The sequence below is a fragment of the Osmerus eperlanus genome, chromosome 4 (assembly GCF_963692335.1).
Source record: "Osmerus eperlanus chromosome 4, fOsmEpe2.1, whole genome shotgun sequence".
Classification (NCBI taxonomy): Eukaryota; Metazoa; Chordata; class Actinopteri; order Osmeriformes; family Osmeridae; genus Osmerus; species Osmerus eperlanus.
The window spans coordinates 9,533,796-9,605,382 of NC_085021.1; the positions used below are offsets into that span (position 1 = coordinate 9,533,796).

Here is a 71,587-nt window from a genome sequence, read left to right on the forward strand (position 1 = left end):
TGAATAAGCGCATTGAGTATTTTACGACAGCATTTCTATTAACTTGGAAAGGAAGTACAATGCAGAACAATCTTCTTAAACGTAAATAGCAGCAATGCAAAACCACCAGATACATAGGCACACTTAAGTTATACATGATGTATTACCATACGTTATTATGTAGAGATTGTAACACTAAATTGAGGCACTGACCTTTTCAATGTGTATGTGCTTTGGACAACTTTGATATTGCTGACTCAACTTGATTTATGTTTTAAATATCATGTATTGATTTGCAGATAATCCAGTCGCTAACTGGATACACGCACGGTCAACAAGAAAGAAGAGATGCCCCTACACAAAATACCAGACTCTCGAACTCGAAAAGGAATTTTTGTTCAATATGTATCTTACCAGAGACCGCCGGTACGAGGTTGCCAGAGTCCTAAACTTAACAGAGCGCCAAGTTAAAATATGGTTCCAAAACCGGCGGATGAAGATGAAGAAAATGAATAAGGAAAAATCTGACAGCAAAGAACAGTAAATGTGGCCCAGCTGCAGTAGTAATGGACAGAATCAGACAACCATGCTAACCACTATTGACAACATGGACAACAAAGATAAACCAAAATAGACCATGTTCCTTTCACATTTGTCTGTTTCGTCTATTTTGTATTAATCCGAATATCTGTTTAATGCCGACTTTTTTGTGCACCTTACTTTGTTCATTTTTGAAAATGTAAGGAAACTTCATCAGTAACTCAGATTGATCGATTATTGGGATAAAATAGCCTACGTAACATACAAGACCATTTTGGAGTATAGGTCGAAGTCTAATTAAGGAACTTCCCAAGCCACAAGAAAGAAGATACTTGAAATATTTTGAATTCCATCAGTCCATAATTTATGATGTCCGTGTGAATGTCTTTTTATGTTTATTTCTATTGTATGTTGTGCAGGTGTTGCATTCTGAACAGAAACAACACATCTGCTACCTGAAAAAGTCTGTCTTTTGTCTTTGTGATAACGTAGTTGTTGTTGTACACTATTATGTGCATCTCACGTTATTTTTTATTGTATAGTTTCATTTAGAGTGTAGTTATGGGCCCACTCAAATATATACAAACATAATCAGTCACCTGTGTTTTCTCATTTATTTCCATTCAATGTTTTCCAACTTTTTAATAGACCTACCGTGCTGCAACCTATGTGAAAAATATTTTGACTTTGAGCTCCAGAGAGAAATTCCTGACCCAAATAGAGAATATTGACATCAAGCGGAAGGTTTTTTTTTACTATTCTGCTTTCTAGTAAACCTTTGTTTTCAGAATGCAACGAAAACTGCTGTGTGTTAAATAGGTCGCTAATACGTTGACACTTAGCAGTGCTTGTTAATATTATGATGCCTAGAGAAGACAATTGTTACAAAGTAGTTCAATCATTCATGTTCCAGGTATGCACATGCAACACTGAATATTTAGACACTATTGACATTTATTGGCTATCATCAGCCTGGGTTTTAAAGCACACGTTGCGGCTGAAGAAAGTACCCACGTAGGCCTACATTGGTGGCCTAATGTAGCCTACACTAGGCCTAAAGCAGAATAAAGGTCTACGCTATCAAATAAATCCAGCAATAGACAGAAATTGATTTCACCCAAAGTTGTGTGTTGGGCCATGATCAAATTGTCAAACTGTATTTTTCAGAATCACTTTGCTATAGGTCTTTCAGTAATGCCTGTATTCAAGTCTACGTGTCTTAATTCTAAAAGTAGCCTATCAAAGATGGGTGTTTGTCAATGAATGTGTGTAAAACTGCCTACATTCAAAGAACGTGAATGAAATATACATCTCCAATTGAAATCACATTATTTTAAAGTAGCCTAATTGAATGTCTGAAGCTAAACATAAACGTTTCTTCTTTAAACAAATTCCCATGTCTGGCATTTGTTTCCTGGGATCTGCCTAAATTGCCTTTTTGTGGTTGCAAACAATACGAACAGGATGCTATAATTTCAAAGCCCAATCCAGTGCATTTCCGCAAGTTGTTTGTCTCAAATGCAGACGAACAAAGCAAACCCGACTAACCGGCTAGACGTCTGGGCTAAATTACTTTATGGTTTTAATGGACGCTGATGGTGGACTCGTTCAAAGGAAACTTCGTTCAAAGGGGACTAGTTTGACGGTTTGGCCCACTGCAGATATGCCTACTCTAGATGGCTATATAATGAAATTAAATCTATTTAAAACAATTGCACACCGAATGTGTGTCACAGTCACACATCCACCGTTTGGTAGTTGAGCGCAGTCACTTTCTCACCAGATTGTTAAGATTAATGGTGGGTTATGATTATTGTAAGGACTAAGTATGTATAATAAAATATACGGAATGTCTTTAAAAATGAACAATCCTTAGATTGCAGATGAGGTACTGTAAAAAATATAGAGGATGGATGTTAATGACGTTCAACGACACTAGATGACGCTGTTGATCCATATTTTGAACACGGGAGTAGCCTTGTCCACTGGTGATAGAGTGATCACCATGTTCATTCACCAAGTCGTAAGGAAATGGAATGGAGGCTTCATGTACAAACATCGTTGACCTACATCGCGATACAAAGATTATCTTGTTTTTGTCTTAGTTTAAAGGTTGTAGTAGACTATAGCTACATCGGTTCACGAGTTCAATGTATAATTTCGAAATTGTCCTTCCAGCTACCTAAAACTTTGTGTCATTACAAAGAACGTTGATAATTTCAGGCTCAGCTACTCCTTGAAAAACATTTAGGTCTGTAATGAAATTTGATGGGTGCACATTGCATCCACCTTACCTTCCAATTGCAACACTGCTTAAGGAAAACAATTAAGTGTAATATTAAACAGTAGGCCTACATAGTAGTAACTGTGGGTGTACTTCCATAAAATAAGTGCAATTCCTAAGTAACAATTAACAAACAACAACATTGAAGAGACATGTTACAGAGAAACTCTGACAAATAAAAGTTTATTGATACATACAAGGACAGTAGTTACAGCTAGTAACAGTCACTGCAATAGTAATATTGGTTATTATTTAACAGTTAAACATTTTACTACAACAATAGACATGAAGTGAACACCGTAAACAACAAAACATATTCCTAATAGTAGCCTAATAATGAATAATAATATTCTCATTAATAACAACAGCAAATGTTTAGTAGGCCTAATTAACAATGCATCTTATTATCAATATTACTTTTTTAAATTATTATTATAATTATTGTAACTAGTAGGCTACTCCTACTAATAGCTTAGGGGTTGTAAAGATAGGCTAATGGTAATGATTCTTGGATAATTGGAATGATGGACAAGGAAGTGGTCAAGAGTAATAGGATAAAGTGCACGGGCTACGTCTTCCGTGTTGTGGTAGCCTTAACCCCTTTTTCTGCCTTTATATTTCTGTAAATCAGTCACTAAAATGTCTGTAATAGTGTCAAAAATGTACGGAGATGTGTGCAACAATGACCCAATGATTTGCATATTTATAGAGTGAGACAAGTCTATAAATTTACTTTCTCTGCCTTTCATATTTTACGATGATGTTTCAAAATTGTCAGCAAACAAGCTGACAAACACCACAAAAACCACAGCGGCATACCGGGGAAAGACATATACAACTATAAACCCTAGTGAAATAAACATTGAGCCATCCATGTGTCTGCTGATCTAACTAGACGTCTAATGTAAAATTTTATTAACTCCTCGCGGCAGATTTACAACTTTTCCTCATAGGTTTAACAGGGTCAGAGGAGGCAGTGTGTATTCACAGGTCGTGTTTATATTTGCTTGTGTCGGTGTTTCACAGCCGCTGTGGTGCAGTGTGTGAGGCACGGGCAAGGTTCCAAAGCTTTGTTAATGAGGATGACAGATTTGTTGTCGTTATTACGAAAGTTATCAACGTTAGGCTATTACATTACATTGTTTTGCAGTGGTGTTTTGTTGTTTAATTCTTATTACATTACTAGGTCTAATCTAATCTTAATATTTATCATTGTTATTTGGATGTAGTTGCACAAAAATATTTTGCATTGTTTGACCTTATTGGCATTGACTATAGCTACATAGGCCTAGTAGCCTTTTCTTTTGCGCCATTTATAAACTCAGAGGACTGGAGAACTGAACATGTTTGCTTATAGGTATGATCCAAATGTTGCATACGCTGTCAGTGCAAAAGACTGGTTACAGCAAAGCATTCTTTGTGTAGTTTATTTTCTCTTGATAGTCGCGTTTAACATACCTTTCGGTAATGGATTGATATAGTGCAGGTTTTCACAAGGTGTATGACTATCCGCTCATGGAGGGAAGAAGGGAGGGGGATGTTGGGAGGGGGGGTTGTGGTGGGGGTGGTTGGTTGGGAAGCTAAAAAAAGCGAAAAGAGAAGCGTTTGTTACTGTCGGTGGAGCTAGCCAGCTTGAACCCTAACACGCATCCAAAGCACACGCCATGCGCCGGGTTTGAATACGAAAAAACGATAAAAGACTGGAGATATTAAAAGAAATTCGATGAGAGGAGCGTGTAAGCAAGAGGGAGCTGCCTTAGATTGTCCAAAGGGGCAGCGTTTCTCAATCTAGTTCCGGTGTGTCTGTGCTGTGTGCGAGTTGGGACCCAAACAAAAGACTGCCACCATCCTAAAGGGGGATATTCTACCGCGAGAGACCTGTCTGCTTAATGCAAACTAATCATGAGCTCCTATTTTGTTAACCCCCTTTTTTCCAAGTACAAAGGTACCGAATCGCTGGAGCCAACTTACTACGACTGCAGGTTTCCACAAAGCGTTGCCCGTAGCCACACGCTGGTGTACGGACCCGGGGCAGCAGCGCCTGGCTTTCAACACCCATCTCATCACGTCCAGGACTTTTTCCATCACGGAACCACGGGAATCTCCAATCCTGGATATCAACAGAACCCCTGCGCTTTGGCTTGCCATGGAGACGCAACAAAATTTTATGGATACGAAGCCCTTCCACGGCAACCACTTTATGGTACCCAGCAAGAGGCAAGCCTCGCGCAATACCCAGACTGTAAATCCAACAGCTCTAACCCGGGAGAAGGACAAGGCCACTTAAATCAAAACTCCTCTCCCAGTCTAATGTTTCCTTGGATGAGACCCCACGGTTAGCATCATTTTGTGTTCCTTTTCCACGTTGTGTGTACACTTTTCTGTGTGTTGGTGTGTAAATGCGTCTGTACGTCTACTTGCGCGCGTGTTTATTTGAGTTTGTCTACCTGTGTGAGAAAGTGAAATAGGTAAGTGACTGGGGTTTACAGTCTTTATAGCACTATAAGATAAACGTGTTAGGGTTTTGAACGTATGTCACAGTTGGTCTCTGCAACACGAAAGCTTGGAATCCCTTCGAATATGTAGCCTATGTTGCTCTTTGGTTTTCTTTAGAATAGCAGTATATTTGAGCGGAAATATGTAATGAAACGTTATGAGATGAGAAGGCGTCAAATCTGACAAAAGACAAATATGTTATTGTATACTTCACAGCCACACAGCGCCTCTCGCATCAACTGGAAAGTTAGCATAGGCCCAAAGATTCCATTACCAAGTCACAGACATCTTGCCTGATGATAATTGACATTGTAAAACTGAAGTTAAACCTACCGTTTAATATAAAGCCTTGTACGTGTACGGCAACATCATCTGCTGACTTGACATCTTCTTACTGATAGCTTAAATAGAGATCGCTATGATATATTTTAAATCTAGAAGGACTTTTCACGTTAAGGCTCTTACGTCCACACACACACAAACACACACACACTCTCACACACGCTGGCACCTACGCACACCCACTCCTCGTGTGTGTTTGTATGATTTCACGATTGAAGGTCCTTCAAAACACTCAAATTGTAGTTGTTTACGCCAAATTATATGATAGCCCTTGCCATTGAGATGTCAGAATGTTGTTAATGAATTAGGAATACAACTCACTTTAAATTATATTTTAATTAGGCCTACTAATGCAGTATTTTGTTTAGTCCTAGGCCACTTGCAAAATTCAGACGATTGTTTATAGGTTTATATAGGACTGTGTCAGAAAAGCAACATTTTATCACAGGAACGAAGAATCCCAAATTAATCAGTATTATTGTTCAACAACCTGTAAACACAAAGTAATTTCGTGAATATTGTATTTTAAACCAAGACATCATACAGAATAAAAGTATCAAAGACGTATGTACTGTCTCATATATATATATTTGCATGTTAGAAACATAATTAATAAATTTTTCGTCCTGTTATCATTCACCACCGTTTTTTTATTTCATGAAAGGCAGAAGACATTGTCACGTGATTGGATTATGAATTGTTTACGCGGTATTATTACAATTAGTCGCCTTAGGATACTGCATAAAAAATATCTAGTGATATTCTAAAATAAAACTTCTTATTTCTTTAAAGCCCCAGGGAGACGCAATGGACGGCAAACCTACAGTCGCTACCAAACTCTTGAATTGGAGAAGGAGTTTCTCTTCAACCCTTACCTTACACGCAAGCGACGGATTGAAGTGTCCCATGCCTTGAGTCTAACTGAAAGGCAGGTAAAGATTTGGTTTCAAAATCGGCGAATGAAGTGGAAAAAGGAGAACAACAAAGACAAGTTTCCGGGGCAGAGAGGAGAGGTCGAAGCCGAGGCCGAAGAAGAGGGCAACGAGGACGGTGAAATAGAAGAAACGGAAGAAAAAGAAGCGGAAGAGAAAGAAGAGACCAAGGAGTGATTTTATGGTCTTTTATGGTTATATGGCTGAACAACAGAAAAAGAGTTTCCATACAAATGATGAGCAAGAAAGAGGCAAAGAGTCAACTTTATGACCACAATTTTACTTAGTCGAGAGGAGAGAGAATCCCACAGATGTGGTTGTTATATAGCCTATAGGCAAATTTTCCTTAAGTTATCTGGCAATTTGGTAGGTAAAATGCATTTAGATTTCATATTCTTTAGGGTCATAGTTCTACTTAGGTAGGCTTTGGCATCCTGTAGGTCACTAAACTGCTATTCGGTTAGGCTACGCATGTTAAACGGATCTGGCTACTCTTAAGATATCTCATGTGTAATCAACTTCCAATCCCAACGTCCAAAAACACTGCAAAATGAATTTGATTTGACCAACACCTACCTATCTTGTATATATAGACAATTTATATTAAATAACATAAACGTCTTTGCAAAACAGCTGCCTACAAAATCATAAATATAGGTCTAACTTAGGCTACGAGTAAAACATGTTCATCGTCATCACAAGAGCGTCATAGGAAAATCCAATTGACAAGCAATGCCCATGTAAAGCGCGTATAATGCTCTATTAATCTGATTTCATTTTTATTTGTTGTGATGGCTAAGAGAAGGAATCTTACGTCCTATTTTGCTAGGATTACCAGGGAAATGCAATCGTTTGAAATCCTTTGATGCTACCTAAACCTTGGGAGTTTGCAATAGAGATTTCTAAATACAGAGATTTCATATGTTCTTGTTATATAGTATTAATCCAACATTGTATTGTTAAATTATGTTTTATTTACCCATACAGTATACATTTGTCGAAGACAATGTTTAGTCTTTGAAAGACAATTGGCTCAAAGCCTAGCAACAAATTTGGAGATTGTACCGCAGTACTACCTAATAAACAGAGCCTTGCCCTTAGTTGCCCATTCCATTCTAATGGCACCGCTTTGTTTTCATTGAAACATATTTCCCCAACGACTAAAACTGCCTATAGAAAACGCACATTACTGTGTATAAAATACCTGCTACAATTACAATGATTTTTAAGTAAAAAGTTTTATTTGAACGTGTTGGTGATATAGCATAGACTAGTTGTTTTTGCACTGAATATAATCTTTATGTACGTCTTGTTATATTTCGATGTTACCCGTATGCTTGTTTGCTGGTGTTTCTCATGTGAACGACGGAATTGTGTGTCCACGCCATTGTTGTTGATGAAAAATTATGAATAAACAAGATGGCTCACTATCTGTGTGATTAAATATTTAGAAAAAACGTGCCTATATTGACGAAACACACAATTTCACACCGCATTTCATCATGTTTAATCAACATGTAATATTGCTTTGATGTAGTAAAATTCACTTCATTAAGCCACACAGAGATGGCAAGTTGAAAATCAAGTAGGCCTAAACACATTATTGGTATAATCCAAGTAGGCTCACTGGGTAGTCTAACTTGAAATAGCCTACATTGAACATTGTTGAACATACACTATCTATTGAAGGCCTTGCATTACACCCAAGCCCTCACCCATGCATTGGCATTTGAATGTATTTTCATTTTATAAGATACTGAGGGAGGCAGGTAAATAGCCTACTACCAAACAACTCTATAACTTCTATGAACTAGACCATGGTGCTTTAGTCATTAAGGATTGTCAACGCTAAGGTGGACACAAAAAGGTGCGCTGCAAATGTTTTAGTTGGAAACTCTCAAGATAACATTGGTTGTAAAGAGTAATACGATGTTATGGCACGAAGACCATATTTGGTTTGAAATTGGGGCCTGCCAATTTCGAATTCCCGTAGAGCCGACTCTGCTATCACAAAACTATGGGTAGCCTGTGTTGTACAAATCTAACATAAGACCCATAAAACAATTCAACTGAATAATCAGAAGATTCGTAATATAATTTTTCATCACGCTGCTTTCGTTCCGTTCTTTGTTGAGATTTTGGTTGGCTTATTTAGACTCCTTTCCTTCTCTCTCAATAGGCTATCACTGAGCAGCAAGCTATTCCATCGGGATTGCATTACGGTTTTAAGAGTTTAAAAAAATGTATCTCAGTTAAACATTGTTGTTGAACAGATTTACACATTTTCTGAAAATACAGAATACACCCAATAGACTTGACAAACGAATAAAGCTGACATAATATGTGATCGTGAAATTGGGATGCTATTCTGTGAAGGGAACCTAACCCACCAGAAGAACAAAAAGCAGAAATAAGGAACTACTATGAAGCTATCTTTCATTAGATTCAAAAGTCCCTTTTGAAAGATAGATTTTCTGACTAGTTTTGAACTTGTGTGGGCGCTCAAATCAGTGCAAAGATTGTCATTCGAAATAGGCTTGCTCATTTATTAACTTAGCCTAGGCCAATTTGCTTCCGTAATGCAACTTGTTCCTTTGCTAACTTACTTTGTTGCTTTGCGGCAACTAACTGGAACTTTCACAGCGAGAAACATTGTCCTAACACAGCTATTGTATTGGGGTTGACATCCCCAATAAGGTTAAGTATACCTGCAGTAAACTTTATTGGTGGTGTAAAGCCTTCTTATCCGGAAACATAGTGTGACTCTTTTCAGTAACGTAATGTAATGTGCAAAGTCAGCTCATTGCACGGCTGGCATGGACATGCCACATCTTACCTCGGTGTATGTGTGCATAAATTTCTGCTAAATGCATACATGTAAATGTGTAGGTCTTATTATTCGCCTTTACGAATTCATAATTTGAAGCAGTTTTCATGTAGGGGTTATCCCTGAGAGTCAATGAAAGACAAGAAGATGTTTAAGGGTTGGTAACAACGTTGAAACTATGCTAATTGAGGGTTTTAAAGTTGAATGTTTTATTGACAAATTATAGCCATAGACCTACTATCACAGACCACTCTTCGACAAACTTTGACATGTTGTGCATTTTCTTTTCAAGAGGCAGGCTAAGATAGGATTCGCTTATTGCTTCGGTCGCAGCCTATAACTGAAACAATATTGAAATGGTCTTGTAGATTTTACATAGAAGATTCAGGATAAATATAAGTAATTTTTAACGGAATTAATAAAACAAATGTATAGTAGCCTATTGTGTAATATCCATGTGTATGCATGTAGCCTACTCATAGTCTACGGGCTTCTACATAAACCGTTTTCTATTGCATGATGTGTTGAGATGATATGTCGACATTTGCACAAAAATGCTTTTACAATCATTGCTAATGCGTTTTCAAGATCACTTTGTTACTGGTCAGGTTCTTTAAAGGTGTTCCATGATCAAGGGCATTTAAGTGTATTGATAATGCAGTAGGGCCTGTACGTAGGCTAGACCTGAATATGTAATGGAGTTAGCAGTAACATATGTGATGCAAGTGAAATTAAAGTGTAAAGGGAAAAATGATCAGAATTAAATAATAATGTTGACCTTTGCGTGCGTATGTAGCCAATGTGTGTCTTCATCTCATCAATATCATGATGTTGGTACATATGAGTGGCATAAGTAAACTTTTCTAGATGAAATATTGAATGTGATTAGGATCGAACAGGTGTATATTTTCAACATTTGAAAGCTAAGGAGTATTCGTACAACTTTGAAAAGTAATTGTATTGTCAGCTACATTGTGGTCTTCAGAAGAAAAGCTAAAACGAAAGAGATGGGAGCAAACATTCCTAGTTAAAGGGAGAAATTTACAGCTGAGTAATAAAAGTTTACGACTGAATCCATTCTGGGATTGGTTGCAACAAGCCACGTGGCACAGGCTCCATGAACATGAACTTTATGGTGTTGTCTATTATGTGGACCTAACGCTATACCAGCAGCAGTCTCTGCTGTCGCACAGAACTTCCATTTTCTTTTTTTGTTCTTTTATTCACATCTTGATATCGTATCTTTGACGTTAGAACCGTCAATTCAACACGACTGTGATACATTCCGCGTCTCCGGCGTCCTCCTGACTAACAGTCAGAAATGGCATCTCGTCAGTCGCCGCCTTCACCCGCTCCAGCTACCCTATGGGATAGGATAAATGGGTGAAGGGAGATCGCACAGCCTGTGGAAATGAACCGCATTTTGAAACTCAGAACGATCTGTGTTTTAAGGATATGAAATGAGACAGCTTTCCTTTCGCCTTTGCGCCATGCAATGAGTTGCTGGTCCAGACTTGCGTCGTCACTACAATCCAGGAAACACAGACAACGGGTAAGAAAACCGCGATTTTTTATTCTCATGTTCCTGAAGGTTAAGTGAAATTGAGATTATATGCGTCACAGAATCACCCGATGTGTAGTTTTTAAGACATTGAACAGCGAGAACATGGATGCACAAAATACAACACTGACAGCCCTGTGTTGGCTATTCGTGACCTGACCTGTAGGGTGAAATTCATCCCAGATTCTTCACCTGTTAGCTGATACACAAAAAAAAAACGCTAGGCGATTGCCTCTCGTCTAATCCCAGAGAAACATGAACTACATCATATATTTTATTAGCCTACAAAAGAATCTTCTTTGGTCCATAGAAATAAGTTGATGATAGGTTATACCTGTGTAGTTTAACCAAGTGTGTGACCAGCGCAAATTAGGCCTATCTGTTTTGATCTTCCAATTACGTCTTAATCATAAACTGTTAACAAAAACAGAAGAACATCTTAAATACCCTGAATTAATTTCATATATGTTATTTTAAACCTTTAGCTTAATATTATGTTCGTGCTGAGCACACACTCACTCTCAAACATACACACACACACGCACACATACACGTGCACGCTGTTTGCTGCAGTGCCCCCTTGTGCTCATATCTGAAGCGAGTGTGAGTGGGTGTGTGCGGAGAGGGCCCTGTTTTTCTGTTAGCCAAGCCCAATAGCCTGCTGCTAACCTGATATTGAAATTCCAAAACATTTATTTAGGACAAAGGGTCATATCTAAATCCATGATTGTAAATAATGTGCACGTTAAATGATGACGGTGACGCTCCTCTCGATATTGGGTCATATTGAAATGTAGAATAGCCCATGTAAATTGAAAGATTGATCTTTAAAAAGACATTCCCAAATACATTGAAATGATCAAAATGGTATAGAGCTTAGTTTGAGCTTAGTATTATGCATGTCTGTGTCTGTGACTCAACATGGTGGTCATTCCCACTATCACCATTGCCAGATGTATCATGACAAATCTTAAGTGATATCATTGTTTTTTCTTAAAAAAATTAGACGCCTTATTTCTTTCGCGCTGCGTGCGTATGCGTGCGTGAGCGCGGTCCTTGCGTGCCTTTGTGTGGGTGCTTCTGTGAATGTGTTTTGTGTGTATTCCTTTGTATGTTACGAGGCCTCCGTTTGTGTATTTGTTACTGATATGTGTTGACTGGACAGATCAAATGCAATAAGGCCTAGTATTAATATTGTTGCAAACGAATATGAAACATGTCCGGTGCTTTCTATCACATTGCAAAAATTCAGGGGTATTGGAACAAGATTGCTAAAAGTTTAATACAAATATTAAACATATCTTTGTAAAACATATTATTCTACAAATAGACATTTGGGCGCAAGGTTCGGGGCCTTCTTACCCTGATATATTAAGCCTGTGAGGGAAAAAGAGAGAACGAGATCAGATATGATAGGGTAGTATGTGATTCTCATGATAAGTTACGCGCATGAACAATGATTATGTTGTGGCCCATTTTCAAACGCCTTTTTGAAACACAGTGCGGCCTTTAAATTGTTGGCATCAAAATTAGAGGTGGCTATGGGGCGGAATTACATTGTACATTCATATATCTTCATTATATGAAGGCCTTTTAGAAACCTAATCTACAATGTTTTAACAAGGCATTTGTTCTGATGGACACTTTTTACGATGTGTTTAACGACGTGTGCTCTTTGGCAACAGCCTACAGAATGTATAACGAGCAGGCTCACATCCGGGCATTCATTTTGCCTGTTCAAATAGTATACACTTTGTCCATGGTTTCACGTTATCCATTGCAATTACCGTGCATATTGGGGAATATTCATTTAATTGAATACCAAAAAGAACATAGTCTTACTATTATTTGCTTTTGGAATCAATTCAATAAAGGAACATTACAACCATCATAAGCTTTGATGTTGGGATGTGGTCCCCAGGACCAGTTTGAATGGTTACGGAAAGTCCGTCTTAAGAAGAAAAAAAAGGAAGGAAAAGTAAAGAGTTTGAAACATGAAATTGTGTTATGGAAAACGAGAGGTTTACTATTACTAGTTAGAACTTGCTATTGTAAAAACAGTAATAACAAAATTCATCATCCATGGCTTTTTTCAACATCTTTATTCTAATTTTGGATATATTTAAGATGTGGTTTTATTGTCATGTGTCCGATGTCTGTTAGGATTTGCAAAGGGATTTAGGCCTGCTGCGCATTTGGGTTTATAGAGAGCAGGCTACGGGACTAAAAGCCAAATGGACCATTTCCTGTCTGACTCAAAAGCTGAGAGCATGTGATCTGGCTCAAGGGCTGCAATAAAACACTAAAAGCTGAAGCCCTTTCTTCTATACATCGGTAGACTTTCACTGTTGGCATAAACTGCATTAATTCCCAAGATTGGTCGGTTTAAGATCAACAGCTGCTATTGCAAAATACACGTTATTTTGTCTAATAGAAACCTTCATAGAGCATGCCGGTCTAATATGTTGCCATAGCACTCTCCCTATATGATTTCTCTCATCCTTTCAGGTTGACAACACGCTGATGTAAATTATGGTGATAGGTTATGGATATCAGCTAGGCTACAGTAGCGCAACTGGCTGATACTCATTTAGGAAGACACAAGCCTAGTTTAAGTAAAGTATGGCCAAATAGAGTGTTGTTGTGTTATGGTGTTATTTATCTTATTACAAGTGGACGATCGCTATCTACAGATTAAATGCATTCAGTCTATGCACCATTAGAGAACTATATCAAATGAAAGAGTAGTCGAATTTAAGAGATGGGGTCGTATTTAATCAAATATGTCTTGCATCTGAACTACAGATAATTCAAGTTCTCTGCATTGTATGTGAGTGGCCTGAACATAGGCTATGCTTTATTATTGGCCTCAAGAGATCGGCCATACGGATGTCACAGGAACGGCAGTCCACGGATTGGAAGACTTTATTACACCAGCCACTTCCTCCTCTCTGTTTGTTTTCTTTTTATTGCCTATTCAGAGACTAAAAGAGCCCAAACGCATCTCCATCTACAAATGTTTAAGGAAAGGTAGTAAGTGCTTAAAATTCTACAAAGTCTTCAAATGAGGTATGTAAATATAGCCTTTACACTGTAGCTAGGGTGAATCAAAAACGAAACGCTGGGTATAATCACATTAATGCATACACTGCCGGTCCGGAATATTTCACGTGACTTAAAACATATAGCCTACTAATAAAGTATAAAGTATTACATGCAACAACTGATGTTATTGTTGTTGTACGATATGTTAAATAATTAGGCTACTTGTATTTTAAAACAAGTGAGCGATTAATCAAATTGTGTGATTTGTATGTAAAGTTTATAAATATTATAGTTTCATACCTCTTTGGCGACAAAGTTTGTTTTAGTGTTTAGAATAAATATCTGAACAAACATATAGGCTAATTTAATATACATGTAGGATCTGTACACCTCGAACATGTGGAGACAAATTCGAGTATGTGCAGGTGTAGGTCCTTTAAAGTAAAAGCTTGTGAATTGTTGCCTAAAGCAAAAATAGGAAATTGTAAATTGTGGTAAAGTAGCCTACTGGATGGGACGAGAGGTTGCACAGTTTTGAGCAAAATCAGTCTAAGGTCCACAATAATTTGTGGATAGCTCAAAATGTTGCATACTTTTTGCTCATCACAAATACGTCAGTGAAGTATCTCACCTGTAGTTGGATCGCTATTTTTGGATCATTATTTGCTTACGCCAGGGTTAGTGTTTCACATAACGAAAATAAAATCTCTTAACTTGTTTTGTGATCAGCTGTAGCATATTAGACTAAACCGTTTGATTAAAACGTTTCGTAATGCGATCCTTATTTTAAATCATTCAGATGGTGTCTTTGTAGGCAGGGAAAGTAATTCCTTGTTGTTCTCAACAAGATCGTGCTGCGATGATATTTTTTCTGATGTGCTCGTGACTGATGCACTTTTCACTATTCAAAAGATGACTGAAACAACTCACAGACATGTACCGAATAACAAACTCGGCACCTTTTGGTAGACTTGTGGACTTCAACAAACACTTTCATTTCAGGAGCTTTGAATGTTCATATTGTGGCCAGGGCCATGCACATAGTTTGCCATGGTTGTTGGTGAGCTGGGGGACGTCTGTGGTTTTATTGCCCACACAGACTAGACCCTAAACGCATTCTTACCACCTCTACCCTCCCCCATGCTGTTCAAGGCATAACACGATAATTACCCACATGTCATGTAATGCTCTGAATATAAAATGTAAAACATTGAAATAATCTCAGTAATGTAGTTTGAGGTCACAATGAATAATCCATCACAAAAACTAACATCGCGTAAATGTACTGGATCAAGGATCAATCTTTGTAAGAAATACATCGCTCATAAAGTCAAATCAAGATTTGTTCAAATTTTCTCTTTCGCTCTATCTGTCTCTCTCTCACACACACACACACACACACACACACACACACACACACACACACACACACACACACTCACACACACACTAACACACATTGCGTTCAACGTCTCAGGTAAGGTAATGGATGTTAACAGTTTTGTCAAATCTGGTGAAACATGTTTTGTGGTGAAACATGGAATTAAGTTTTCTCCACAACACTTTACAAAACATTTCACCGGCTGTATGCTGAGCATTTAAGTAGGCTACTTGTGGGTGTATATCATAGTTGACAGTATATGTACACTATTTGGTTTGCTCCCGTTCCTTCTCTGCATGTCGAACTTACATGCTGCATTGTAGCTGCATTTTAGCACTAATGGTTAGCTAGGAACAAACGTTACAGTTTCTTCTCAACTCCTTGCTCTCAATTGGTGGAAAACGGTCAGCTGACATTGTCATATTGTCTCTCTCGGAGCCAAGCCTCGGCTATAACACTCGGGATTGTGCCTCTTAACAGGAGATTGGAAATTAATAATATTGAAACCTCGAAATACGTAAATAAAAAGAAAGTGTTCATAGCAAGGGTAAAGAAGCATTTTATTTTGAATAGCGCAAAAAGTAGATTGAGGGACCTGGCAAAAGGGACTGAAATTATAGAAAATAACTGGCATAGTTTTTGTTTTTTTTGTTTACGGGCGAAGTATGAATTCGTATTTTGCAAACCCGTCGCTCTCGTGCCATTTATCTGCTGGTCAAGACGTTTTGCCGAATGTTCCCTTAAATTCCACCACTTATGACACAGTCAGACACTTTCCGTCGTACGGTGCAGCTGTGACACAGAATCGGATATACGCACCGTTCTATTCTCCTCAAGACAATGTGGTTTTTGGGACGAGCAGAGCACCATATGAATATGGATCAAATGTTTTTCTTCAAGAAAAAGATGTGCTCCCCAGTTGCAGACAAACAAGTATGGGACTCAATACACAAAGCCACATTTCTCCAGAGTACAGCTTGGATCAAGCAAGAACAGGAACACAAGAGCAGAAAGCCAACGTCCAAATCTACCCTTGGATGCAGCGAATGAACTCTCACAGCGGTGAGTTTTACTACGACAAATAAATTAACGAAATGGGCCGGTTTTACAACAACATAGTAAGTTACTTTTTATGGCCCCATAAACCATCACGGAACCGCTTCGCCTTGTAGAAAGGCCTTTCATGCGCGTACAAACTAATGTTGGTTTATTTTGTAACAATTGCTTTACAAAGTAGCCTAAGCATAAACTTAATTTTACACACTAAACCCGATGCTTTGGCATATCATACATGCAGGCCTATTTGATATGTATCAGTTCGGTCTGTGTCTGTGATCTAGTAGGGATCACAATATTAATGTATCTGAATCAATATACGTGCTTTTTACTCTTTAGCCTTTGACCTATTTTTACATTCAGAACGATGACTAAAAACAAATAGACATCAACTTTGTGGAATTCCTTGATCCAATCCACCTTTAAGTTGATACCTGTCTACTATTGGATAGTTGTATATGCTATATGGGGGAATTATTATTATTTCTTATGTTTTCTCCGTACAGGAGTCGGGTATGGATCAGACAGACGCAGAGGACGTCAAATTTACTCTCGATACCAAACACTAGAGCTCGAGAAGGAATTCCATTTCAATCGCTATCTGACCAGACGCCGACGTATAGAAATTGCAAATGCTCTTTGTTTAACAGAACGTCAAATAAAAATCTGGTTCCAGAACCGCCGTATGAAATGGAAAAAGGAGAGCAATCTCACTTCGACTGTGACGGGAAGTGAGTCGACAGCAGCATCTGTGGAGGAGCAACGCAGTGGTGCAGAAGAAGAGAAAGACGATGAAAAGAAGAAAGATTGAATTACATTTAACTACAGCACGGAATCCAACGTTACTACCTATAGTCCCAAGGACCAGAGACTTAATTGCATGATATAGGCAACTATGCAGCTTGTACTTCTCTTTCAGACACAGGCTTCAAGGGTTTTACAACCAGCAGAAACCTCCAGATTATATGGGGGAAAATAAGGAATTTTGACTCCTTAGAGTGTCGGCGTAAAACTACCTACTTTGTTAGAAAGTGTCCTGTTATGCTACCTGTGTTGTGAAATGAAAAGTTCTTATTTCAACATAAAACGTGTTCCCATTCACAAAACGTTCACGAAATATTAACTTAATCACAGTGTTAATTAAGATCATCCAGTGAAAATATGAAGGGCGTGACGGATACACACCTACTTTAGGTTCGTACCGCATCAAGTGTATATGGCTTGTGCTATCCTGCAAAGCTGCAGGGATACTAAAGATACTATAGATATGTGTATATATTCATTGTCAGTCGTTTGAAGACTTATGTGCATTCTGCTGCTTTGATAGAAGCTCTTACAACTGTACACAAAGCTATTTTAGATCATCTGATTCCAGACTAAAGGAAGAGTGATAAACAATTTTGTTTCGTGTTTTGAAGTCTTGTTTTGTCATTATTGTGAATCATGAAATAAAACGTTTTCAAAAGATCTCTTTCGTCTTGCTAAATATGTAGCCCAATATGCTAAATAGCATATTCACAAATTATCCCCACACCATTACATATATCATTTTAAATATGATGGATCTAAACAAAAGGGATTAGCAAATTCCAACGACATGAAAGCCTAAAACACAAATTGTGCTTTTAGGCCCAAAAATTACCCTGAAATGTATATTTTAGATAACTGTTACCTATCGCTATTGCCTAATTAGATTGCGCTTTGAATTGAATGTTTTCATTCATTATTAATTATTCATTTAGCCCTATTCATGCCCAGAATCAATTACACCTTGTGTCCTTTTACTTGTTTTTATTTTGCCTAATTCATTATTAGTATTATTGTTGTTTTATAATTGTTTATATAAGTTCTTATTGTTGCATTATTAAAATAATAATAGTAGGTTACTACAAACTATCGTTATTATAATTTGTACGAATCTTATTCTTATTTAAGAGACATTTAGCCTACTTATCGCTACTCTTAAATGTTTTCCAGGCGTTGTTCCGGAAAAATTGCAGTGATTGTCATTACAGCCTCTGTGGGGCACTCACCCTCTCATACCAAGGGTATGGTAGGCAATAGGTTGACTGGAGTGGGCAGACATGACCGCCCTGCCCCATACCAGACACAAGATGACGCTCTTGTCTTACTGTCTCGCCCTTTTTTGCCACGATTTCCAACAACCAAAAGCTCAAAGTTAACCGGACACGTTTCCCCTATTCATCAATATCCCCCTGTGTATCAAGCCAATTTATGACTGGCCAACATTTGCACGTGATCCCTTTCAATTACCCCATATTTGGGCAGCGCGCGTCGAATCAAGTACAAAAAATGTAACACCCCCACCTATAAATCCTGGATTATTTTTGGGCAAGACAAACCTGAATTTCAAATCAGCTTCAAAGAAATGCTAAAAACAACCTATTTTTAGGACACTTTTGCTAATTTAGCAAGGCTGCTCCATGAACTTTTATAATTTTTTCTTTTGTTGTTAGTTAGACAAGTAACATTTTTTTTTATTAGCTCTTACGCAAATGACACAATGTTTAGGCAAACGCACGAGGAAACTAAATACAACATGCAGAATGTTGGAGGCTATAGCTCTCTTTCAGAGCGCCATCAATCTAATTTTCACGGTTTCAATGGTCGTCATTTCAACGGCACATTTACTTCTCCTGTCCCTATCGCGAACTCTTTTGAACGAGAAGAGATGAAAACTATCTTGCGCTGCAACACGGATACTCATCTACCAACACGACCACAGCTGGCAGTGGTCTCCAGTAGCTCCGTGGAAGCGAACGGGCTTAACACATGTGGTAATGGGCTGTTAGACGAAGAGATTGACAGGGGCATGGAACTCACGAAAAAATCCAACGGCAGAATTGAAGAAAGCAAGATGAAAATCGAAGCTGTGCACACAGTCAAACGAAAGAATATTTTGAACCACCACCGACAAGACAGTCAACAGCAGCCAGAGATTTATCCCTGGATGAAAAAGCTACATATGAGCAACGGTAAAGTTATTTTCTAATGTAGGCTACTGCGTCTTCCCTCGTTCACTCTTTCGTCCCAATACTTCCTCTGCCCATTCACATTTCCTCTTGAGTTTTATAGGCCAAAAGCAGGAAATAATAAAACTCGCGGTCATAAATTTTATGACAAAGGCATCTATTGCTCGTAAACCTGTTCTGTTACTGAGTAGAGGTGATCTGCAGAGAGATTTATGATGGTATAATTGGATAAGAGAAACAAAAATGATATAGAAGTAGGCTACTTATTATAGATTCATGTTTTATTATAATTTTGGTCAAGGACTGTAATTTCAGTTTGTTCATAGATTATTGTATGCTGTACTATAAAATGAGTAGCCTTAAGTTGAACCCTTGCGGGAGTGCCCTGACCTAATACTGAACTTTTCACCTTGGATTGTTCTCATGCATGAACCACTAGTTGCAACAACGTAATATTAGTAATGCGCTGTAGCGTTTGTAAAGTCTATGTTATCCACCTTTGTTTAACGCATTAGTCTACAAAAATAATTGACATTATCATTTTTCTGGATACATATAATATCTACAAATGAGATACTGATACTGCAGTTTTTCATTCAAACCTTTCACTTTGAGTTCTCACTGCATTTCACAATTTCAATGTAATCTTTAAGCCCACTGTATCACAAAATACTTGTACTTCCATAAAATGTTATATGGGTTAGCCTACTACGTGGCATATGTGTATCAAATTAATTTATTATTGTTTTTTTAAAGTTTGCATTTTTCTAATGCCACTTCAGAATCGGACGGTAAACGGTCGCGGACCAGTTACACCCGCTACCAGACACTGGAGTTGGAGAAAGAATTCCACTTCAACCGGTACCTCACTCGCCGTAGGCGAATTGAGATCGCCAATAACCTCTGCCTGAATGAAAGACAAATTAAAATTTGGTTCCAGAATCGACGCATGAAATGGAAGAAGGATTTAAAGTTGAAAGTAAACGAGTAACAGATATAGCCCTGCATTTTGTCAGATCTCCAGATAAATTTGGAGCAATTTGCTCGGTTACAGAGGTCAGGATAGCCTACCTATAAGGTGCTTTTCAAATACATTTCTTTCAGTATAGCCATGCAAATGTTGCCTGTGCTGTTTAAAACATAACGTGTTGAATTTAATTCCATTGTTGAATTGTTGTGATTTTTTAAAAGCCATGTAAGGAAATGTGATCATTTGTGTTGAAGGTTACAATGGGAGGGGTCGCAGAATGCAAGGCCACTCCCTCTTTCATTTTGGTGCAATATATAGGCCTATTCTAAATAATGCGTGTCCTCTCTTGATACATGATACATTAATTGGTAATGATTGGTAATGATACGAAAATGTGAGTTCACTATCGCAGAGGGATAACTGAAGTTGACTTATGGCAGCATATAAACACGTGTTGTAAAACTGACATGCAGAACAGCATCTTGAACTGACACAAGTTGCTAGTAATTTGAATGTCCTTTATTGATAATAATGAAACATTCTGATGTCAACAGTGGACCTTCATCTATCATAATCTATGTTACGATAGCCAAAATGCATTGATTGTAATTTATTAATTTATAGCCTAAATAAACATATTTCCTATACCTTAATACCTTCATGTTCGTGTTATTTATTATTTCTGGTATTTAAATATGTTATACTGTCTATACGGATCTGTCAAATCATTTTGCCTCCTGTGGCATATGCTTAACAGACAAACGCACATAACATTTTAAAACCCTAATAAAACTTTATTGCTTTTCCTCAGCCACTACACAAAGAAGATTTTCATGTTTGACTGGGTTGAAGAGGAAGATAGTCTGTTGCAAAGACAATATAGTTGTTTCCAGCGTAGAGTTGAAGCGGGATATGACCAGAGAGCCTGAGTAACCACAGCGTTGGCTTTCATCAGCGAATAGACAATCTGGTTGTGTAACGTACCAGCAATGCTAGGCCAAAATTTAGACAAACGTCAGAGCAGAGGGCAAAGATGCCGGAACATTGTCGGTGACTTCATATCGTTATCTCGTGTACTTCGTTGTCAAGAAAGTGTTTATATATTGGATTAAATAGTTGGAAAGCTTTCAGTTTATCTTTTTAAAGTACATCGTTAACCAGTCCCACATGAAAGACAAAAATCTACTCACCTTTAAAAACCGATAGTCTTCTAATCCCTTAAACAAGCTAGTTCATGGGTAACATGTTCTGAGCTTTTACAGTTAGCAGTTTAGCTTTACCCTACCCTGATGACAATGTATTGAATTCCTTGTTCTATGTCTTTTAGCGTATTTTAAAGTTTTGAAGGTTATTTATGCCAATTGCCTGAAGCAGGGTCTGTGAATGGTGCATGGGAAGCACGTGGTGTCATTAAAGTGGGTTTTATGGCCTGGAAGAGCTGACAAACCTTCGATATATACACATCATATATAATCTTAACTGTCTGGGAATTGCAGCTGCTGGCTTCCCTTATCTGAGAAGCAGAAAGAAAAGAGCTTTGTAGGCAACACTACCTTTCCTGGATTTACTCGTTCACATAAGGATTCCAACCGTTCCAGTAAGTTGTGTGTTTTTCATGTTTACAACGAAAAGAACCTTTACATGCGCCTGGAAATTATAGGTTTCTATTTGATGTTTTTCATGCACAAAATTGGTCGGAATTATTCAGTCATAGGCCCATCAAACTAGGCCTTAAAAAATACCAACAAATATGCATGCTGCTATAATCAATTAGCATTTTGCAAGCGAGCTTTTCCTTGGTTTATTTGGTGTCAATATTGAGGGTAAGATTGCCGCAGTGGAAAACTGTAGACTTTAAAACAAGTTGTCATAAATGGTATAACACATTTCTATGAAATATTTGAGCTGACTCTGGTTTCCCTGGGTTTAGTTGTTCTTGCAAAGCAGGCACTAAAACCAAATTCTGTTATAGCACATGGAGAATTTTCCTGGAGTTTTAGTTGGTTAATTCTATGTGTTTGAAAAATACAGTTTTGTCTAAAAGAACTGCTCTAGACCCTAATAAATTGGTGGGATGTGGATTTTGTGCCCCAGCTGGGACACACAGACACACCATTTTCCAGTAATCACACTGGTATGATATCACAGTGTCCTAACTTTTATTCATTTAAACCGCCAAAATCCATACTTGTTAGCTTTTTTTCAACAGAGAATATCACATGCTGCACGAATGTTTGTGTGTGTGCGTGTGTGTGTGTGTGTGTGTGTGTGTGTGTGTGTGTGAGAGAGAGTGTGTGTATTCAGTCCAAATTATGTGATTCTGTGCGTAGTGAGAACGTTTTTCATTTTCTCTCTCTCTGCAGTCTTATGTGGCCTAGTTAGTTGGATCCATGCAGCACTGACCACTTGACTCCCAATATGTATGCAACAGTTGAGTATTAAGTATTAAGGACTGTTTAAGACTGTCCATGAAGTAACATGTCTAGGCTATGTATTAACATGTTTACCATGCACGCCTCTCCATTACTTTGTCATGGGGTGACAGCTGGTTGGATGTAGCCTACTGTATCTGTTGCCTTTTTTGTCAGCTGTGTTGTATTTTGCATTAACTCAATTTTGAAGTAATTGTGAATAAATTCCGGTCTTCCAATAGGGGGCGCTGTGTAACACACTCCTGTATAATGAAAGGTGTTCTCTTCCATCATAATTCAACACATTAGTTTAGATTTTCTTATTGTGCAGTATGTTGGAGCACATGGAAATGTAGGTTCCATATAAAAGATGTACTACTAAAGCTTAAAGGTTGATGTTTTAATGATTGTTTACTATACTGCCAACTTATTTCACATAGAAAAAGGAAACATCAGGAAGCATTAGTAAAGCCAATCATAATCCGAATTCTTAACGTGATAAAAAGACCACGAGATTATACTATTGAATAATGTCTCACTTTAGTTTTTGTTTAGCCATTATTTCAGTTTTTTGTTCACTATACATTCAATGAAGATACTTTTGTAATGGTATCATTAAATACATGCACAATGAAGATTTGTATTACGTTTGTTGCTCTGTTAAAACATTTCTACCAATGAAATTTATAGCATTATCTATATTTATAGGCTTTTCCTCAAATATAAACTTTCTAAACTTAAATTCTGTATAACGGTTCCGTCTTCATAAGCTTTTGATAAGTTGATGTATTTTTTTCATTTTACCATGCACGGCCTACAATAATGAATGTTGTTAAATGTTCCTTAATTACCTGTCTCAGATATCTCGCCCCAAACCAGTTTTTGTCGGATCCTACAGTTCTTGTAGAGAAATGCAGGGCATCAATTGAAGATTAAAGAATTATGTAACGAAGCTAAATTTAGGTTTCCTTTCAGAAAGTTTGAGACATTCCAATGGGAATGCATGGCAATGTGATTTAGAATGTGTTTGTGATTTATGTCAATGTGTTTTTGATTTCATTTTAACGTGTGATAATTGCTTCATTATTTTATTTTCAATGTGCATGGTATAAACTTTGAGAAAGCTCTATTCATACAGATTCAATACATAAAGCAATAGATACATGTAGTATAATTGCCCATCTTAATGAGAAAATATGAACTAAATACTTTTTAAATACACATATTACTTCCATGTAACATGTGATTATAAAATAAATTTTAAATCACAAAAACATGCAACTGTGATCATGAACTAAACTGTATGTCAAGGTGGTCAATTATTTCAACATGGCCCATTACGTTAGTATTGTAATGTACATATGACAGCATCCCATGAGTCAGTATTATTCATCTCGTTTATTCATTTCACAGTTTCTTCCTCATGAATGTGTTTAGCATAAGATAGTCTAGTGAATTTAAACGTGTCATGTGCTACTGCTTTTCTAATTACTGCATTGATTTTTCTTTGACAGATATCCTGCAGTCAAGATAGGGACACAGCCCAGCCTTCTAAGTAAGTGCAAGGCCACATACTGTGCTCTAACGATGTTGGGCATGTACCTGCAAAGTCAACACAGAGGACAATGTTCCCTGACCGTGGCTAGAAAGACCGTAATGTCGAGTTGCAACAACAGCCCTTGACTCACTGTATCATTCAGTTCTCCGTTAAGCATATATAATGTATCAGTATTTTGGTATCACTAAGTCATCTGTTTCTTGATTTCGAAATTACATGGTTATCTTTCATCTTTGCTTTTGTCACCTTGCTATGTGGCCTTCTTTTTTTAAGGAATACCTAAAATGTGAGTTTTCGGACCAAGTCAATTATGAGGCTTGTTGGCATTGCCTCTGAATTGTAATTAGGCCTATAGCTAACTTTATTTTACCAACCATAAACAGTAGCGTATGGTTGATATTCGAATATTTTGCTTGAATATAGGCTACTGCATTCAAACATGTGAAGATGTTTCTTTATTTTTTTGCGTATAGAGGTTAACCATTTTTCTAACTTGGGATATCAAATTAATTCGCCCGAGGGACTCATTTTTTTGTACTTCTACATTATAACTAGTTATTGAACTAGGAGCAAGATTTGAAAGCCATTTGTGGGCGAGAAAGAATTCATTGCTGTTTCCCCATCAATAATCCTTGGCAGTGAACTATTGGAAGCAGTCAAACGCGAGAGGTGAAACGCAGGTCAGACTGTCTAACTAATATTAAAATGGTTCCACGGGACTCGAGTATGGGGCGCAACGGGAGTGTGGGCGTGGTAGATTTTCTTTGAGATTGTCAGTAGGGGGTGAAGAAAAAAAAAGTCTGTTAGACGTGCATCGTGTGAAAGGATCATATAGGCTACATAACGGTTTGTGTTTAGATAGTTTCTTCGTACTATACAGATGTAGTCTACTCTGTTAAGGTTACTGATTGGCTACTGTTTTTAGTCTGGAAAAAATAAGAAGAAACAAGACATAAATAAAGACAAGGCAACAATGTCCACAGTAAATAAATAAATAATACAATACGGAACCTATATTTTGGACTGTCAAAATACATGTCCAAACAAGATAGTTTAATCTATTCACAATCTCTGTGTTTTCTTCTTTTAATAATGTAACAGGTCATATGTCTGATCTAACATTTTTCATCTGGGCTTTTCTCATTAACTTCTTAGAATGGCAGGCAGAAAGGTTACCGGGCGGTCAGTATGGTAATGGGCAGAACAAGAAATCGTTGGGGACAATAGAAACTTATTTTTCATCTGTGCTGTCACGCGGACGCTTTGTATCCACCGTGTTCGTGACTGAATATTCATATAAGAGCCACCTCAAAGGCAGGGCACTGATCTTGCTAGGCCTGTGTGTGTGTCTGTGTGTGTGTTAGTCTTAATGCACTTAGCTGTATACGCGTATAGAGGAGAACAGAGCAAATATTTTCCAGTTTTCAATGGACACATATATGTCTCAAACTGATCACTAAAGCAAATCACTGCATGCAGATTAGTGTGTCCGTCATATTGAGATCAGCATCTTGTTTGCATTTGACTTTTATATCAAGCAGTTTAATGCACGTTTTTGCTCTTCCATTAATTGTCATCTACATACGTTTTTTACTTTTCTTGGGAGAACGCCTTTTCCATAAGCCAAACTCATTAGTTGTCTATATGTACCCTGTAGAACCGAATTTGTGTTCAGTACTAACAATCGCAAATACGTCTCTACAGGAATACATGGGCGACTGAAATACTACGCCGGCCAAGTGAATCGTCTGCTCCCACTCCCCATTCCACTTTATAGTTCTAAGCTCTTTCGTACAGGTACAAGTGTGAAGAATAGATCCCTATTCCCATGTACAACAGCATTGTCAGTGAGTATGCATAGTCCTGGCAGCTATGGATTTGAGAAGCTATACCATAATGACTGCAAGTGGCTATCAGTGTTCTGTACATTATCTATTTTTATAATTTCATTATTTAAGGAGATGTATTACAAGTTAATGTTGTTTGCAGAATGGGCTTAGTCAGCATGTTTTGCTGCAGATCAACTGCTTTAGTGGCTAACTCAACCAGAGAGAAAGAGAGAGAGAGATAGAGATAGAGAGTGAGAGAGAGAGTGAGAGTGAGAGTGAGAGAGAGAGAGAGAGAGAGAGAGAGAGAGCGAGAGAGAGAGAGAGAGAGAGAGAGAGAGAGAGAGAGAGAGAGAGAGAGAGAGAGAGAGAGAGAGAGAGAGAGATTATGCTCACAATGGTAACCGTAGGTATGTTTGATACCTCTGGTTCCTTATCCGGGGACTACCTCATCTTCTGCTATTGGGCCTTGGGGTCACGTGGTAAAAGTAACTTTACAGGGCTGCTCGCAAGTAGGAGGGCTTTATGGAGCAGAAAAACGACAAAGCTAGAAAAATTATTTTCCACTCCCGAAATTAATGATCATGAGCTCGTATTTGATGGACTCTAACTACATTGATCCGAAATTTCCTCCATGTGAGGAATATTCGCAAAATAGCTACATCCCAGAACATAGTCCAGAATATTATAGCCGCGCAAGGGACCCTGGCTACCAGCATCACCATCAGGAGTTATATCCTCCGCGGGCGAGCTACCAAGAACGCCAATATAACTGTCCAAGCATCCCCGAACCTGACACACCAAGAGGACATGGACTACCCCATTCGGCACACCTGCTTGCAGGAAAAGGACAACCGGCCTCATGTGAGACCCCACAGTTATCAATGTCCCCATCCACCCCACCGGCTGCAACCTCCGCCTGCAACCAAGCTACACCGGAGCATCCAAACAGCGCAGCCTCCTCCAAGCAGCCAGTGGTATACCCTTGGATGAAGAAAATTCACGTCAGCACTGGTAGGAAACTTGTGTGTTTATCTCTCTGCATCCTCTCCAGCTCTCCTAACTCCTCTCTCCCTTTCCCTCCCTTTATCAGTCCCTCTTACTCCCCTCTCGTTGCCAGCCCCTGCTACGATAGCAGAGAAGCCTTTGAAATGGCACAATTGAGGCGGATTTACGACTCGGCATTGGTAATTACACCCACCATAAATTTTATAGCCGAGGTATACTCAGGGCAGCCGTATCACCATGTGGCTTCTGCTGTTATGTATTGCGCGATGGAGAGAGAGGGAGAGCTGAATTTTAAAAAGACAGGGCTTTGTAATCTTACATTAATAATTTAGCGCATGTTGGATGTGGGTGTCCTCTGACTGCAGGGAGAAGTTCTTAACTTCCCATTTAGATTATTTGAAGACGAAAACAATCACACATAAAAAATAACGTTATGCCCCTCATTAACATGGATATATAATAAGTTAAGGCTATTCTTGTTTACCCCTTCATTCCCCCTTTCTGTTTCCTTTTCTCCTTACTTCTCCCTGTCCAGTGAACCCAAATTACAATGGAGCGGACGCCAAGCGGTCTAGGACAGCATATACTCGGCAGCAGGTCTTAGAATTGGAGAAGGAATTCCACTATAACCGATATTTAACACGGCGAAGGCGCATCGAGATTGCTCATTCCTTGGTTCTCTCCGAGCGTCAAATCAAAATTTGGTTTCAGAATCGCAGGATGAAGTGGAAAAAAGACCATAGGCTTCCTAACACCAAAGTCAGATCGTCATCTTCCTCCTCCTCAACGGGCATATCCTCCGGGTCCAACACAACTTCAGCTGCCGGCGCAGTTGCCGCTGCCTCGGCTACTAACGTTGTGTCTACACCCGATGAACTTTCCGGAGCACAGCATGGCGAGGATATTACACGGTTATAAAGGCGAACCCCTTGAACATGGAAGACTGAAAAATGACTGGTTATTTATAGAACATGATATATTTTGTTTTCGTAGGTATCTTGTGCGGTTTCCTTTTAGTCCAAAGTTATATAAAATGCATGTTATATAGCATGGATTAATGCGAATACCGATGGATAATTTTTACGTGACACAGGGTTTAATTTATTTAAAACAAAAATGAGATTGTTTTTTTAATGAAAATTGTTTTGAATGAAGGAAAAATGTACATTTTATCAAAATGTTATTGTGGGCTATTCTTTTGCTCTGCCCAAGGTGAAATGCACAATCTATTTATTTCAACAACACTGGAAGGATATTATAGACCTATAGGTTATTTTTGGTAAAAAGCTGGAACACACACCATTGGTCTTGAACGTGTATGTTTAGGCAATGTGTGAATTACCTCGCATATTTCAAATACAGAATTTTTAATTACAATTTAGTTTTGTGATGTAGATGTTGTGTTTTAGGCCGTTCAACGCAAATTATTGTGAAATGCAATAAACGGAGATTAGTGTACTTGTGATAATCATATTGGTCAATAAAACAGTGAGTGTCTACTAGTTTTACATTCGCTTGCCTGAAATTCATTCATAACCATTGAGGTTGAACTACGTTTTTAGCTGCTTTGCTCAGCTATCGTCCACGTTTTGTATTTCTTCAGATGTTGAAATCTAAAAATGTGACTTTTTGATGTCCAAGACGATCTCTTGTCAAACGTGTTTATGTTGCTTGCGTAATTATGTTACGGAATTGAAGTGCAGCTTTTTCAGTCATCAGTAACGGATTGTAAGTATAGGCCATACTACATAGGGACGTTTAATTCAGTGTTAAATTGTCCTCTGTGTTTTTTAAACTACAATCCCTATTTATAGCCTGTGCAATTAAATTTGAATAATTTCTGAATAAAACTTGAAATGCAGTACATGTCTGGACATAATGTGGTGCATGCATGTTCTTCAATCTCAAATATATTCTCTGAATTTGGCAAGCAATAGGCTTACGACCAGTTTATTTGGCTGGACTGGATAACTATTTGGGCTACTACTTGTTACCTCATAGATCTGTATATAGACATTTGATATTGTTTGAAATAAAAAGTGTCTGGTCACATTTTATGGTTTTAGCTAAGCTAAACCAAGGATTTTGTATACGGTCTGAATCCACACGTAGACAACAATTCAGTATAATGTGTCATGGTCTCATGCTCTCCTGGTTTAGGCAGTAACGTTGAGAGAAATGATTTAGGGCGGTGGAGGCCTTGTACTCTAGAAGCAATCTAGAATCATGACAATATTTTGAATAATACAGGCCTAATTATTTCCAAGAAAAACAAACCGTCGTATCCTTTGTTATGGATTGTTTTGATAGGACTAGGCCATGCTAGGCCTATGTAGCCTAATATAGACAGTTCGTACACAAAAAAAACATTGTAACAAAACTCATAACATATTTGAAAGTACTGTTCTTAAGGCGTTTTGTTTAATATCAAAATACACTTGAAAAATGCTTGTCTCTGACAAGATATTGTTCAAAAGGTGGCGCTTAAAAACGTCTACTAGCAACGTCATCGCCATATCTATTTTTGGTAAGTAGCCAAGGCCTGCGTCAGGGCCTATTGAAAATACGAAGCCCTAGTCCTCTCATGAAAACAGTCTTTGGTGCCCTTTGGCTTCCCTATTACGATGCCACTGTATGAAATGCATACATTCTATTCGTTTTACAATTTCAATTCCGTATTTACATTATAGTCACAAGGCTTCTTCTTTCTATTTAGAGTTGGTCATCATCAATAGCCTACTAATAATATACGAATATTTGTATGTTGCAGTGGGCAAAGTAAAAAACACACGTCATCAACAACGTGCAAGAATGTAGGCCTAAGAGAATATATAAACAGTGTGACTTGAATGGACATCAGAAAACGCCTTGCTAGGTGGGGGGCAGAGGAGGACAAAGGGCCGAGGTATTCTGGTTAATCAATCTTGCACTCCAAAGTGAAATGTTTTTGAGCTTTAATAATTACGTATAATAACAACAACATATTTTCAATAGTTGGTTTAATTAATTAAAAGGGAAATTCCAACGTGGAGTCTTGATATGGAAGCCTAAATTAAACTTAAGATTGACTTGGACATGACTTTGGAATGGCGTTGCAAAGCGCTGAGAACTAAATTCATAAGCCTTTATGTAGCCGGACAGATGAGAGGAATGAATGTGCACGCCACAGTCGCAGCATCCCTCCACTCTCCTTCAAGGGTCTGACGCCTCCATGTCGCGAAGCTGAAAAGGTACTTTATTGAAGTTAGGGGGCGAACCACGAGAAGTCCGAGTTCACCCCGAGGACACATTTTCTGTCCCATTAGACTCATTTCAGTCAGGATGGCCGACCTTTTCAACCCCATGACCCGATGGGCTCTCTATACGTGTACCTTCTGTGTACCCTCGTTGGTCCCCCTTGCCCTCGTCAGTGCACTGACTTTCTTTGTGGGTTTTTCTGCGATGGGCCTATTGATGGGTCCATGGAAGGGCACCTCTGAATGTGATACTCTTTTGTTGGGCTCCGTGGTGACCCGAGAAAGCGGTGAACTTTCGGCCAACTCTCTTCTTTTGCGCGTCTAGCTAACCTTTAAGGACACCCTCCAAATTTGAAGGACCTGCAAATTGTGCCCCTGGAGCGGTTTATGTGAGTGTGATCATGCAAAATCAGATATGAATTCTTAACAAAAGTCGGCGATAGGCTATGCAAATGCGCTTTCTGTTTGTTTATTGCATTTAATATTGAAAGTTGTCTTTAAATCACCAGTGGCCGTGACCGTGTTGCTTTATTTCTAATGTGAATAAACATTTTACTCCATAGGCCTTTCTTTGCAAATAAGCCTAGCTGTAATGTTTGGAAGTATAATAGCCTACATGACGATCCTGTATAAAAACTGTCGTGATTGGTAATCAGAGCAGTTATAAGCCTTTCCGCTCGGCCTCCTATCGCTTCTGATATTTAACGAATGAAATAGACAAAAATATGTTTAAATCTCAACTAGTTATAAAATGGGCTCGTAATTTGATCCTACACGCGAGTTAATCTGTATAGGCTTACTCTTAAGTGCAGTGTGTACATACCCAATAGTGATGACAGACATACTAGCTGCTTTGTAGGGTGATACGGCATCTCAGGGTAGAGGCTTCGGAAAATGGTTGCATGCTGCAGGATTTAAACAAATTTAAGTATCACATGTCACGAGAGTGCATGGCAAACTTGCAAAAGGACGGGTTCGTATCATGCTTTACGCATTGCCTATACAATTAGGCCTACAACAAACTCACTTGTTACAATGCAATTTGGCGAATTAATGCCTTTTTTCTAAATAAAACATATAGCCACGTATCTCCTGTCTTATTGCCCGGACTGGACATGTCAATTGCAATCCAATATTCTCATGTAAATATACATGTTTAATGCAACATTCTTTTGTTGATTTAGAAAGTAGCCTATTTAGAAAGTATTTACCGTGACGTCTCATTGGCACCCAATTCACTAATAGTTTGGTTGATGTGCCCAGGATAATTAAGAATGTAGAAAATAATTATTTCCAGGTTATGTTAGTTTATGTTCATTGTTTTGCAACTAATCTAGTATGGGCTCACACCAACACGTAGTTGTAGCCTGCTATGACCATGTCTGGATCTGTGAAATGGCATAAAACCTTTTACCCCAATAGTGCCAACTTCATTTAGGCTATATCACACCCTATTTCAGCAGGCACTCATGTCCATGTATTTAAACTTTTTGTTAAGATGTTCTAATTTGAAATCCACTAAGTATTATGTTGAGTTTGAGAGATCATATAGCCTAGTCATATATCAGCCTTGCCAACATATTACGACAGTTTGCATAGATTACAAATACCCATGATACGTTGTTAAGACGTATTTGCCTTAAATTAGGCCTCTATTAGTATAGGACAGGACGTATTCTATTTTACAGTAGCCTATACAAGGCCTACTTATGACTGTCGCAAGTCCACTTGCTTTACAATAAACGTGCAATGTCTTACATGCTTTCTTAAAACTGCCGTCAAATCGTTTCAATACGATCAAGTAACTGTAGGCCTACTTGCCGCAGGTGAGAGTTGTGTTCAACTAATGTGGGCCCTAGGTCTGAGAGGAGAGAATTGTTGGCTAGTCTGTTTAAAGACAACCGTGGCAGCTGCATAAAGGCACAGAGTTGAAACAAGGGTCACCGTGTTATTATGGCGGCTCTCGCATTGACCAGATAGGTGGGTGTGTCATTAATCCGTAAATCTACTCTCCCGTCCATTAAGCCCCAGAGAGCAGATGTACAACGTCTGCTTCGGACAAGTGTATGAGTGTGAATGAGCATCCATATCACCTTCAAAATATAAAAAATTGACAACTTTACCCTTTAAAGATGCTGAATTAGACGTTGGCTAATATAAATTAATTGTTTTCAACTACATTTCAGGGGTCAGATGGCTGAGCGGTTAGGGAGTCGGGCTATTAATCAGAAGGTTGTTGGTTCGATTTCCCGGCTATGCCAAATGACGTTGTGTCCTTGGGCAAGGCACTTCACCATACTTGCCTCGGGGAGAATGTCCCTGTACTTACTGTAAGTCGCTCTGGATAAGAGCGTCTGCTAAATGACTAAATGTACATTTAATCCAATAATTGTTACCAGGTTTCTGTTTGACCACTAGTTGCATGTTCAGCCTATATGTCTTCAAATTCTAGTGTGCTCTCACAACACAGAACGTTTTGAGAAAGGTAGACCCTTTTTGCTGAACCAGTTAGCTGTCAGTTGATGTTATGCATTAATGCCTTTGGTTGTCATTGGTTGCAACTTAAGGTAAACCTTGTTTACAGAGAGCCATAATTTGGGAATGTTCCTGTTTAAGGAATTGTGTGAGGGGCGCAACACGGTGATCATTGTGATCTAGTGCAAAATAATAAAACACTTGACTACCAAAAAAGTTTATCACGGGCTATCAAAATACATTTAAATATCATAGGCTATCTCTAAATATGGTCACTCCACATTATAAAGACAAGTCATGTATCCCTCCAAGTATGCATTCATGCACCCGTCTAAAATGGTGTCATAGCTTCAAATGTAGATTGTATGGATTTAGTCTTCTCATATAATATCTATTTTAAGAGATGTTGGATTGGGTTAGGGTTAATGCTTTAGCAGATACTCAGCCACCCAGGCGCATATGCCAAAGAAAACTTGCCAATATGTTTGCACATTAATGCGCAACATTCTAAATATGCTCAAGTCAAGACAGGACATGCGTTTGGGAAATTGCCAATGTGTATCTTTTCCTAACTTATTAAGTACAGTCTGCAAACTCCAGTCCTTTCATTTCACTCTGCATTGTTTACAGCAATATAGGGCGCTGCGCATATAAATCTTCTCCCAGCTCTGCCAAGACAGGGCCATTTGTATGCACCGTTTTAACCGACAACATCCTTTGCCCATTAACGTCCTCTCCCCAGCTCCCTCCGTCTCTTCTTATCTGGCCTGCTCTGTCGCCTGAAAATACGAGAACAGGTTCCTTCGACAAAAACGAACTAAATGAAAACGAACCTTTTTGTGTAAAATGTGGCCGAAAAAGGGTATTCTGTGTTACCAGCTTGGTTTGAGTTTCATTGTTACTCATCATTGCAAATTATAGACACCTATCGGTGACTTCTGTAGCTGTTTGTGCCAGCAACCAAGAGCGCGCAGAAGGTAAGGAGGAATTGTAAAAGGGTTGACACCCAGAGCGACCGGCGCGCTTTTGTGCGAGAGAGAAAAATGATTTATTGCTACAGAGGCGGTTCAAACAGAGTTCACGGAGAATTGTGGTGGAGGCGCGAGGAGCTAAATTATGGTCGTGCTCGTGCTGAGCTAGTATATCATAGATTATATCTCAAATTCAGCGAATGTGTTCAACGGTTTGAGGCAAGGAAAACCAAGGGAATTTAATTACTTTCTCTGATTTCTCTAAAGGAGCGTCTGATGGTGCCAGTTTGCCTATAAACACTTGGGCTGCAGTAAACAACAAAAACAAGGATCAAAAAGTAACATAATCATATTATAATATATGAATATAATATATGATTAATATATGATTATATAATAATCATATATTAGTTGGACTATAATATTTTAATTCTTACAAATAATAGGATACTTGCACCCACACTGACATAAGATGGCGATATTAATGGCACATAGTCTCTTCGTATAACGTCCGTGTAATATCCATTGGCGTAGTTGGGCCTTCACTGAACCGTCCACAAAGCTCCCCTAAGTAAATTAGGCTATTATTAAGTTTAGAGACACCGTTGAAAATGTCAGAATTTTAAAACCAATGATGCAATGCACAGTGGTTTTATAAAGCAAATAAGTCAACTTGTATCTTATATATATGTTCTGGTCGGCTACAGTAAATAGCCAAGGAAAACTCGAGTAAGCCTATTGTATTATTTTCCACCCTATAGCCTTTAGCTATATTGGAACTGTGGCACAATTCAAATTCAAGAAGGCAATAGTTAATGTTCTTCTTGATTATCTCTTCGTGCATATCAATAGGCTATTCGAGTGCCAGAATCTAATGTCTTACCGTTATTCCTTATAGTAGCCTAATAGGCTACAAACAGGTCATTTATTTTCACCATGATAGCTTACAAGTGTTGTGATGTGTTAACCCTTGTGTGGTGTTCGGGTCTGTGGCACCCATTTTTTATGTTTACTGATTATACAATTAATTTTTTGATCAATCCTGAGCCTTGGCTCATTTTCTGAACATGTAAAAGTACACATTTTTCATTCAGTCCACCCCCCTTACACATTACTTAGGCCTAGGTGTTTCGTGTCCACTTTACCTGGAGGTAAAAGTAAGTTTGTAAGTGAAAAAAGTGACAAATTAAACTAAAGGTTTTGCTGTGTGCCATCTGTCTTCCTCCTCTCTGGTGCTGCTGTTCAAACAAAGCATCAATAACCTGTATGTCTCCCTGCATGTCTGACAGTCTCCTGCTTTTTTGCACTTTTTACCTATAGTGTGTGAAACTACAAAAATGGCTTGCAGGAACCTGCACGATGTTGTTACAATACATTATTCGATTACTGTTATATTATGTAAGAAATTGACTTTTTTCCCAACACTGTAGCTACAACAGCCAGGTGCAAAGTGGTGATTCGTTTACAGAAATTGTTATGACTGATATTGTTTTAAACCCCCAATACTATTTTGGGTTCATCAGACCCGTGAACATTGGATGAGTATACCTAACACAAACATGAACACCACGGGGGTTAAATAATAGGGTTAAATAAACGTTGGTTACGTAGAGCAGTTGTCTGGTACATCTTAGAGGGTTGAGGATACTCCATCGTGCTTGGTGGCAACATAGTGAACTGATAGAGCAGGTAGCCCATCTGAGCAACGAGAAGCTCAGCCATGGTATTCAACCCAGAGTGCATAATCCATCACCGATGAGAGCCATCCCCGGAGTCTTCTCACGGCAGCGTTGTTGCATTGGTTTATTGAAACAGTGGTAAAAATGTACAGACTATTAGTAGTATAGTATAGTATTTATTCCTTCATTTAGATATATAATGGCAATGTTAGACAAACAAACCATATCATTCCAAAAGGTAGCCTATATCTGTTAGCATTTTAAAGTGCCCTGATTTTACTATTAAAAGGGGTAGGGTTTAATAGTTATTGAGCCTGCGTTTTTTATTGTTACACAGGTGTTCTTGTCATATTTTTAGGGGATACCGGGGCTGGTTGTCACACTTTTTACACTCGCCAGTATTTCTCAGCACCAGTACATTTTAGAAGCCGAATTTCATTATTGGTCCAAAGCTTAAGGTAATGGGTGTGAATTAATATCACCTTTATCAACATAACACGTTTTAACATGAAGTCATAAGCCACAAAATACACTCTGAGAATTACGGGGTTGGTTGTCACAGGGGGTGGGGTTGGTTGTCACTGTCAATGCCAATGCACTTGTAACAAGAAATAATGTTTTTGCTTAACCTAGAGATACCAAACAATTACACATTTTCTTAAAACAAGATGTAATGTGTTAACCAATACAGTTTCTGCCATCTGTGTTTAAATCCATTTGTGTTTAATTGGATGTTTATTCATCCACAGAAAGAGGCAGGCATAGAAATATTATAAAATTAGAATTACAAAATTTAAAAAACTTTTGTAACAAATATTGCTGTATATTTAAACTGTGACCACCAACCGCCATACCAGTGTGACAACCAACCCCCCCTCTGAACTCTTGAGCTAAATGTTTAGCTAGCAACCACATGGCTTGACCTAGCATCTGATAAAAGTACTGAAAGTCTAGCTATTCCCTTCTTAAACAAAAGTTACAACATAGAGATGAGTTAAACATACAAAGATACATTAGACATTTTAAGCAAAAGTAAATAGTTAATATTGAAATGTGAATGTATTCTCTTGTGCCAGGAATGCTAGCTCTATTTCCATACTGACAACATGAATGAGCTCAGACAAAGAGGGCACACATTGAGAACCATTTTACACAGCGCCCCCTAGTGTGGCTGTAATGAGCTCTGTGACAACCAACCCGTGTGACAACCAGCCCCGGTCTCCCTACTTAACTGTTTCGATGAGTTTGTCATGATTGTAATATGGTTCGTAAAGTAATCAACAGCATTTCCTCCCAAAATTACAGTCGCCTATTACCATGCTAAGAAGCCAAATGGGAACAAGAAAGACTAATTGTATATGAAGCACAGTGTTTAAATAAAGTATGGATTGAGCAGGGCTTGCACTGTATGTTTTTTTCTATCTCTTTGTTGTCTGGGCACGGCTGAGAAAAGCCAGAAGTGGGGGTTCTATCGAAATAATATCACAAAACATGATTACAATTTGACAGACGTAACAAAACAAGACACGTCAACATTGAAATCGACCAATACATGCCTAAAAGTTCGATCCAATGCTTGTGTCCAGAAGATTCTTTTGAGCTGATCTCGTTGTCTTTGTGTGGCAATGATTGTCAAAATCCTTTGTTTGACCACTCCCATAGAATCGAATAAATCCTTAAGAGAATTAAGTCTGCAAAAACCTGCTACCTAGAGTTATTCTTACGTAGAGTGAATGAGCATGATAACCTACGCACTGAAGACCGGCCAGATTTTTAGACCAAATTAAAAAGATGAAAATTAATAGACATACGATGACGTTTTCGCTCATGCCCAGTTTGTGTATAACATTTTAAGTCCATTCACATAATAATAAGACACATCACGTTTAATTTGATAACACATTCTTAATATCAAACATATATTTAAATTATACATTCACGTACAATATTTTTACAGTACACGTTTTGTTATGGCATCGATTGTATCTTGAAACTGGTCCTTCAAAGATCGAAGTAGGTTAATCGAATCCATTGCAGGTGTGTTTGATAGGCTATATCAATAACCTACCACATACTTTGGAAACCGAAGTGATTTTCAATCGCCGTTTTCAGTCTTTTAGAACATCTTCTCACACAGGAACCACAATGAACAGCTACTTAAATATTATAAACATTTGGTTTCATGATGTGGAAGTCCCTTTATAGGCGACCCATCATTTCTCTCTATTACTCTCGCTCTCAGCATCTTTCCCCTTTCGGTGTCTTTCTCTTATATTGCATACTGATTAATCAACTCTACTCCGGTATCACTATTCATATTCTAATTGCTTTTCATCCATAGGTGAAGGCGTGCAGGCATGTTGCTACTCTGTCTGGATAATCGGAAAAAAAACCTCAGGAGCCGTAGCCATGAAGTTGTGCTTGCAACTCCAGCAAGCCATTATTGGAGGACGGCCCCACGTGACTCCACGGCACCATGCTTGTAAATATGAGTCCTGAAAACAGTCTAAATGCACATCTAATCTCCTCTTCCTTGCTTATTAGATTATTTGAACTGAATATTAAAGCTAATTTATCAATATAAATTAAGGGCATAGTTCAGTCGATTTTTTTCAAACCGACGAACTGCAGTTTACGGATATGGCAGGCCACCGATATGTGTTACCATGTCATGTGCAGGGCACCACTTCGAGCAAGTTTGGATACATCTACGGACTGAGCGCGGGAAAAAATGGAGGCCAAGAGACAGCAGTTGGAGAACTCCAACCTGTCCAGCAGAACGTCCCGTCTTCTGCCAACGCCAGGTGGTACCAGGCTGACACATATTGGAGCGTATTGAACTCGGTGGACAAAAATGATAGCAGTAGCAAAGAGGTTATCAGTAGTTTGAAGAGTTGCTGTCCACCTACTAGCCGCTGTTCATCAAGGCAGATATTCCCCTGGATGAAAGATTGGCGGCGTACCAACGACCGGAGAACGACAGATTTACAAGAGTTAGGTAAATACAATTACACAAAATGCAGAACAGAATCTGAACTGTCGTTGTAACAATCTGCAAGAACTAAACTTTCTTTTCTCATGGGTCATCCATGGCATAGTAGAAGCATATTAAGGTCAGGAGAAATCTTTCAGAAGGAATTCAAAAAAGAAACGTAAGAACTATTTGTGAATAGCTTTCTACTATCTTTGTTTGATTTCTGATAGGAATAGCTTTCTCATTATATTATAAAGTCCACATTTTTATTCCTATACTGACAAGTGTGTAACACTCATTCATATTGTAAAGTGTTGTGGCATTGTGGGTTTGTGGATTTATTGTTGTACTGATTTTTATTGGAATAGCTCAGTCTGGATATATTGTCTACAATATGACTTGCCCATTGCCAAATGTACATGAGACAATCTTAGAACTGTATTGAGTCGTTTGTAAAAAGTAGGTATTTTTTAGCAGAAAAGCAAGATATCTACTGTATTTATCTCAAGACCTAGTTCTTAAAAGAAGGCTGGTATAGCACTTGCCCAAGGGTGGTTGTTTTCAGTGGTGGTCCCAAGGTACCTTTTAAGTGACTGAAATGAAGACTTGACAGGTACGCTTCCGTGTGTAGGTGTGATTAATGTGTGTTGTCACACAGCATTGGAGGTGTCAGATGTTTCCCCTAGACTGTGCCTGTACAGGAGCAAAGTTTCCCCAAGCACTGTGGTCTCAGACAAGAAATAGAACATCTTGTCACAGGCAACTCCAATATTCTCTACATATACTGTCGGAAAAGTTGATCAGTTAAACTGTTGTATATTGGAGAGTTAGAATTGGTAATGGTTGTTGAGATCTAGAATATGAAAAAAACTGATCAGCTGATTAGAGTTCTTTTTATGCCTCTGATTTCCAGTCAACAGTCGAGGCGAGCCATATCTTCCAGTGAAGGGTAAAGACAGAGGGAGGCGGGACCGAACAACTTTCACGAGCACCCAGCTGGTGGAGCTTGAGAAGGAATTCCACTTCAGACCCTACCTGGATCGGGATCGTAGGTTGGAGATGGCTGCTGGCCTGAAGCTCACCGACCGCCAGATCAAGATCTGGTTCCAGAACCGCCGCATGAAGTCCAAGAAGGACCACAAGGTCGGACAGACAGAAGGGCCATCATCTCAGTGTTCCACCAGCACGGCCTCCCTCTGCCCTGGTTCTTCCAGTGGGTACTCAGTACTCAACGGTACATGTGTGGTCAGATCTTCTGTCTCTCCAAACCTGTTTCTCATAGACTATGGCCATTCTTCAGCCCTTGATCCTCACACTAAGGCAAGCAGCAGCCAATACATTTGTGCTAATTCTATTGGCCCTCCCCATACAACCTTACCTGCAACTGCAGCAGCTGGTCCTCAGTCTTTCATATCTCTGGCTGAGAGCAGTCATTGGCCCACGTGTCTCCTAAAAAACTCCTCTGTATCCAAAGATACTCGGTTCTCCTACGCTGACATGAATGCTTATTATAAATGTGATGGGCTTCTCCCAGACCCCTTAAATCACTCGACTTACACTTACCTGTGAAAAAGCATGACACACCTTTAACATCTGTTTGTATGATCTTTTTCCGGAATGTTTCATTTTAATGTACCTGCATGCCTTTAAATGTCTGTGTGGTCCCAAAAGATTAGCGTAAGTCTGAGTTATTTGCCGTTTGGCTTCTTGTAGATTTAGCTCAAGTTTTGAGTCTGTCTAACATTTAGCGAAATAGTTCCCCAAAATCATTAAATTATTTTTGTGTCTATACGTGTTTTGATTCATAAATAAGACCTTTTGTATATGTATGCATGTTTACTACATATTTTTTATAAACTGTCCTACATCCTACCGTAAGGATGTACTATTTTCCTTGTGTGTAATATATTGACGGTTGTCCCCTGACCTAATTTTCACTTCTTATAAGCATCTTTAAAAAGCAAAAAATATGTTTAGCCAAGCTTTGGAATGATAAAACAGCATGTGTTCATATGGAAGGATGTTATATTTTTGTTACAGACAGTACAATAAATGTCTTTGATATTTCTCTTAATGTATTGAAACACTTGCAAAATAAAATTTCCTGTGGCTAGTATAGCTTCAGTGTCATGTTTATCCTTTTAATTTCTACACAGAATAACATTTTCTATTGGCGTGAAGATTAAATGATTAAAGAGTCCTGGATCTGGCCCAAACAGCATTCAATTAACCCATGCTCTGGCCAGAATAAGAAACGCTGTGATATTGTGCATTCATGTTACACAATCTCTCCCCACAAGCTTCTGCCTGGCTCTTGCCTTCAAGCTCCCCAACATTAATCATCTAGACAAGGCAGTCTTTCCAGCGGTCCAACCACAAGACTCAGAACCCACTGGGCACCATGACAAGATCTCTTACCGCCTCTTTCTGAGCACTTCCTTTCAATAAGCACATCCAAGCACTGCAGGTTTGGGCAAGTCTTTCTCTTTCAAAAGGGCTACTACTTGGTTGCATGGCCATGGAGGTTTTGCCCTGCACTGAAAGGATTGCCAATTGTTAAAATTAACAAACCTGAAAGCATTAGGTGTAAGCTTTTTAATTGTTTTCTGATTACATAACGACAATTACACAAATTGAAATCTGGTATCATTTTCAAATGCAAAAGCTATTTGGCATATTATCTCATTTTGAGTATGATGTACATTTTAGTTATGCATAGAACTTGTTGACAGTTGAGGTTTATTTCTATTTAATTTGGCCATATTTATTGACACAAGCAGTTCTTAGAACAAAGCATATACACAAACAGTGAAAAAGTGTGTGAGTGATAGAGTGAGAGAGAGAGAGAGAGAGAGAGAGAGAGAGAGAGAGAGAGAGAGAGAGAGAGAGAGAGAGAGAGAGAGAGAGAGAGCAAGAGAGCATATTACAGGATTCTTTAAATTCTTGTTCTAGAGCAAGATAGGTGATAATGTTGAACGTTACGTTAGGACTAACCCAATTTAGAGGAGGGTAACAGGGACTCACAATTCTGGTTGCCGTAAGCTACCAGGGTTAACAAAACATGGCACCACAAGCATATTATTTGTTCTCCAAAAACTGTTCCCTTTATAGTCTGCCGATGATGTATATAATATTGTTCTGAAAAAGACTGAAGCTTGACCCAGCACATGAAAATCGTGATCAACACTGTTGAAATTGATTAGAAAGTTGGAGAAACAGGTACATATATTTGTAAATTATATTAATACATCATTATTATACTGTAGGACAAAGTTCAGTATAGTGATCACATCCATGTACAATATGTGACAGTACTAAGTGTATTATTAGCTCTCATCTTTTTCTATTTTGTTGAACAAACTTGCTCCTTTTTTGGGGGGTCAATTTTCTTAATCTAATAAGGCAAAGATGTGTGCATTGCTCAAATAATAAACCAGTTGCTTAACTTCACAGGTGGCCTCTAGCTAATTATGTTCATTTTATAACCATTAACCTTCTTAGCCTCTACTTCTCCCTCTCCTTGGCAGTAATTCTGCTGTCCAGGACTCTTTCCAGGTGCTTGTTGCTGAAGAGGATTGTTAAGTATCAATTTCCTGTGTCACCTTTATGGGTTTTATTTATTTGTCCGCTCCTTCATGCGTAACTGAGCCCAAGCATCAGTCAGGTAGATGGATTATAACTCACCTCCTACCAGTCATACATCTACAATTTGACTTCTTGAATCCTGTACAACTGTTACTGTCATATTACAGCATGGCATTATCAAGATCAATGGCATTTTAAATGCATTCCAGTTAAGGATGATCGGTGACAATAAAAAGGTAAGTCATTGATGAAAGTGTATGCGACGCAGCCGGCACTGAGGGTTTGTTGTATACTGTAGCTTGACACACACCACACGAATGAATGAAGTTGTAATCACAGCAATCACTGGTGTAAATGTCACATGTTGATCATCATTGATCCCTCAAGAAGGATGGAACACCCAATGGCTTTATTGTGCTGCTCGCAATCCATACATTCTGAACTAGATTTGAACTATTTCTTCCTTTTAAAAGAATAGGAACAGTTTGTGGATACTTATCATGAATGATTTAACTATTTGGGATTTCTTCATGCTTCTATAGGCATTTAACAATACCATATAAGAACCTTGAGCTGGAAGAAAAGTGAGAATTGATGGGGCAACTGGTTTGCTCCTGGTTTTAGTTCCGAACTCATTTCCCCTACTGTTGAGCCCCTGAGGCTGGAACTGAAACCTCTAATCTGTAGCCTCCCATCCAGAAGCAGTGCAACTGACTGCGGCTATCCGGTGTGTGCTGTGACACACAAGGTGAAAAAGCACAAGGGCAGAAGACTTATTTCCCTTGTAACAAACGGTCAATAAAGCTGCACCGAAAGAACGGATCACTTTGAAAAGCAGTCTGTTTGTCTTCATTACATGAGCAAACGGGAGCTGTATTATCGTATGAAGACACAGAGCATGTTGCCATGATGAACTTCTCTCCCTGTTTCATGTTTAACCCTGCTCATTTGCCACAGTGAGAACTCCGGAAACCCAGAAGTGTGCACAGCAGCTAGTGGGGAGATGACGGATGGTGTGTTGTCATGATGTTTGGGATGCAGCCTGCTGAGAGGCTCCTAGCTCAGAGGAGCTGCGAAGCGACGGTATTCATATTCTTGGAACGTCACGCCATGGCGAGCACTGTATTGCTTTCCTGTCACATCTGGTGGGGTGCAGTCGTTTGCTATGTGCCGTACCTGGCCGTTTGGTAGCATTTTCATCCTGATAATGAGGGTGTTTTATTTACTGTGGCGTTACTTTAATGGGAGTGTAACATTGAACAACGCTGAGGTAGAAGCAGCCATTTAAATCTCCCACTGGTTCAAACCGGTTATGATTGAATGGACAGACTCATCTGGACTTCTGGACACAGTCCTGGAAACCGAGAAACATGACAGACCCATGATCTTAGGAACATACAGATCTGGGATCATTTTTCTTGCTCTTTTCTTTGTTCAAGGTCAGTTAGGGTTATTGTGTCTGGTTGGTGTGTGCTTACCTGTCTTCTTGACTGACGTCTGTGGGACTGCCTATGTGACAGTGTGTGTCTGTGTGTCTGTCTGTATGTCTGCTATCCCTCTCTGTGTAATGTGTCGGCTTGTTTAAGTGTCTTCAGACCACCATAGTAGGTTGTCCCACTTGTGAGGCACTGGTAGACCTGAGCAGTGGTTCACTTCTATACTGCAGCGCCGTCAGACAGGTGGTCTCACTGCATTACCAGGCAATGACCTCCCTGGTTGGCGGTGACAGTCATCTGTCAACGCCGGTTAATTCCCAGCGCTCTGAGGGGTCGAAAGATGAAAAATAATGAGGCTTGACAGTGTTCCCCGGGTTGGACAAGGGGAGTCTGGTGTCAGCAGCGGCAGCCATCATTACAGACCACTGTCAGACGGGCCGAGGGGGTCAATACAAGCTCAAGGAGATAATCCCACCACTGCCACTGTGGTCCCCAGGCTTCTGGTCTCTATTGACACAGACCAGAGCATGGAGGGGAAAACAAATTATCATGGGTCAATATCCTTTTAGATCCAGCATGGTGACACTTACGTATTCCCCCTATGTACCTCACCTCCAGTACTAACAAAAGACACAAAAGGTATGAAGGAAATGCTAGAGGCAATAAGGTGGCTTGCAAGGAGAGAAAATGTGAGGTTGGGGCATGCGTGGGGTTGGGTAGCTGGAGGATGGCATGCAACAAAAATGTATTGTTTCTTTTAGATGTTTTCTATCACTTTCTTGCGGTTGGCCAACTAACAGGCGACAGTTCAGTAAAATAAAACATGTGAGTTTCCAATATTTAGGCATTCATTTTGGGTAGCACATTCTCAGAGAGAAATCGATGATGTTGGCTGTTTTGTGTTACGTCCAAATGGCCAGGTTCTTCATTTATGTCATTCAAAACCAGACTGTAAGCAATCGTCAGCCCTGACAAATCTGTCTGTTTAAGGGATACAATCTGTCCAGGGGAGAGAGCCAACTCAAGATGACTGTGGTCAGTGGACTGACATCACATCTGCTGCTGGGAGATGTATTCAAATAGTGTTTTGAGAGTAGATCAAATTGAATCTGTTAGCAAACATCTTAATTGTTCAAATCAAATACAGAACATAGGACATGCAAAATATAATACAGTTATCCTTGTTATAAGGAAAACTTTTTTAATTGTATAGACAAAAATAATAATTGTTCAATTAATTTTTAAATCGTTTCATTTAAATCCAAACCAAGGGTGAGATGTTTTTACTTTGAAAAATTACATTTGTTTGCATATGGGAAAAGCAAAGATAGCACACACCTGTTTTTATAGCATTTTATTTTCACTCATCCCCTTCTAACGTCCCCTCCCTCTGCTGAAAGCCATTACTGAAATACAATTTCTAATACCTCCACACAGGTCTGCGATCGACTGCAAACACATTTATATTCAGGCGGTAAACAGAAAGCTGCAGAGATTTATTTATTGAGTGTAGGGGAGAGAAACAAGCTAGCGCGTGAACCCTGAGTAACCTCCGAGCTGACATGAAGATGGATAAGTGTACCATGCAAATGCATGGAGGGAAGGGATATATTGCACTCCGTCATTCAGCACATCGCTGCCTGTAGAATTCCATTAACTCCTCCAGCTGGGACCATATTTCTGTTTTGCAGTTGGAAGTTGTTGATTATAAAGAAATGTTTTCTATTGATTGGACAGTTAAAAAAAGATTTAATAAAAATAGTGTTATTGTAATATTTTTATTATTACAAATAATGTTATGTTCAGCATTGTTACTTCCAATAATAATAGCGTTTTCAAACCACCAATGTACAATATCAGCCATATTAAAACGTTTAAATCCCCAAATGTTGGCATTTTGGATTAATCAGATTCATGTATTAATGCGTAGACTACATTATAAAAGAAGTATCGTTTCACCTCCTCATAACCCATGTGTTACGAATTGTAATTAATAAAATAATCTAAATATGAGTCAAAGATTGTTTTTTTTTATAACGTTTCATTATGAGTAACGATCAAAACATATTTATAAAATGAGATATATTGTTATTATTACTAATACGATTATTATGGCTGAGGGAGACGCACATGTTCAGAACTTACCCTATAAAGGTAATGAATTAAGGAATGAGGAATGAATTAAGTGCAATATGAATGTAGTACTTTTATAGCTTGCCCAGCAGCTACAGTTTAGCCTACACGTTTTTAATATGTTATTTATAGATGTTAAGTAAAGGGAGCGGTTTGCCACTATTTCAAGTTTGACAAATGAGGACAATGAGTATATTTCCTTGCACACCCTTACAAGAGAAATATGCTCAATTTTAACCGTTCATCACACAATAATCTCACATACACCTAGTTTTATTGAAGATTAAACACGTACTATATGTTCTCCATTTTATAATTGCAATATGAATCTAAATCATGTACATCGTCCTAAATATGGCCTTTTGTTAATCTGCATCAGATCTGAATCGATTGTGTGTCTAGAGATGCAGATGGTAGGCCTACATAACATTTCATTTGATACATTTTTTCGTGGCATTATATTATGTTTTGAGAGAGGGGACTACACTTTACTATTTCTGAGGGGAAATGTTACATATAGACCTAGAAGGTCAACTTATCTCATTACACCATAAAAACAAACACGACCAGAATGTAGGCTATTATTTACATTGTAGACAAGGCACATGAGGCAAGTGTCCAGAGAAAACAGCAGTGAACTTTAAATTAACGCTCACCTTCCTGTTGACTTTCATAGAACAAAATGTCTTCTTCTCTGTCATAATTTTTTCTGTGAGACCTTTTGGTGTTGTTCAAAGGCTAATTACAAATCTGCTGCCTCTGAACCCTTAAATACCAGCTGTCACGACCTTTGAACCCATTAAGTGTGCATTTCACATAAGCAAAGCCTCCCACAGAAGTCTCTGATAATCAACACACACTCAAGCAACTCATTCAAGAGACTGCTTTCAATTCATTGATCATGGTTTTGTTTTATGCAAAGAAAAAGTAATAATAATACTATATATAAAAAAAACATTGGATTTCAAATTTGGTGCACAATTGGCTTATGTCTTACCAACTGGTTAAAAGCACAGATTAGCCTAAATGGTTTAGTACTGTTTAATGTACCACATATACAGTACATGTTGCACACAAGTACTTAGTGTGGGCATGACTTCAGATGATTCAGGCCGATTGAAGTTTTCAGTAGTTGTAAGAGTATTAATTACATGGACAGGCCCCAGCAGAATGCGATAAGAGGACATTAGTATAACTGACGTCACCTTACCTGTGAGACATGGTAGCACGTGTTCCTCTAGACTATATAATTCGTGTCCATATTCATGATGCCTACATTTGATTTAAATCCGAACTATTTGAACTATCCACTTTCACAGTAAATATAGTGGGTTGTGGTTAGTCCGTACAGTCCAGTCCATAAACTGGGTCACGTCTAACACGTTTACAACTGGCATTCCTTTGTTAATCAGTGTTGTCTCCGACTGACTGAGATGTCCAGCTATTGGCCAAGACCAAGAGGGCACGTCATCTCCATCAATCAGAGATCGAATTTCTCCTCTGGGATGGCCCTGTCCATGGTCGTCCAGCAATCTCACCATGTGTTAGTGGGTGCTGAAGAGGCCGGCCATGAAATGCTACCCTGTCCAATGATTATGCAGAAGGTTAGGTGATAATGACATCGTATCAAGAGTTAACGAGTGAAAGAGAGAATAGCTTTCTGTTCATCGGGGGGTACCGACCAAGAGAGGTCAGAATACGACAGTTGGACCACAACTCTGGACTCAGTAATGGAAAGGAGGGTAACTTAGAAGTTGTCTCAGAAGTTTTAAATCCTCACTGTGACTGTGACTGTGAAAACGGCGTGCCTGTGCCTCTCAACTCGGCCAGCCGTCCTCTGTCTCCGAGTCTGGACTTCTCACCCCCACCGGCCTGTCTCCACTACCCTCGTGTTCCCTTGCTCTTAACTGCACAGGAATTTCCTGGACTTGGATACGCTTCGTCAACAAGCAACAGCCGAGATGAGACGCACTGCGACTTTGGGCAATTCAATGCGCATTTCCAATTATACACTCATGATAGGCCTAAAATTCACGTCGCCGTCGTGGATAGTTGTTCCGCGGATCGTAAGTGTACCATAGAGGATGTTAACCAACGGAGCAAAACTTTTGAATGGATGAAAGTAAAGAGAAGTCAACCGCGTGCGGGTAGGTTAAAAAATACATTTTCGAAAGTTCAAATAACTTTATATAAGAAATATTTAAAACCCCCAAACAAATTAAAAAATAATATGCACTTTATTGTTGACGTTAGGGGCATATTTCCATTAAAATATACTTATTTATTGTTTGGCAAGCAGGCCATGTTGTTAAAAGTTTTAAAAAACTTTGATGAAGTTATGCTATAGGCCTAGTGCATGGAACATACCCATGGCACAAAGCCTGACGTATGTGCCACCAAGCTTTAAAAAAACGCGTACGTCTTGCTAAAGGAACACGTATTAATGTAGGCTATGTATATGCTCATGTGTTAATATCAAATGTTTAAATTGAGGCATAATGCTATAGCTCTAGTTTTCAAATTGAGTAGCCTAATGTTAGGCATAAACTTTAGTCATCGATCTCCATTGCATCCACAATAAAGCAAAACACAGTGTTGGATGATTTATAAATCATTTTGAACAGAATTAACAGTAAAAGCAGAGTCAATAGGTGCTCTAGACTTAGTAACTATTAGATATACAATATTGATTATTGACACAGCTTTTTCCCTGTGTAATTCTTTACTTCACTTTGATGTTGGAAAATAACATCCTCCTAACATTGGTTAAGCCAAACTTAAGATTTTGAACTCAAGTAGCTTCCAGAGTATTGACTATCTGTCTGTTAGTAATGAGAGCCTTGTGTATTGATCTTAGTACCAAACACCTTTTACATGTGTCCACCTCTTTAACATAATTGCTGTCAGGGATCAACATTGCACTGACTCACGAGTTCTGACTGTGAGGTCCAGCATACACATTTTGATTTCCTAAACACTTACATCTCCATGAGAGCACATACAATAAACCTTGGATTTATATGAGCAGAAACATTGACTTCACAATGAAATGTCATCTGAACTCTAATATGCCACTGCATCTTGGTAAGGATGTAAGGTTGAGGGTGCAGATAGGGAATCATTTATTTCCACAGTCCAGGTTGCTGATGTGTATGCCATACATAGCCAAACACCAAGCCAAAGTGCTATCACTGTTCAATCTAACCTTACAGACCAATGGTGTTTTTCAGGATTTACTTCTAACACATTCGGCGAACAGCGCCCTATGTGGATACTCATAGGTCAGACCGAGTACATCATATTGGATGAGTGAATTTGAATGTTGGTTACAGCTGCAGAGGAAAAATGTATGTCTAGATATGTCTCTCTGAGCAGGTGTTGAGAGACAATTGAGGTCAGAATGATCACATTAGCTGACCTAACATCCCTCTTGTAGATGCTAACCCACTCCAGGGGCAGGTACTCTTTGATGTCGATAAGGTACACATGTACACATACTGATCCAACACCTTGGTATTCATGACCTCAAACAAACTCTTTGACATCTTTCATACAAAATCTATTTCATCAAAAGAACTGCTTTTTCCCCACTTTCTTAAACACTTGTGCTGATTTACTGGTAGTGCTTATTAGTTTTACAATGCTGGTTATTAGTGCAAACAAGAATTCATCTTAAGGGTATTGGTCTTGGCACAAACCAATCTGGACTCCATTCTTTCATGTATAAAGGCCTACTGAAACCCTTCTGTAACCTGATCTCCTGGTCCAGAGTATATGTACTCCCGGTACGTCATTCTTCAATTATGCTTTGACAGCACCTGAATTACTGTGGGCTGGATGCCCAGATGACTGAGGCAATGTGTATCGATCCATCCCTTTTCTTCTTCTTTCTCCCTGACTGGGAAAGGGTCCTTCTCACTCCCATGGCAGGCCGGCTATTTCTAAGCGGCCAAGTCATTCCTCAAATATTTAGTTTGATTCTTTTATGCCTTCTGGCCTGCGTCAATTCTATTATCTTTGCAGCCATTAATCAGAATGTGCATGTGATTTTCTCTCTTGAAAGCTAAAGTGCTTAATTATACACTGTTTCTCTGTATTGGCTCTCTTTATATGATTTGCTGGATAGTCTTATTTCAAGTTATGTACCCTTGACATTCATTTTCTCCAAAAACGTAGATGTCAACATTTATCCTGTGTCTGCTGACCTTTCTTCCACTGTGTATTTCACAAACAGAGGCTCTGTCAGCCTTCCTCTGGGATTGAGTAGCGGTGCAAGTGATACACAACATCTGGTGTTTGATAGTTTCAGTATCAGCATGTTGGCTCTGTTAGAATGACACTCTGCCAACAGTCCACAGTGACTGAGCATTTCATGGAGGGGTGAATATCACTATCACTTACATGGAGACTGGAACAACACTGAGATACATAACCAAACAGCTTTTAAAAGGATCTAAGTCCATTAGGGTTTTCAAACTAGCTCATGTCTCATAAATTAGGTATCAATAGTTTAAGTTTCAAGAGTCATGAGTTGGCTAAAGTCCACGTGGCTTTATTTTTGCAAAAAGCTTTTTAAATACAAAGGTCACACTATCCACTAAAATCATTTTCCTTTTCATTTGAGTCTCAATGGCATGAAACAATCCTTGTTTTTTTTATTGCACATTCACAAGAAGAATACTTTGTGGCCAGGTTAAAAATTACCCTAAAGTAAACATTGATTGACTACTATCTTAGGCCTGAAAGGTCCAGATGAACACATGCAAACAATGTTGGGTCTTGTTCTGATATATTAAGGTAACGTTAGATCAGAATATATACATGTTTATCTTTTCTTGTCTACTTTTCAGACAAGATGCACATGACCTGTGGATTGAGTATCCTTGGCCGAGGCTTCAGTATTGACCAAGGTGGCAGCCATATCGAAATGGACGTGCATCACGCGGCAAACGGAGTCCACAGGACCAGCTTCAATACCAAACAGCTCACAGAACTGGAGAAAGAATTCCACTTCAACAAGTATCTGACGCGGGCAAGGAGAGTGGAGATAGCCGGCGCCCTGCAGCTCAGCGAGACGCAGGTGAAGATTTGGTTTCAGAACCGACGCATGAAGCAGAAAAAATTACAGCGAGAGGGTCTGCTCCCCGGGCTTCCGGCATCTTCGATCTGTGCAGAGAGCTCACGCTCTAGTAGCCTGGACACCTGCCCCTCGCCTGAACCGTCTTCACCAAAACACCTGCCCTCGAACACTGAACTTAACGACAAGTCTCGCGCGTTACTCGGGAAGGTTTGTGATACTACCAATAGTGTCAATGACTTGCAAATGCAGTGATGAACTGAATGTATTTGATTTAATTAATGTTTTAAGACCAACTTCATGCGAAAACCAAAAAATGCTATTCAATAATCGGAGCGTATAGCTGTACCATCATGACCTCTGCTGTGACAATTATTCACGTGAGTGTTTTAGGCGCGGCTCAAGGTGTTCAGATGATAAAAAAAAGGATAGCCTATACGCAACGTTCTTGAAAAAGCACTTTAAAGCAGAGTAAAATTGTTTATTTAAGGCAGCCATTCCAGCCCCAAATGTGATTTGTCTTCTTATTTACTAACGTATTCTTGTGTGGATATTGACCTACTTAAAAAGAATTAATTTATTAAATATGCCCACAAGCACTTTTTGACCATGCAGTTCTTTATTTGGATAACCTTAGCAATACAATGAATGACATGATTTATTCATTTTCACATTTTGTGATGCAGGCTAGGTCAGGCCACACAACACAATTTTGCCTATGAGTTTACTGAACTTTTTGTCCAATTTAACTGATTGATGACATTTTGTAAAAATCTTATTATAGGTTGTAGTTGCTTTATGTAGTCATATACACAATTTTAAACACACAAAAATTAGCTTGCTGTGTTTGTCAGTCACATTTAAGGTGTCTGAAGTAGGCTATACATTTACATTTACATTTATTCATTTAGCAGACGCTTTTATCCAAAGCGACTTCCAAGAGAGAGCTTTACAAAGTGCATAGGTCACTGATCATAACAACAAGATAGCCACAAAAACAATGCGAGTAGCCAAAACATGAAGCACACATTGTGAACAACCAAAGTAAGTGCCAAAGGGAAGAACCATAAGAGCATGTAGTTAAACAAGTTACAATTGTTATACGCTTGCTTTGAGTTACTATCAGTATACATCTACGCTAATAATTACAAATGTAACTTTATACAAGTTTCAAAACACTTAAATGCATTAATATGCACATTGAATCAGCATACACCAAGCCACAAATCGGCTAAGACCGTTCATGCAAGGTGTGGGCTATAGGGGCTAGGCTATATCTGATTGCCAGTTTATGTAGCTATAGGCCATTTCTTCACATTAATTGTTAAAGGTAACGCGCCACTCTTTACAGTTTTTTTCCACGATCTTTCCTAAACTTTCCAAGTTTATATTGTTGTCATATTGTTTTTAATAATGCCATGAACACGAACGATTAATGTGATAATTGAGTGATAGATTTATTGACAGGAGGGTTTAGGGTATCGATCAAAGTTGATCTGTCTATTTGATTCCCATTTCTGCATGGAAAATTTAACACCACTTTAGTCTATAATTGCACATTAATGTCGTGAAACGCGATAAATATAAATACTTTTATAACAGATAATTATAACATAATTTTTAATGCTTTTAGTTGAACACTCATGCGACATTACATAAAATGCTGTTGGAATTGTCCAGTTGTCTTGTAAATCATCCAATAAAATAGTTGGTCAGCATGTTATATCCTAAGATTTGCTCTCGCATCTCAAACAACATTATGGATGGTGCAACAGGCTAACAAAGTTATTAATACATGTGAATTCCATTCAAAGACCTATTCAGGGTTTAGGCCAATAAGCGAAACATTAATGTTAAGAAAGCTGAGTTATAGATTTCCTATATCGAGTATGTGCAATTTCAAAGCCAAACAACTGATTAGAGAAGAAAAAAAACAAACGCGAAAAACTATTCAAAATAATTCCTGACCAAGCGTTATCTGTTAATTGTGTATTAGTATATGATGTATATATAGCTATTTCACTATTAAACATAATATAGCTTGAACTTTTACGCTGTGTAGATTTATAGCTAATTAAATTGGTTTATATTGAATAGGCATATGACGTGATCAAATGCACAGAAGCAAGGCCAAAATAATATATGCAGTTACTCCCAAGTTCACCTCTCACCTCTTGACCTGTGTCTTGCCTTGGGACAACAGTGACCCGGTCAGTGACTCTTGGAGAGAAAGATGCATCATTAATTTGTGTGACCCCAGTCTTGTGGTATTTTTTTTCCAACAACCAACTCCAAGCACTTTTGTTCTCATGATATGTCCAAGACAATATTTCATCCTGCTTTTAGTTTGCTGGACTAGTCGACCCCCTTCCATATTTTTCTTATCAAATTGTACTCCCTATTATAGAATACAGTATCAGTTTATAAATGTATAATTGACAGAAGTCCTTCAATTAAATAATTGTATGGATTACAGTGTTTTTAGTTGCTGTAAACTATTTCTTCAAATTAGTTTCAAATTTTAAATATTTATGCATGTTAAGGATGTTTTAACTGAAGCATACACATTCACAATAATTTTTAATCTGACAATTTATTAAATAGGTGCTTTCTATTGCATTTACAGATATTTTTATGTAAAGTCTAAGATTACAATTACGATTTTAAATCAGCTATTCCTTCATAATACTTTAAATATGCTACTATATTTCATGTATAAAATACCTAGAATCATATAATAACTTGTGTCATGCCGATAACCAACTTGGAACCTCCATGTAGGTCTTTCGCCAACCCGACTGGCATCAATAACTTTTGAGTAAAAAAAACTTTAATATCACTGTCCTCTATGGTTTATGGTTTGCAGAGAGATCGGGTTGGTTACATCAGGATGATGATTGCAAAACACTGCAATGAAGCAAATGTATTTTAATTCGACACAGTTACTGAAATACACACCATTTGATCTGCCTCCTTGCAAATCCCATAAAGCATAATGACCAGATTATGATCCTTGACAACACCATTAACTGGTTTCATACTTTGGCAAACAAAGTCACATTGTTCACCTATTTTACTATTATAATAATGATAACAGGGATGATGATGATGATAACGATGATGATGATAATGATAGTCATCATAATAGCAGGTGTCATGCGGACCACACTGGGCACAAACCACCCCATTGGTCACCACTTCCCATACAGAATAATGTACTTCCTCTACATTATGGAGACTAGCTGATTTTTTACATTCTCTGTATACAATGACAATGAGACAACAATACAATTAGACAGCTGCCTTCATACAGTATTTTGCCTGAAACTCAGATAGTTCTAGTTCATAGTTTAACTATTAAACAATCTGTTAAAATTGTTAAACTATTTCCATGAACATAAGTTTCTATCTATGGTAACTGCCATTGATATATTAACAGCTTGGATCCAAATGCTGCAAACCACTCAAATGTAGCTAGCTGTTAACCGTGTCATACAAGCGTCAAAAACGATATTTCTACCATGCAAGTGGAGATGAAAAGTTTGGCAAATTTCACAGAAGCCTTTCAATGAACTAGAGGAGGCGTGTCTTGTTTGTTTGGAACTGATATTTAGTTTAAAGGCGTTCAAGTGTGACTTTTCGTCTGATGAATTTGCACTCTTCTGTTCCTCTACTCTGAAGATGTACGGCTTCTTCTTGAGAATGACAGCTCTGCAGTGCACAAGCAAATGCTAGGTATGAAATAGGCTCTGTCAAATAGAATAGTTTGAAACATTATATATGGCAGGTAGCTAAACTCACTGTTGTTTGACTTTTTCCTTTGGTGTGAACTCTTTTGTTAAAAACTTTCACTTTCCCTAATTTGAAGTTGAATCCTCATGTTTACTGGATATAAGTGTGTTTATTGTACAATATATAGAGAGTAGAGTACAGCAAGAGTATGGTTCATCAGTATGACCCATAAGGAAATGATCATGTTAAGGAGTGGACTATGACGAGAGAGACAGGATGACTCCAATCTAACATCATATGGAGACAGTCGTGGTGATTCCAATTCCAATTATATTCTTTCATGATGGAAATTCCCAAATAAACAATGACCAGCTTTCTGCATTCTCAGCGTTATTTAGCATTACGTTATAAAGTTATATACACATCTGTTGCTACTTTCCAGTGCCTAATAGTAGAGTCAGTGTGATAACTCATACAGCAGACATAATGGCTCAGAGATATACGGTATTCTATTACTTTTGCATTAACATATGTAAGTGGGTTTTATATTGGGGTTATTGTAATTAATACTTAGATAGCCGAGAATTAACTTAATGCATATTATGCATGCAATATCTTTACCGGAGCACTGGGAAATGAAATCAATTGATCAACTTAGAGCTCTTGGATAGCCTGATTGCTGTTGTGTGGTAATTATTAAACATGAATACTCTTTTCTCCTGAATCTATCAACAGCTCCCTCTCTTTCTTTTGAGCTTTCTTTCTTTGCTTTTTGTCTTTCCCTTCATCTCTTTCTGTCTCCTGTTTAGGTTCTCATTCCCTGTCACAGTACATGAGGAGCACCTGCGTGTTTGTTGGTGTGTTTGTGTTTGTGCGTGTGCACGAGGGAGTATGTGTGTGTAGAAGTGTGCCCATAATATGTATTTATGCAACACAATTATGCAAATTAGGCTCTGTATCTTTAGGTGCTACCAATAAAGCACAAACAAAACACATATTTGAATAATTGAGCACACAAGTACACACAAACACACCTAACCACTTACATGCACCCCAGCTGCGTCTATGAAAATAGAAAAAGATTTGAATTATTGTTTGCCCACGCGCTCATGCACATGCGTACACACACAGACCAGGTTTCACATACACATCAGGTACCTGTACATGACACCATAAGACATTCACACACGGGGAAAACATGTGGAGGGATCCAGTCCTTGCCTTTCCTCTCCTGCCCCACTCCAGGGAGCAGATGTTTGGGGACAGCTTACACCCTCAGCGAATTTCTGTGTACAAAGCAAACAGCAGCACTCAGCACTTCTGGCTGCAAGAGAAAATGTGCTCTTGAGAGGGTTATTTTTTTTTGGGGGGGGGGGGGGGGGGGGGGAAGGCCCCGGGAGTCAACACAAGGTAGAGGGGTGGAGATAGAGAAAGAGGGTGTGGGGGGGACAACGACGACAAGGGGGTTGAATGTAGAGGTGAAACTGTGTCAAGGTGGTTGCGCATTTCCCCCGGAAATTTCCTCGGACATTCTGTATGCTCAGGTTATGTGTGTGTGTGTGTGGTCGGGGAATCCTTGGCTAAGCAATATGCCGGGTTGGGAATGCATATCTCCAGTGAAATCGTGCAATGTGGGGAGAATAAACAATGGTGGCCCTTCATCTCAGATGGGGTTTGCTGCCACGCTGACCTCCATGCTGCATCTCTGTTTACACTCGCTGTTTGGCTTTGCCCTTTCAAAAGTTGCAGACAAGCATAAAGCGAGGCTCGGAGGCGATGCGATGTGTATCCAGGTTGAGGGTGCTGATGCTGCAACAAAACAGGAGAGCCACCTTTCTAATGATACGGCTGATATCGTCCGCTGATGTACTCATGCTGAGGGTTTGCTCATGCTTTTTCTCTACTTGTACATTATTATGGCTTTTAATTAATTAATTTATTTTTACAGAAATGCACAATCACACAGGCACATGCGTTTTGACCTCCTGTCTCCATCTTGTAATTTCAGAACAAACCAACATAAGCGAGGCATGGGATGCTTATTTGTCTGAAATCCCCCCCCCTCCTCCTCCTCCTTCACTGCCCTGGGTGAGGTTGCCATAGCGATGGGCTCGCAGACATATGGAGAGGGAAGAGAGGGGGAGCAGGGGAGATGGGGCGGGTTGGCGAGAGAGAGAGAGAGAGAGAGAGAGAGAGAGAGAGAGAGAGAGGACGAGAAGGGCTGGGTGGGGTTTGAGGACGCTGTCTGTCTTTCAGATACGTCTTTGTGTTTCATCCGTCAATCAGCGATCTGTGCTGAATAGAAGCTCAGTTCATGAACTTTTCTCAATCAAGTCCGTGTCAGACAGCATCTTGCCTATCCTTTCTCAGGGGAGGCAGGATTGATACCTAAACCATCACGCCCTAAGAGCTGGAATACTTCAATGGAGGCTTTAAAAAACACCAAATGTTGAAACGGACGTTAATAAAGAAAGATGCATTTGGAGCATATGATTTAAGGTTGCTACCTAATGTTACCATTAGACTTCTTTATATATATATATATAATTTTTTTTGGAACAATTTCCGTGCTGAAATTGTTATGTACTAATAAGACAAAGATGATGCTAGGACCAGCTGAAACGGAACGAGTAGAGGTGGGCTAAAGTTCGTATGGACCTGAGGGGGTGGAGTGAAATGGACTGTAGCCGCCGGCCTCGATTCTATCAAAACAAATCTTTTCACCCGACGTTTTATGCAAAAAGGGAACCCCAGGTGCTCAATCAAAACCTCACGCCTACTTTTTTATTTTTTTCATTTTTAGCCCTCCCATCGCCCATTTACCCATCCCTCTCTCCCTGCCTCCCCTCACCCATTGCACCATTCTTCTCATCCTCTTCCTTCCCTCCCTGTCATTCATCTTCCCTTCCCTCTCTCGCACCCTGCCTCCGCCTGCTCTGAGGCTGATCTGAGAGAGTGACCCTCAGGCCCTCAGGGGTCAAGTGATACAAGGTCAGTGGCGGGTCATCTCCGCTTACTGGCTGACCTCTAAAAATACTTCTGGAAGGAGCCAATCAGGGTCCTCGCTCCCTCCCCCTTGCAGCCACTCAACCTCCACCCACTGCTCCCCCCGCGCCCCACACCTTCTCCTCCCCCATCACTAGTCCTGCGTCACGTGAGCGGGGTGAGGCGTCAGAGTGAGGATGATGGATTATGCTTTTAGTACCTGTTTAGAATGAAGCTGTCCACACCGCACTGTAATTATCCACTCCCAGGCGGCAGCTGCCCAACATAATAGCTTTTTTGTTTGTTGACCTGGTTTAGTGCAGAAAAAGATGGCTTTGGGTGGTGTGTACAGTACGTGTAATGTGAAGATTGTTGAGGATATGAGTGAAAGCGTGTGAAAGTATGTTGAACAGTAGGTGCAGTAGGTCTGTATCTGGTACACCGTGTACAGGAGGACTGGGTGTGGCTGGGAGACTGTTGGTGTGAAGAAGGGCATTCTCTAGACTCCTACTCCTCTTCCAATTTAAAAGAACCACATATTGGAGAAGCCCCGGTCTGCCGTAGCTTCTGAGAAAAGGTCAAACAAAATGGGCAAAAACCACTTGCATATCTTTAGACAGTGGAAGCGATGAATGTGCGCATATTGAATAATTTTTGTTTCATGTATAATTTATATCAGCATGTTGCATTTCAAAAAAAGCTCCGGGTTTGAGTTACCCTCAAGTATCCCAGGAATGAGTTGAAGAGGTTAATGGAATTCAGAACGTGCAGATATCCTGTCCGCTCCTCGATGCTCCAAATGCCTGGGAGGCAAAACATGAAAATATCAGCACCTGCAGCGCAGTGTCATGCGGACAGCCACAATGAAACTCAGATAAACAGCCATGTCGTTTGACCTATGGCGAGCATAAATTTACCGACTGTAAATCCTAGAGCGTTTCAGCGCTACTTAGCCCTGGTCCCCACCGCCACCAAGACGAGCCTCTCTCTTACCCAGCCGGAAAGAGGCCGGCGTGGGGTATCAGTAGCGTATGAGGGGCCTTTCATCCAGAGCCTGCTTTTCACATAACTCAGTCCAGCAGCCTTTATCACCCCCTCATAAATAACGGGGCTATCGCCTGATAATGTCCGCTTAATGCTTAGTCAATAAACCCAACAGAACGACGAGACCCTTTCTCTCCCCTCTCCCCTGTACAGAAATATAAACAGTGTCTGCAGATTGATGTGATGGGCAGGCCTCTGCTTACACGGGGACAAAGAGGGGGGGAGTCTCGGGGCCCGGGGGGCCCGGGAGGCTGGAGGTGGTGTGCAGAGAGGCTGCAGGTGTTCAGAGGAGATATGGGAGTCCTAATGAGGGGGGCTCGGATAGAGGATGGCCTTGACTGATCACCTGTGAGAGGCACGATACACAAATATACACGTATATGCATACAAGCACACACACACGTGCACACACTCGCGCACACACATGAACACGCGCACGCACGGCCGTGAATAGAGGCGTACAATGCACATGCGTAACGCTGTAATTAGGTAATCCATTGGATTGTGCTAGCGCAGCACATGGTGTCTCATTTGCCAAGCTTTAGAAAATGTGAAATTAAGGAGCATCCAATTGACTAGTCTCATAATCGTATCCACATCTACTCAATTAGCATGGTGTAAATGAGGAACACAACCAGCCCATATAGTTTCTATGTCTGCATTCAGACTTTTAGACACAGGCACATTTGGGAAAGTCGATCAAATATTTTGTCCTTGTTGCCTCAAGCGTACAAAGACCAGACATCCAATTGTCATCGAAAAACGACAATCAAACTGTGATGTGGAGGGCAGCTGCAGACAGGGATGGGCTCAGAAAGAGCCCTAGGGGGCAGAGAAAGAGAGAGAGACAGAGAGACAGAGAGAGAGAGAGAGAGAGAGAGAGAGACAGAGAGACAGAGAGACAGAGAGAGAGAGAGAGAGAGAGAGAGAGAGAGAGAGAGAGAGAGAGAGAGAGAGAGAGAGAGAGAGAGAGAGAGAGAGAAGGAAAGAGAGAGAGACAGAGAGACAGAGAGACAGAGAGACAGAGACACAAAGAGACAGAGAGAGAGAGACAGAGAGAGAGAGAGAGAGAGAGAGAGAGAGAGAGAGAGAGAGAGAGAGAGAGAGAGAGAGAGAGAGAGAGAGAGAGAGAGAGAGAGAGAGAGAGAGAGGAAAAGAGGAGGCGACGTAGCAGAGCTATATTATAGGTGTGATTGTGATCCATGAGCAGCGTGATGATGGTGAGACCTGCACCTGGGCCTGGAGCAGCAGGGAGGGAGGGGAGATGAGGGCTGGGGGGGCTGTTGATGCGCCTCACTCAGTGTGCAGGGAGGAGAGGGATGAGTGTGTGAGGTCCTATTGACAGGTAGAGTTCACATATAGGCCTATGTGTCTGTGTATGATGCATGTAGGTGTACTGTACCAATTTAATTGGCTGCTATTGATACACTGTAATTACTCCCCGGTGGGCAAAGATATGACCAATGATAATAAATTTGAATCTATGTGAAATCGATATTCATTTTGGGTAGATTTTTGGCCAACTCGTCAAATTAAAACACAGTGTGCGTAAACTACAATTCAGCAAATTGCAATTGTAAATATTATAAATGTAATGTTTCCGGAAAAAAATCTGACTAATGGGCATTAATCATTTTCACTCAGTGGAACAAAGTCAAAAGTACGAAATGGCAATGCAGATTTCCAACCATCGATTTCACTCTGTCCTGGGGTAATGTCAACAGAGGGAGTGGGCGTCAGTTTAGGAGGGGGGGGGGGGCATGGAGGAGGGGGGCCAGTTGCAGTATTTGGGAAGAGTCTCTTCCAGGAGGCGCCCGCCTGCACGCTCGCTCAGGCGCTACTCCGCCACACTGCGGCAAATGAATCTCCCAGGGTAATGGAGACAGAACCACGGCAAAATTAGGAGAGACATTAACTGGGGTATCAATAAATAAAGCACTAATTAGGAAAAAAGGAGCTTGGCTCGACGGCAGGCTGGCAGGTAGTGCAGGGGGAGAATATCAATAGCGTAATGTTTCGGTCACATCAGCATGCAGCTGACGTTCCTTCTCCCTGGCCGGGGGACTGAGCCTCGAGGGGGTTTCACCCACTGGCATTAGCTCGCCCACCCACTACCCCCGTACCCACCCCCCCTGTCTATGCCTGCTCTTTGACTGTGCAGTGAACCCAGAGTGCCCCCACCACATCTCCGCTCCCCCCCAACCTCTCCTGCTCGCTGCCCTGGGTGTGCCGCTGTGCTCCGGGACTTCACCATGATTGATGGTGGTGGGGGTTCTCCACCTCCTCTGTGAGAGGGAAAATGGAGGATGAAAAAAAGAAGAAAGAGAGAGAGAGATAGATAAAGAGAAAGGGGAGGGAGGTGAATGGGTGGAGCAGTGAAGCCTGGGGAGATGGGGAGTCTAAGAGAGGGTTGGGAGGGAAAGGGGGGGGGGGGGCAGAGGTGTGTATGCGCGCCGGTATGTGTGAGTGTGGTTGTGTGAGCCTGCACGTGTCCAGCAAGCGGGATGAGGAGGTACGGAGGTGTGGGCGTGGGCGTGGCTCTGACCGCTCCCTGTCTCCCCCCTCCCCCACCCCTCCCCTCCCCAGAGGGTAATAGAGACTGATGACACCGATGCCGCCATGCCATCCGGCTCCCTGGTCCCTCCACCCCACGTTGCCATTTGCGCCATCATTTATCCCCCCCCCCCCCCCCGCCCCTCCTCCCCTCCTGCCTCCCCCCACCCCTCCCCGCTCTAATTCTGCATTAATAACTGCCAGCCTCATCCATCAGGATATTGACGGGCGTGACAGGCTAGCGCCGCCGTGCGTTAACTCCCTGCCCTTTACTCGCGCACCGCCGGGGTCATCGATGGGTCAGGCAGTCAATAATCACACAGAGCACGCCAGCCCCCTGTCACCTTGGCGCTGCTGCCAGCGTGCCCGCTCTATCCATCTGTCCCTGCATGCATACCATTCTCCTCACAGATACAGTTTCTTAGCAGGCAGTGACACCATACTCCCTGTCAACGGTCCATGTGTCTGTATTGGTACTGACTGTGGACTGGTAGGGGTGAATGGAGAATGGAGAAGAAGTCAACCTTTGAAAATGGGAAACAGTCGATTGTCGGCCAGTTTAGGCGAGACGGGGTTGGAACGTGAGAGCGAAGAGACAATGAAATGGATGTTTGTGGTGACACGAGGGGAAATATTTTCTGAGTGTCATCGATGGACGTGCTCGCCGCACACAAAAACACTGTTCCGGCTCAGCTGAGGTCGACCGGAAAAGACGGAAGCGCGAGGAGCACTTTGTAATCCGTTTAGGAGGCAGAAGCGGCGCGGCTGCAGGTCTCCTCGACGTGTCCTCCCGCCGTCCTGTGGAGGCGCCGCTGCTCACTCGCTCTTCATTCCAGGCTGACAGAGACATTTATGTTCATTTACTCAGCGGAGCGGCGAGGCATCTGGAGAGCCACTCTTCCTTTGTTCATCCCCCCTTTCTCCCGGTTCTGACAAATAATATGAATGTAAATTTGCACGGCACACTGATGAATCTCTTGATGAACAGTTAGGTTCTTTTTGGAGGGGGTGGTGTGTGTGGGGGGTGGGGGGGGGGGGGGTGTGGTGTGTGCAGGGGGGTTGAAGGAGACACAAGGAAAAGTACTTATGCAATTAGAACCAGTGAGAGGAAGACCGAGCAGACCAAGAACTGGAGTCTCTTTTCTTTAGATGGATTGTTCAATGTATAATGCGTATTAGTTCAATACATAACAGCAGCCAACACCACGGTTTGGGCACAGGCGGTCCATGAATCTTGCTGCCTGCTGAGCACGGTGGATTTGTGGTCCGCTGGGGATCTGAACACTCGCGACGCCGCCGTGGGCCAGGCGGCGCCCACCCCTCTCTTCTGGTCACATGATTTATTCCAAGGGTCTCCAATCCCCCCATTCACAGACCGCTCCTCCCCCCCCTTTCACAAACAAACCTACACACACACACACACACACATGCTACCACGCCCCCCCAAACACACAAACACAGGAGCGTAACCCCCAGCCCTCCCCACACCTTTGCAGAGAGGCAGCCTTGGCCAGGGGTGCGGGTGCTTGGGGGCTCTAATCCGTGGTGCAGCTCCCATCGGCAAGGATCATTGAGCTAATTAATAACGTGGCACGGAGAGGAATAGCAGTCATTAAGGAGGATGTGTGTGCTGTGATGCTGTGGGTTTCTGTGGGGGAGGGGAGAGGGGTGGATGCGGGGGGGGGGGGAGCAGGAAGGGGGCACTGCAGACACAAACACCAACACAACCACACACTAACACTTCACACGGTGTGCACACCAGGCCCCCTGGTGTGTAATTCACACACACACCTCCACACCTCCACACACACACACACACACATCCTGGCCCGTAAGTGTCTGGACCAAGGGTCAGTGAGAAGGAACAGATCTCCCGCGCCCATTCATTAGTAAACAAGAACCCTGTGTACATTCTGGTTGGTCCACATTTACCACAGAAACAACCAGAACTGAACAACTCCATGAGGGCCTGCAGAACATTAGTGAGAAAAAGTAACAAAAAAAACTAGTTTACATATTTGCAACCACACAAGATATTGGCCCATTCCTCCAAGTCTACAGCCATATGTCAGAACAGGGCAGCCCATCACTAATATTTACAGTTCTGCACAGCACAAGCCTTGAAGTGTAAGAGCACTCAGTTGACAGCGAGGCAGCCTCCTATATGTCTGAGCCCCGGCTAATGAAAGGAAACAACAGGAGCAATTAGTTGAGTAAACAAACAGCTCGGCGAGGCCCCAGTCTCCAGACTCCCCTCTGACAGCACAGGGACTCGCTCGCAACAGGCTGGAGAGCAGGAAGGAAGTTAATTGGGGGAGCTGGGAGCCAGGGTAGGGAGCAGAAAAAATCAATGGCCACGCGCGCGTACTCACAGGGCGATTACTCACCGCTCCACGTCCGTCCGTCGGCCCCGGGGACCCCGACATGATGTGTTAATGTAACAGGTTTGACCCGGACGCTGTTATTAGGAACAACAAGGAATGGCGTGCGATAGTTGTTTGACAGCTGTGTCTTGCGTGTGTTTACAGAAATGCTGTGCATACACGTGAATACAGGAGACACTGGAGGGAGATACTGAACCCCATCAAACACCAGGCCTTACCTTCTGTGGGGGCATATCTATTCCCGGGTCTGCCTGGCAGTCTCCATCCACTCCTCTCATTACTGAGCTAACTCAATGAGAGGCATTAACGACAATGGGTCTCTGTGACGCGGGCCTGCAGACAGACCTGCTACTGCCTTAACTGTGTCTGGCTTCCTTGTCTCTCTTTCTCGCTCGCTCTCTCGCTCTCTCTCTCTCTCTCTCTCTCTCTCTCTGTCTCTCGCTCTCTCTCTCTCTCTCTCTCTCTCTCTCTCTCTCTCTCTGTCTCTCTCTCTCTCTCTCTCTCGCACGCTCTCTCAGGTCATATTGCCTGGCCTAAGGGCCACTTTCTCGGTGCAAAGAAAGTATTACCAGTTACATTAGACTTTAGCTTTAGCCTTTAGCTAAACCTCACTCCTTCCATCCTTTATGGGACTCCAGATTGAGATGGTAATGATGGTTATTGTGGAAAAGACTGGATGAATGAACACTTTAATTGACAACTTCGGAAGCTACATCCAAACAAACAAGAGAACCAATGTTTTACACTCTTCATATCCTTTGGGGATGTTTGTTAGTGACAGATACAACATCTGGATGTTGTATCTGCTTAAAAAGAGAATCCAAAACTGACAGGGTTTGGCAGTAGGATCTCTCACAGGCAACCGAAAACCCCTATAATTGTTCTTGAGAACAATTTTCTAAAAGCGTCCAACATAAGCAGCCAAGTGTTATCTGTCTGATCATGTGTCCTCTCCCTAGAGACCCCACACTGACAAGACTGACCTCAGTCTGTCAAAAGTAAATACACACACATGGACACGTACGCACACACACACACACACGCGTGCACAGAGGCTGCCCTCCAAATGCCACTGCATTACTGTCCTGGCGCTCATCGACAGACTGCCAGTCACCATGGAGATGGATGGCCCTCCAGGGATGCCTTCTTGGAAACACCACCTCATTGACTCATTTGTTTTGCTGATATAACTATCTTTGGACCCAATTCTGCGTGTATGTGTGTGTTGTGGGGGAAGTGTGTAAGGGGGGGGGGGGGGGGGGTAGTGTGTGTGGCGTGTGTGTGCCTGTGTGTTGTGGGAGAAATGCGTAAGAGGGGATGGGTGAAGTGTGTGTGTGGGTGTGAGTAGGGGATGACAGTGGTGTGCGTGTGTGTTTCCAAAGGGGTGAGGTGATAGGAGGATGTTGACGCCATCTGAAGGGTACCCTTCCACACTGATGTACCGAGTCAGCAACTCCTCCCAACTGTCCTGCCATGCTGCAACTTCAGACGGCTGGTGATGCCCTCTCCCATGAGACAGTGTGCAAATAAGCTGTGTTGCTCATTTATGCACGATGCCTTCCAACGCGCCTGATTAAAAACATGTAAATGACTATCGCAAGAGACCCTCCACACCCAACACTGTTTTAACCCAAAACAAGAGCATTTAGCATTAGCATGCACAAAGTTCAAGGAGGATCAAGGTGGTCTGCATTCCTGTGAGTGGTTCACGTCTCCTAACATCTCCATCTTCACCACCCCTGGCACCATCAAACAGTGTCACAACCCCAAACTACACACACACACACACACACACACACATCTCAGAAGACAGAACATACATTCGTCACACACTCCTGGCCCAATCGATAAAAAAGGGTGAGTCGGGTCATAATGCGTTTGAAGAGCAGGGCACCTCTATAGCAAAGTCATTTACTTTATCAGTGGGATCAAATGATGTGATAAGATAAGCAGTGTGTGGCTAGGTAATGGAATCAGCTTCATTCTGCGATTCATCTGGCTGAGCTCAACAAGCGCCTGTTTGTTTGTCAGGCCTGCTTGGAGTGTTCCGTTTGTCTTCGTGTTTCAGAGTAGGACACGCGTGTGTTTACGCCTGAAAGGTGGCATTGACATTTAAAACTGAACACTGACATTCCAAACTGAGATTTTCAGCTGGTTTGCAAAGAAGTCTTATTTTGGCTTGTTTAACTGTATCATGTCTGGAAGAATCTGTCAATTGAATTGGACTTCTTGATGATTTTTTTCATCCCAAACACTTGATCAACCTCTACATGACATTGAGGCACTTACCTCATCCCTCTGCTCCTATGCACATGTCCAATTACTTTCTTCCTCAACTGTGTTTTGTGTATGGAGCTCCACCTATTGGTGGAGTATAGGAACAGCATGGGGTGGAGTATAGGAACAGCATGGGGATCTCTTAGTCTCAGTTCAACCCTATTGTTAGAACATTGGAGCTGTTTGGAGCAAAGCCACTGGAGTTTGTCCAATAATAGTAACACATCATGTTGAGTTCAAGTAGAGTTTACATAAACACACAAATATAGGTCTAAGGGTATCGGCAAAGCAGGATTTAATATGTGTCAAACAAAGCAGTTCGTTGACTTTCTGCAATTACATGTTATGGAAACAAGTCATGAAACATGCAATACAGGATTAGTCCGTATTTTGATTTGAGAGTGTGTGGGGGTGGGTGCTTGTTTTGGCATCTGTGTGTGTTCACATATTTGTGTGTAGATGTGTACCTGTGTGTGGGGGGGTTAACAGGACATGCTCAGACCTTTCATACAAAGACCAGAAGGGGAGATAAGACCCTCTTGAAACACTTGAGATAAGCTTTCTTGCCTAAGTGGACTGGCAACGTTTCTAAAAGTAGCGCTCCAGAAAAAAAAACAGAATACGAAACTATCCTCAGTGAAAGAGGCTTGTGTTTGTCTAAGGAGGGCTGTCACATGACATTACTATAAAACGACTGCACTAATTCATCTACTTTCCAAAAAGATCATCAAAGCAGGATATTCAAGTTATCCAACATCAAAGCCTTCGTCATGACAGGCTGTGGTTTTGTGAGACACCAACAAGCCCATCGATCATACGTGTTTGAAGAGAGAAGAAGAGAAAGAGATAGAAGAGACGGAGAGAAGGACAGATACAGACATAGAGAACTAGAGAGAAGAAGAGAAGATAATGACAAAGCAAAAGAAGGAGAGTGACAGAGAGAGAGAGAGAGAGAGAGAGAGAGAGAGAGAGAGAGAGAGAGAGAGAGAGAGAGAGAGAGAGACGTAAAGAGAGAGAAAAGGAGACAGTGAGAGAGGGAGAGAGAGAGTCGTATAATTAATAGCGAGCTGCAGATTGTCTAACCACTTTTTAGAAGTGGGACTCCACCTGGTTTGGGCTCGAAGCCCTCGGGCTCAACATTCTAGCATGCCAGTTCACAGCTACAACACCTGCACCGAGATCCCTCCCTTCTCCTCTCTTCATCCCCCTCTCTCCATCTCTCCTTCTCTCTTTTCTCTCTCCTTCTCACCTTTATTTGACCTGAGATGTTTCAGCTTTTCTCTTTCATTCCCTTGGATATCAGTTTTATATCATTCATCATTTTGGACGCATGCAACATTTCTGAAATTGGTTATATAAATACTTGTCCAAACAACGATTGTAAAAGATATCATAGAGTTTGTTTGACTTGTGTCAAAAGGTTGCTTTACACATCCTAAGGCTCTTCCGCACGATTGCCTCGTACATTTAAATGATGCAATTAGAGGAAGAAGTAGCATCCATCAAACAATATATTTTAGAACTTTGGAAGTCATGGTTGTTTTTACACCACAGGCTTTGTCTGTCCAAGTTAGAGTTCAGATGATTTACGGCCTTATTTCTGGGATAGTAAGTGTAAACCCAGACTGATTCATATCAAGGACGACTCCAAACCAAAGATTACATAAACGCTATGATCCAAATAAAGTGTTCTCTGTGCTGTAACAAGCTGGTGTGTGGTCTGTGGAAGGGAAGAGAGGAAGCCACACTCTCAGTAAAGGTAGAGCACATCTAAGAGGTGAGGGTGAAAGGTGACATCTACAAAGTTAAACCTCACCAGCCTTCTTCACAGTCTCTTACGTTGTGCTGTGTCCAGCTCTCCTCCAGTATGCTCAGCCCTGCCCTGCCCTGTTGTTCTCCACCTCGCCTTGCTCTCTTCAACCCTGTTCTGGCTGCCTTGTTGTGCACTGCCCTGCTCCATCCTACCCTGCTCTGCCCTGCTCCATCCTACCCTGCTCTGCCCTGCTCCATCCTACCCTGCTCTGCCCTGCTCCATCCTACCCTGCTCTGCCCTGCTCCATCCTACCCTGCTCTGCCCTGCTCTGCTCTGCTCTACCGTGCTCTGCCCTGCTCCATCCTACCCTGCTCTGTCCTGATCTGCTCTGCTCTACCCTGCTCTGTCCTGATCTGCTCTGCTCTGCTCTACCCTGCTCTGTCCTGATCTGCTCTACCCTGCTCTGTCCTGATCTGCTCTGCTCTACCCTGCTCTGTCCTGATCTGCTCTGCTCTACCCTGCTCTACCCTGCTCTGCTCTACCCTGCTCTACCCTGCTCTACCCTGCTCTGCTCTGCTCTAGCCTGCTCTGTCCTGATCTGCTCTGCTCTACCCTGCTCTGTCCTGTTCTGCTCTGCTCTAGCCTGCTCTGTCCTGATCTGCTCTGCTCTACCCTGCTCTACCCTGCTCTGCTCTGCTCTAGCCTGTTCTGTCCTGATCTGCTCTGCTCTACCCTGTTCTGTCCTGATCTGCTCTGCTCTGCTCTACCCTGCTCTGTCCTGATCTGCTCTGCTCTGCTCTACCCTGCTCTGTCCTGATCTGCACGGCTCTACCCCGTTCTGTCTTGTCCAGTCCAGTTGCCATGGGAGCGGCAGCCGTATCCATAGGACCTAGAAGGAGGAGGAGGAAGCTGGCATCCCCCAACAGCACACAAGCCCACTCTGCTCACCCCACCCCACCCACTCTCCCCCACCCGGCTCCTGACCCTCTGGTGAACCGTCTCGGGGGTCGTAGGTCAACGGCTGGGAGCTGCCGGGGGACAGTGAGGGATGACAGGGGAGAGAATGAAAAAAGAAGGAGTTGCGCCACACAGATCGAAGAGGATAGATGAGAAAATGAGAGGATGAGACTTAATTTGATTAGTATCAAGGAAGGGATTTCTTCAGTACAAAATGGCTGCTTGTTATTTATTTTATTTTATTACCAGAGACCAAAATGGAGGGACACCGAGAATTCTACTTCAGTCGTTTCTGAGGAGGATGGTTTTATGTATAACATCACAGGGTGTGTGTGGCTGGGGGGCGTGTTGGGTCTAGAGGAGGAAGCAGGAAGATGGATTCTCTATCACTTCCAGTTTTTTGTTTATTGATTGTTTTAGTGAGTATGTGTGTTTGTCTGTGTGTGTCTGTGTGTGTCAGAGTATATGTTTGTGCCACATTGCTTGACCAATAAACCTTTCTTCCATGTGTTTATCTGTGGATCTAAGTGGAAGCGGTTGAATAAAGTAAAGGTTTGTGTGTGAAAGTGGTTTTCTGCTCGTGCTTATCAGAGAAGAGAAGGTCAAGGAGGTCAAGCCAGTGGACTCCTGACCTGTCTGCCTCCTGAAGGTCAGACAGTTTAGGGTACAACTCAACTTTTCACCTTGAATACCTTTGTTTTCAAGAGCCTCCTTAAAGAAGAGAGACTCCTTAAAGAGATTAAAGAAAACAGTTATAGTTTGCATTTTTATCTCAACAAAGTGTAAAGCAATTAGCGTCTAGCTCAGTAAAATATGGTTTCAAATTAATCACTTAGGATAACCAAGTAGTGGTCACGGTAGAGGTTATGAAACCTTTAATTATTTGTAAGACTGTCAATAAACCACTGAATAGCCTTGTGTATAATGCAATAGACAAGCTCCTCTCTGTTTCTCGCTAGATCACCGTGAGGCTAACAGTACCCCCTAGTGGCAAATCTGTCCAATAACACTTTGAAACTAGTCTGTCCCTGCAAAGGGCAACAGTCATCCTCAACATCCATCTTCATTCACATCGCTATGTACAGTAGCTATGGAGCAAACTCTGCTTCACATCAAAGCAATGATGTCAATGGTCTCAGCTACAACAACAGCCCTGACCCGAATTTCAATTCATCAATTTCTCAATTCTGAGGCTGATCCTTGGGAATCCTGCAGTCAGACAGTTATGGTGCTGTCAAAGGGACTCTGCTACACAGTAGCCTAGAGGGAGGCGTGTGTGTTTGCTTAGGCACCTCATGCTCTCTCTCGCTCTCTCTCTCACACACACACACACACACACACACACTGTACACACCAGCGCAGCAGTCCTCTCACCGACACATTCTTTTTCATATGTGTGTTCTCCAGATGTCGTGTCCTCTCCCTCACCCCTTCCCCGCCGGCTCCCCCCCCCCCCCCCCCCCCCTCCTCTAAGCCCAGTCGAACCCCCTAACCGCATCAGGAGACCTGCTAGATTGGAAATACATGATCTGTCCATCCATCAATGGTGCGAGAGGGAGGGGGGGAGGGAGGGAGGGAGGGAGGGAGGGAGGGAGAGTAAAAGAGTGGGTGCTGCAGTGGAGTCATATCCACACGTTCTCAGCCATAAACACACACAGGCACATCCACCCGTGCACACACACACACGTAGGTTCACAGAGCAATGAGAATTGTCTGGATCCTTCGTCTGTCTGCACCCCAATGACCAGGTTGTGACCTGTGGGGATCAATGTTGCACTACACTACTGTTAATGTTCAGAAACGTGATTAGTGTTTTATTGCGTGTCTGTGTGTCTTTCTGTCTGTCGGTTTATCTGTCTATCTGTCTTTCTGATTGTCTGCCTGTCTACCTGCTTGTTTATTTGTATGTCTGTCTTTGTGATTGTCTGCCTGTCTACCTGCTTGTTTATTTGTATGTCTGTCTTTGTGATTGTCTGCCTGTCTACCTGCCTGTCTGTCTTTCTGTGTCTTTGTCTGTCAGACATTGTCATGTAGTCTGCTTGTCTGTCTGCTTGTGTGTCTGTCTTCTTGCCAGCTTGCTTGTCCCTGTGTCCCTGTGTCCCTCTCTTCAGTCAGTCATCCTCCATGCTAATGCAGGCGTGTTAAAACTGGCCTGGATCCAAGACCTCCACCAAGTCAACTATATAAAGCGCATCTATTTAAAAAAAATCTATTATTTTCCTCTTTTGGTATTTTCACTCCCCTAAAGCCTTTGGTCATGCTGAAGCATCCGTCATGAAATGGGAACACACACACATACACCTTGGGGATCTATTGTTTAGGACTGCAGCTAAGGCACTGCTGGGAAACTGCACAGGTGCACCAGGGTGATATCTGCATGCCCATTCTAGACAGGACACAACTTCTGATTTATACACAGTTTTATCCAGTGGGTACACAGGGTAATTCCTGGAATAATACTTAAATGTGCCGGTATCACCAATGCACCTCCTACGGTATAAGTTGTGGAATAGCACCCTTGTGGGGTTCAGGGGGGGGGGTGCTGGTGTGATGGTATGTTGCCTATGTGGAGAGAGTTCATGTTCAGGTTGGCCTGTCACTCTCCATCTTCTTATCTGTAGATGTTCCCTCTTCCCCACTCTTCTTCCTCTCTATCTCTTCATCTCTTTTTGCATTTCTCAGGAATGCTACATACATCAATATCTACCCGGGGACCTATCCGTTCCATCTCTCTCTTTCTCTCTCTCCTTTCCTCTCTCTCGTCCTCTTTCTCCCATCTTTTCTCTGTACTCGTGTCCCATCCGCCTCTCCTCCTTTCACTTTCTCTTGCTCCCTGCCTCCCTCCCTTCTCTCACTCTCCCCCTCTCCCTTTCTCTCTCTGCCCATCTCGTCCTTCACCTTTCTCCCTCTTTTCAGTTCCTCTCCCACTCCTTCCACCCCTCTACCTATTCATGTCCCCCCCTGCCTCTCTCTCCCTCTCTCTCTTTTTCTTCCTTGCGCTACCCCTCCCAGCCCCCCCCCCCCTCTATCTCTCTCTCTCTCTCTCTCTCTCTCTCTCTCTCTCTCTCTCTCTCTCTCTCTCTCTCTCTCTCTCTCTCTCTCTCTCTCTCTCTCGCCAGGCTCTGAT

At 40.9% G+C, this 71,587-nt stretch overlaps 7 protein-coding genes across 9 annotated transcripts in view; all 7 read left to right on the plus strand.

The window, feature by feature from the left end:
• The window catches only part of hoxc9a (homeobox C9a), a 2,329-nt gene extending 1,212 nt beyond the window's left edge, over positions 1 to 1,117 (plus strand). The window contains exon 2 of the mRNA XM_062458719.1: positions 279 to 1,117. Coding sequence (XP_062314703.1) covers positions 279 to 523 — 245 coding nt within the window. The 3' untranslated portion in view covers positions 524 to 1,117. The remainder of the gene's footprint in view (positions 1 to 278) is intronic.
• A 3,285-nt stretch (positions 1,118 to 4,402) lies between these two features.
• On the plus strand, positions 4,403 to 8,003 carry hoxc8a (homeobox C8a). Its single transcript, XM_062458721.1, has 2 exons — positions 4,403 to 5,138; positions 6,434 to 8,003. The coding sequence occupies exons 1-2, from the start codon at positions 4,706 to 4,708 to the stop codon at positions 6,748 to 6,750; spliced, it is 750 nt and encodes a 249-aa protein (XP_062314705.1). The 5' UTR covers positions 4,403 to 4,705; the 3' UTR covers positions 6,751 to 8,003.
• A 2,551-nt stretch (positions 8,004 to 10,554) lies between these two features.
• On the plus strand, positions 10,555 to 40,644 carry LOC134018640 (homeobox protein Hox-A3-like). Of its 3 annotated transcripts, XM_062458751.1 has the most exons (5): positions 10,555 to 10,952; positions 24,332 to 24,372; positions 37,912 to 38,052; positions 38,250 to 38,568; positions 39,458 to 40,644. In XM_062458751.1, exons 3-5 carry the CDS (start codon positions 38,047 to 38,049, stop codon positions 40,111 to 40,113), a joined length of 981 nt encoding a protein of 326 aa, XP_062314735.1. In that variant the 5' UTR covers positions 10,555 to 10,952; positions 24,332 to 24,372; positions 37,912 to 38,046; the 3' UTR covers positions 40,114 to 40,644. The 3 variants fall into 3 exon arrangements, with proteins under 3 accessions (XP_062314735.1, XP_062314736.1, XP_062314734.1); XM_062458752.1 differs by lacking the exons at positions 10,555 to 10,952; positions 24,332 to 24,372 and having other exon boundaries at positions 37,748 to 38,052; XM_062458750.1 differs by lacking the exons at positions 10,555 to 10,952; positions 24,332 to 24,372; positions 37,912 to 38,052 and having other exon boundaries at positions 38,196 to 38,568.
• hoxc6a (homeobox C6a) lies at positions 15,840 to 17,855 on the plus strand. Its single transcript, XM_062458754.1, has 2 exons — positions 15,840 to 16,449; positions 16,950 to 17,855. The coding sequence occupies exons 1-2, from the start codon at positions 16,053 to 16,055 to the stop codon at positions 17,252 to 17,254; spliced, it is 702 nt and encodes a 233-aa protein (XP_062314738.1). The 5' UTR covers positions 15,840 to 16,052; the 3' UTR covers positions 17,255 to 17,855.
• hoxc5a (homeobox C5a) lies at positions 18,909 to 21,027 on the plus strand. Its single transcript, XM_062458755.1, has 2 exons — positions 18,909 to 19,439; positions 20,219 to 21,027. Exons 1-2 carry the CDS (start codon positions 18,968 to 18,970, stop codon positions 20,425 to 20,427), a joined length of 681 nt encoding a protein of 226 aa, XP_062314739.1. The 5' UTR covers positions 18,909 to 18,967; the 3' UTR covers positions 20,428 to 21,027.
• On the plus strand, positions 26,091 to 29,024 carry LOC134018641 (homeobox protein Hox-C4a). The gene is made up of 2 exons (XM_062458753.1): positions 26,091 to 27,215; positions 27,745 to 29,024. The coding sequence occupies exons 1-2, from the start codon at positions 26,780 to 26,782 to the stop codon at positions 28,125 to 28,127; spliced, it is 819 nt and encodes a 272-aa protein (XP_062314737.1). The 5' UTR covers positions 26,091 to 26,779; the 3' UTR covers positions 28,128 to 29,024.
• Positions 40,645 to 47,313: 6,669 nt separating the features above from the next.
• hoxc1a (homeobox C1a) lies at positions 47,314 to 51,332 on the plus strand. Its single transcript, XM_062460505.1, has 2 exons — positions 47,314 to 47,845; positions 50,549 to 51,332. The coding sequence occupies exons 1-2, from the start codon at positions 47,314 to 47,316 to the stop codon at positions 51,028 to 51,030; spliced, it is 1,014 nt and encodes a 337-aa protein (XP_062316489.1). The 3' UTR covers positions 51,031 to 51,332.
• Positions 51,333 to 71,587: the final 20,255 nt, after the last annotated feature.

Coding starts and splice junctions, on each gene's coding strand:
- hoxc8a (XM_062458721.1), top strand. CDS start 4,706: ATGAGCTCCTATTTTGTTAACCCCCTTTTTTCCAAGTACAAAGGTACC. Junction 5,139..6,433: donor TCCTTGGATGAGACCCCACG/GTTAGCATCATT, acceptor ATTTCTTTAAAG/CCCCAGGGAGACGCAATGGA.
- hoxc6a (XM_062458754.1), top strand. CDS start 16,053: ATGAATTCGTATTTTGCAAACCCGTCGCTCTCGTGCCATTTATCTGCT. Junction 16,450..16,949: donor GCGAATGAACTCTCACAGCG/GTGAGTTTTACT, acceptor TTCTCCGTACAG/GAGTCGGGTATGGATCAGAC.
- hoxc5a (XM_062458755.1), top strand. CDS start 18,968: ATGTTTAGGCAAACGCACGAGGAAACTAAATACAACATGCAGAATGTT. Junction 19,440..20,218: donor AAAGCTACATATGAGCAACG/GTAAAGTTATTT, acceptor ATGCCACTTCAG/AATCGGACGGTAAACGGTCG.
- LOC134018641 (XM_062458753.1), top strand. CDS start 26,780: ATGATCATGAGCTCGTATTTGATGGACTCTAACTACATTGATCCGAAA. Junction 27,216..27,744: donor GAAAATTCACGTCAGCACTG/GTAGGAAACTTG, acceptor CTCCCTGTCCAG/TGAACCCAAATTACAATGGA.
- LOC134018640 (XM_062458750.1), top strand. CDS start 38,211: ATGGCAGGCCACCGATATGTGTTACCATGTCATGTGCAGGGCACCACT. Junction 38,569..39,457: donor GACAGATTTACAAGAGTTAG/GTAAATACAATT, acceptor TCTGATTTCCAG/TCAACAGTCGAGGCGAGCCA.
- hoxc1a (XM_062460505.1), top strand. CDS start 47,314: ATGACATCGTATCAAGAGTTAACGAGTGAAAGAGAGAATAGCTTTCTG. Junction 47,846..50,548: donor GAGAAGTCAACCGCGTGCGG/GTAGGTTAAAAA, acceptor TCTACTTTTCAG/ACAAGATGCACATGACCTGT.